Consider the following 69,850-nt stretch of genomic DNA (forward strand, 5'->3'; position numbering starts at 1 on the left):
AGATGGAGGGACACCATGACCTTAGACCTCCCCAGTCCCAAGCCTGGGCTTGGAGCAGGTGCTTGAACGGAGAACGGGGGCCTCAAAGTCCAGCCATCCTGATGTCCCCATGTGTGAGCGAGGCATGGCTAGGGCTACCCACCATTCAGGTTGGCCCACTTCCTGTTCACATACACCAGGACCGCGTCGATGGCTGGACACATCTGGAAGCAGAGAAGGTACTGGGCTGAGGGGGCCCCTTCATGGAAGGTCTCACTTCTCACAGCTGAATGGTACTCCATGGGGAGACCCAAGAGCCCTGGAGGGACAAGGGCTGAAGGGGAAACCGAGTCTACACGTCACATGGAAAATCAATGGCAGAACCTGGACTAGAATCCAGAGCTCCTGACCACAGCCTGAAAACCAGTAGACTCATTCCCCAATGAGAGGAATGAGTAATGGAGGCGGGGCGGGGGGGCAGGCTGTGGTATGTAGTCTGCCATTTTCTCCTTCTGTGCTCGTGGCAGACATCACTAGAGACACCAACAGCCTCAGAATCCTCCTCAGCTACCGTCAGTCAGTCAGGGTCACAGCCAAGGGAAAACGCACTCGCCATGGTCTGAGCACACCTATGGATGTGGGTTGACACTTGCCCTGGTACTCACCAGGCTAGGAAGCACTTTGTGTAGGGTGCTGTCCAGGAACTTGTTGACAACCTTAGGCAGCATGCTGGATGCAGAGGATGGGGACAGGGCACAGATGGCAGGAAATTAGGCACAGGACATTCAGGGACACAACTGGGGAAGTGCAGTGGCTCGGGAAGTGGGAAGCTGGGCAGGGGTGGTAGCGTGGACCCCAACTTCCTCCCCAGCCACAGAGCCCCTCACTTGCTAGGCAGGTTGGTCTTCACACTGACCAGGACGACCTCACAGCCCTCACTCTTGAACGTGGGGAGACCCGTTTTCTCATCCTGCAGAAGCCGGTCGGTGGCTGTGATGTTCAGAACCACGATGATTTCCATGTTCCCACCTATGAAGCTGGAGGAGAGGGCAAGCAGGCCTCATGGGCATCTTTGCCACTGTGGCCACTCTCCCTGTCTCTTCTTTGCCCTCAGTCTCAGCAGCTCTGGGAGGAGGAAAGGGTGAGGCACCACCCCCACAGGATAGAAAAGAAGATGGATTTGCCCAAGGTCACAAAATGGGTCTTTCCTGTTCCCTCTTGCTTTGGTAACCTCCTACACATCCTTCAAAACCCTACTCAGCTATCATTATCTCCCCCAAAGCCTTTTCTGATTCCCCTCACGCTGCCAGTGCTTCCTCTGTCCTAGGCTAGTCACTGAGTCTGTGATCGTCTGTGCTCAAGTCTGGTTCCCATCAAATGCAGGAACCCAACATGCACTATCTCAGACCACAGTGCCCAGGTGGCTCCCAGTAGGTATGCAATACATGTACATGTAAGAGTAAGACGAGGCATCTCCCTTCCCTCCCGCCCTCCTCTGCTGTACTCACCTCTTGCCAGTGATGGTCAGGCCGGTGGACACACACTGGAAGATGCCCACCCCAGGTAGGAAGCTCAGTGTGATGACAGGCAGCTCCACATCCTTCACCTTCAGACTGGGAGGCAACAGACATCCACAGCAATGAAACCAGGCAGGTGAGAGCCAGGCTCTTAACCCACTCCTCCACCCCCTGGCTGGGGAAGTCTTGCGTTAATCCCCCCATCCCATGTCATACGGAGAAGCCTGCCTGGCCATTGAGAAACACAAGGGCTGGACACGAACCAGTTTGTACACAGGAGTACTTGTGTACGACTTGGCTGGGTGATCTGGGGCTGCACCCTTCCCCTTGGTGGGCCTCAGTTTCCCCACTGGCAAAATGGGGAGGTTTGCCTGGATCAGGGCTTTTCAACAGTGGCACCATTGACATGTGGGCAGAATAATTCTTTGCTGTGGGGGGCTGACCTGTGCCTTGCAGGATGGTTAGCTGTATCCCTGGCTTCCACCCCTGGAGGCACCATATGCACCTCTGCCTACCCTCTCCAGCAAGTCGCGATGACCAAAAATGTTTCCAGACATTGCCGAATGTCCCTTGGAGGCAAAACGCCCCTGGCTGAAAACCACCAGTCGAGATCCAGGATAACAAAGACATGGCCCGTCTAATCCTCCCCTCCATTCCTGAGCTCTTGGCAGACATTGCTAATTGATCACAGTCTGTGCCACAGAGCCCACCCTCCCCAGCACCTCATTCCAGGCAGCCCCTACCAATCGATCCCACCGAGCGCTTGCAATGGAACCAATTTGCCTCATCATTAGATGGTGGTTGATACCTTTCTGGCTCTGTCATTTGAGAAATTTTCCTTCAATTTCACGTGCATTCAGTGAGTCCCGGCTGCACGCAGGGAGCTGGGATTTGACTTCTCAACCTTACTTCCTCCTCCCAATGCTCACAAGAGGCAGGAATTGTCTCCAGTGGATGACTGACGCCCAGGTAGGGGCAGTGACCTACCCAAGGTCACACAGCAAGCCACCGGCAAAGCAGGGCAGAGGCCCCAGGCCCTGCCCCAGCTCTCCCTCCTGCCTTCTCAGGTCCTGGGCACAGCATTCCCCACCACCCTCTCCCTGCCACCCCCAAAGCCCTTCCCCTGCTCACTTGGTGATGCCCTTGATGGGTTTCATTCCCGGCCGCTTCTTGCCCGCCTCAGCTGCCATCTGCTCCAGGATATGGCTCTCATCCATGGCACTCTGTACCTCTGGAAAAGGGGGGTATCCAGGGAGACACTTAGCTGGTCTCCCCGCTACTTTCCTGCCCTGGGCCAACCTCTCAGGCATCCCAGGCACAGGCCACTCACAAGTGACACCACTCTGTGCCCAGAGTCACTGTTCCCCACCCTGGGCTGGGTGATCCAGAGACCCAGAGAGGAATCATGCCTGACCCCTGTCCTCCTCCAGCCTCACAGGGGAGACAGTTGCCAGCAACGACAGTAACAAGTGACAAGGGCCATAATACACTGGGGCAGCTGGAGGAACCACAGGAGGAGTTTGGGCCAGCAGAGAAGAGCTGGGGAAGGCTTCCAGGAGGCGGTGCCATCTCAGTTGGTCCTGATAGGAGCAGGAAAGATAGGAATTTTCACCAGGAAGCAAAGAGATAAAGGAGGCCACTGCCGGCAGTGGGCATACAAAATGCAAAGGTGGAGAATAGGGAAGAAGGTGGCAGGGTGAGGCAAGGGTGAGAAACCCAACATGGCTGGAGGGTGGGGAGGGGCATGACAGAGACTGGAACAGTTTGCGGGGGGGGGGGGCGTATCAAGAGGGGGCCCTAAACCCCAAGCCAGAGTGGTGACCTTATCCTGTGGCCCAGCCACTCTCAAAGCCGGGGGACTAGGGAACTCGTCTGACAGCTTGTTAAAGATGCAGATTCTGCTGGTTCCCCAGGCCAGGAGGCCCCAACCCTGAATGCCACGATGCCAGAAACAAACACCTGCACAACGGTCATAGGCCGATTCCCAGAGAGGGGACGAACACGGAGCCGGGAGAGCTGTCACCACCTCTTTGCACCTCCGTGCGACTTCATTTCCCTCAAAGTCATGGAGCTGGGAGGTGGGAAGTAAGTTTCACTAAAGCCCCTCCAGGAGGTTTTAATCTCACATTTCATTTCATCTGCCCAAGTAAGGACCGGCCACCCTATTTTACATTTCTTTACATTTTATATTTACAGGTGAGCAAACAGTAACGCGGAGCAGTAACACTTTGCCTGAGGTCACACAGCAAATCGGTAGCTGAGCTGGGATTTGGCTCACGTCTGTCTTCCCCACAGCCCTCTTAGGCCACCAGCCCTGCAGTCGGGGCCAGGAGAGGCTCCGGGGAAGCAGGATTTCCTGTTCTGCCTCCAACTTGCGGAGGGACATGGGCCAAGTCACCCCATTTTCTCTGGGCCTCAGTTTCCTCCTCTGTAAGATGGCAGAGTAATATCATTGCCGCTCACTTTGTTCACGGCCATGCAAACGTGAGTGATCGCTACCTGCCCCTCAGCCCCGGCCCCGGGCCCGCCAGCTTACCGCGGTTCATGATGTCCAGGCCCAGCCGCAGCAGTGCCCCGGGGTCAGCTCGTGTGTGGGTCAGCAGGCCACAGAGTGCCAGAAACAGGATCCGCAGCATGGCTCCACCTGTGCCGTGGGGCCTGAATTGGTTCCTAGACCCTGGTCCCCTAGACCCTGGTTCCTCCGGGGACCTCCTGTGCTCCCGAAGACAACAGGCCCCCTGGATGGTCTTGGGGGTCCAGGGGCCTCTGAACTCCAGTTCAGCAAACCTTATTTCTGACTTCCAGAGGGGTCGAAGAGTGTCCTGATTGAACACGGGGCCTCTGCGTCACCCCAGGAAGGTCACTTCCCCCTCTAAGCCTCAGTTTCCCCATCGGTCGGCGTGATGCGTGTTCTGACCAGCCCACGTAAAGGGGGTGGTGGGAGGTTCAGCTGCAAGTTTGCATGAGTCCAAGTGCAGCTCAGTGCCAGGCAATGCTGGGGCCACAGAGGGGACTGGGAACTCCCAAGGCAGCATGGGAACGGGGGCCCTCTGCTCCCCCGACCCTGACACTACAGCCAATGGCACCCCCACTCCCTCCAGCTCAGTCTCACCTCCAGAAATCTCAACTTACAGCCCCTTAAGACCCCTTGAGATGAGACATTACCACACCAAAAGAGAAACTGAGGCACACACCCACAGTCCCACAGGCAGTGAGTAGACCTCCTACTCCAGGCCCTTCAAGGTGCCCAGAAAAGCCTCACCCCCAACCCTGGGCCCCCAGAAACCCCTCCCTCTCACCTACTGAGACCCGAAATGCTCCCAAGCAGAGGCCAAGTGTTTATTTCAGGTTTGAGCTGTGGCTGAAAAGAATCCAGAAGGGACCGCAGGGCCTGGCCCGTGTCACCCAGAGACGGGGAGCTCTAGTTGGACTCCTGCTAACAGCAGGCTCGGCCACTGAGGGCTGCGCGGATCCAGAGAGAGGGGCGCCTACCGGGGCCGCCTCCCCAGTCCGAGCCCATACCTGCGTTCATTCATTTGCCTCACATTTATTGAGTGCCTGCTATGTGCCAGGCAGGCCAGGCTACAAGGTACACGTGGCAGAGAGAGTCCTGCTCCTCCTGAATCTTAAAGAGAAGTGATAGAGTGGGATAAAATGCATGAGTTGTGTATGTGCGTGCGCACGGGGCATGGGGTGGGGTGCTCAGGGAAGGACTCTGAGGAGATATTTAGGCTGAGATCTGAAGGATGAGAAGCAGGCAGCTTTTAAAAAGCCAGGGAGGTGGGGCGCCTGGGTGGCGCAGTCGGTTGAGCGTCCGACTTCAGCCAGGTCATGATCTCGCGGTCCGTGAGTTCGAGCCCCGCGTCGGGCTCTGTGCTGACAGCTCAGGGCCTGGAGCCTGTTTCAGATTCTGTGTCTCCCTCTCTCTCTGACCCTCCCCCGTTCATGCTCTCTCTCTCTCTCTCTCTGTCTCAAAAATAAATAAACGTTAAAAAAAAAATTTTTTTTTTTTAAAAGCCAGGGAGGGGCACCTGGGCGGCTCCGTCGGTTGGGCATCCAACTCTTGACCTCCACTCAGGTCCTGATCTCAGAGTTCGTGAGTTCGAGCCCCACTGTACTGACAGTGTGGAGCCTGCTTGGGATTCTCTCTCTTCCTCTCTCCCTGCCCCTCCCCCACTCTCTGGTGCATGCTTTCTCTCTCTCTCTCTCAAAATAAATAAACAGTAAAACAACAACAACAACAACAACAACAATGACCGCCCCAGGGAGACCATTCAGGCCTATGATCACAATATTTGCTAAATGAAAGTGTGATCTACTTCTCTCTCGTCCCATTCAATTTGTAAAGCTCTATCTGGGCTTGAATATAATCACTCTCGGTGTTTCCTTGACCTCTATGGACACACACACTCGTGTGCCACGGGCATGTGCCGGGTACATGCATGCCCAGTGCCAAGTGTCTTTGAAAATCATCCCCAAGGGAACTATGAAGTTTGGTGTCAGGGTGTCAGAGCTGGTAGGGGCTTGGTGAAGGTCTCCTCCAGCCCCAGCCCCGGCTCCCAGCTGGGGAGACTGAGCCCCAAGAAAGCACCACCTCAGTCTCCACATTCCCAGGCCAGACCTATTGCCAGGCAGTAAGGCTACTCGGGCAGGATTTTTTTGCCCTTGGGGTAAAAACGTCGCTCAGGTATTTCTAGGACAAACGGCCAATGGCAGGGTTTTGTTTCTGACTTTGCTTGACTTTTGCCTGAGCTGTTTCATCCTCTTAGAATGCCCTCCCCCCACCCATCCACAGCCCGCCTGTCCATCAAGTCTTAGTTTCAGTCTTTGCCTCCTCCGCCGGGAAGCCTCCCCTCCATCCCCAACCACCCTCAGTTTCAAAGATCACAGCTTGAACTTGATTGTATTCTTAATCCATCCCCCCCAAGATGAGCGTTCCCTGCTGCCCCCACCCCATCCTTTGCTCACACATTTTCCTCCACCTGAAGTCCCTTCCTCCCTCTCTTTGCCTGACAAATGCCTAGCTGCCTGCTCCCTGCCGCTGTTGTCCCAGCTCAGCTGTGAGCTCCTGCAAAGAAGGACCTCCATGGTCTTCCCTCAGCTTCAGATGGAGCCCAGGGAGGCCCCTCAGGTCTTCTGTCTCCTTGATCTTGCCTAAGTCCTGCAGCATCTGAAGATTTCAATGTCCAGTGGCTTCCTGTTAGGTGGGGAGCACTGGGTAGCCGTCAGGACATAGATCCAAGCCCTTGCTGTGTGATCTCAGGCAAGCCCCTTCCCGTCTCTGGGCCCCGGTGTTCTCAACTGTAAAAGACATTCTCTGGGGAGAGCTCCACAGGTGGGGCCTGTCCTTACCTTGCTGAGCCCAAGGATATCCTGCAGATGACCGACCTCTGCCTCCTGACCCAGGAGCGAGAAAGTCCTTATATTCAGGAGCCTGATTAGCTGTTTGGATAATTAAGGGCTTAATAAGGCCCAGATAATTATCTAGAGGTCCAAAGAACAGAGCTCTGATGTTCACGTGATGCTTCAGTCCGTTCCAATGTAAATAGCACAGAGGAGGAGAGTGGCTGGGGAGCCTGGGTGGCTGCATGAGGGTGGGCACTGGGGAGGGGATGCGGTTGCCTTAGCAGGCCACAGGGCTCATGCTGCCCCCTCCCCTGGACTCAGCACCTCCCACCAGGCTGGACACATAGTGGGCACTCATCTGTTTCTTCCACATTGATTGAGAACCTACTGTGTGCCAGGCCTACTAGGGGTGCTGCAGTGAACAGGGTGTTGGGGCTCCTCCTGGAGCCTACAGTGGGAGACAGCCATGTGACAAATCAATAATCACAGAGCCAGGTCATTCCTGGGGAGATAAGGGTGGTGGAAGCCGCTGAACCAGGGGGATGGGATAGGAAGGGAAGAAAGGGCTTGACATTAGAGCCAAAGATTCCCGGGGCAGAGGGTGTTGGAGCTGATGCCTGAAGGGTGAGCAAAGCCAGCTCTTCAAGGCAGTGGACAGGTGTCTCAGGCAGGTGCCGGCGATGCAAAGGCCTGGTCAGCATTGCCTCGAGCATCTGAGACTCATACAGGGCACTGGGAGCTAATGGCCCAGTGGGGTATCATCAGAGGGACCCTCCTGGAGGAAATGCCAGGAGCTGGCAAATACCAGGTGAGCTTCTCTCGAGCTCCAAACCTAGAGGACAACGAAGGCAGAGTGATCCCAGGGCCACACGCAGGCTGGCCACAGAGCTGGGGCCGGAACCCAGGCCTTGGGTGTCCAGCCTCTGGTGTGCTTACCATGAGGCCCTCAGGGGGCCTGGCTGGGGGCCCCTCGAGGGTGAGGGAGAGTCGCAGGGGGCTGCTGGAGGCCTGAGGTTTTCCTCATCTACCCACAGGGAGCCCATAGGTCTGGACGTTGGAGGACGCTGCTGTGCCCAATGTGCACATGGGGCCACTGAGGCCAGAGGGGGCAAGGGCCTGCCTGAGGTCAGCAGGACTGAAGCCAGGTTGGGACAGGAGGGGAGAAGGGCCTGGGCCGGCCCAGCCAGGCTTCACCCTGATCCGAGCCCTGAGCTGGAGGAGTCAGTCTACAGATAGCATCGTTTTATCCCTGATGATCCACCCCCAACAGACAGAGGGACAGACAAGCCTCACCTGCCCTCCCCCTGCAGTGCAAATCCGCCCTGGTGTACCTCAGGTCACCTGGCTTTCCTTGCCTCCCCCTAGGGCCATCCCAGGTGCTGTGGGGAGAGTGGGAAGGCTGGAGAAGCCCCCTGCCTAGTGTCAGCGATCTGGGCCCCAGCCCCAGCCACTGTCCCCGCAGTGTGGCCTTGGCTGCTGTTTTATCCTCTCTATAATTGTGAGAAGAATAACAATACGCTTTCCGAGAGGGAAAAGGACCTTCATGTCATCCCCTGTCCCCCCAAGTTCAAAGTAAACTGGTCCTAACTGACTTCCAATGGCCAGGTAGGAGGCAAGCTCCCTAAAAATGAAATTATTGTAAGGAAGCAGAGAGTTTTTCCTGGGGCTCTGGGTCGCCATGTGGCTTCAGGGTTCCCGCGGGGAATACTGGTCCAGCAAGCTTGTGGCTGGACCTCTCAAAGCCGCTCTGACCCAGCTTTCATTCAGCCAATAATAAAAGCAATAAGAGGGCCGTTTACTGCGCCCGTGACCTGCGCCAGGCATCCTGCTAAGTGTTTGATCTGCACTAGAGCATTTAAACCTTAGGACCACCCTATGAGACGAGCACTTTGGCAATTTTCTCCATTTTACAGATGGAGAAACTGAGGCTCAAGGTCCTACAGCAAGTGATGGCACAACCAGGAGTTAAATCTGGATCCAAGGGACTCCAGATCCCAGGCCAAGACCTTCCAAGGCACACCCAAGAAGGCTCCCGCCGGCCCGTCTGACCTCCCTTCCACACACCCCAGGATCGCCCTGCCTGGTCCCCTATAACACCCGCCCACCACTGCTCCAAATTCAGCCTGCTTCCTCCAGGGAATCCTCCCAGCCCCCCTGCTCCCCCTACGTCTCTGACACAGAAGACTGGGCTGGTTCTGAAGTTCGGTGCCATCTTTCCCCTTCCTGGAGATGCTTTGGGGACACAACAAAGGTGGCTCCCCCATTTACCTATGGGGCTTGGTCTCCACGCGGCTTCTTGGGGCTGGGGGCTGGGGCAAGCCCGGACCAAGCATACGCAACGGTCAGCAGCTCACTAACCACACATTTATATGCACCTGCCGTGCTAGGCTCTGTGAGGGAAGCCACAGGCCCCAACGACAGTGGTCTGAAATTGAAGGATGTCAGAGTCACCAGGGTGGAGGGGTTTGGGTGTGGCCAGGGGAGACTGCATTTGAGCTGGTGGACAGGGGTAAACTGGTTCAGATTCAGGTGTCCCAGGGGGAGAAAGAGCAACGGCTCAGAGAGAAAGTGTGTGCAAGGTGTGTGTGGGGGGCGGGGGGACGCGACCCGTGAAGGAGCCAGACCAGACCTGAGAGGGCGCAGGCTCGCCTTCTCTGCCCCACGTGTCAGCAGTGACTGTCCCACTGCTCTGCATGCACCCTCCCACACTCAGATTTGTTTCAGCGTTTCCCCTTTAGAGTGAGTGTGCCCTCAGCTGCGGGCAGGGGAGGGGCGTGCAAGAGGAAGGGGCTTCCTGCACTTAGTCGTGTGGCTGCGAGACCGTCCAACTGGCCCAGAATGTGACCCCCTCTGCCACCCTGCAGCCTCAGCCTGGGACAGGCTCTCTGCAGCCCTTTCCAAACAAACCAGACCGCTTACCTCACCCCCCACCCCACCCCTCTGGTGCATCCGATCTGAAAGCCTCTTGCCCGTGCCAGGGCCCGGACTCCCTCTGTAAGCACCCACATGTGTCTGCATGCAGCCGCCACCTCCCCAGTGCTCATCCCTCCTCTCGAAGGAGCATCTATTGTAGAACCAGGCACATCATGGGTACAAACAAAGGCCTATCTGGGTGAGGAAGCTGATTGGATAAATGGGTAGATATGTGGATGGACAGATGGATGGAAGGAAGGAAGGAAGGAAGGAAGGAAGGAAGGAAGGAAGGAAGGAAGGAAGGAAGGTTGGATCACTGGACTGGCCACTTAATAGATGGACCCTATATACCGAGCTTACAATCCTTTTCTAAGCTATTAACTTTCTCTCCTGGTTGGGTCTGTATTCTTAAAATTGTTGCCTTTGTCATATTCCAAATCACCTAGCCCTGGACTGAGCCCATTTTAAGTCCAAATAAAAGTAGGATTAATGAATGAATTCACTAAGCAAGCAAATGAAATAACAGCCGTGCTGTCCTGAGCACAATCGCGAGGTTGGATGTTAGGGTCGGGCCTTCCCTTTTCTCAGCGCTGCCCGTGCCCCTCCCTACCACCCAGGCCCTGGGGTCGCTCCAGGCCCCTCCGCCTGTCACACCGAGTCGGGATGAACCTGTAACCCTTAGAGGGTGACCTGTTAGTGTCACACTGTACCAAAGGTCTTGGTGGGAATTCAGGCCTTTTCCCGCAGAGAAATAAACAGAATGTGAATCCCGTATATCTAGGCAGGAAGGAACACTCTGTCTGGCTAAGAGCTTAGCTTATCAAGGGAAGAAAATCACATGGCTTTGGCTTGCCAGGGTTCGCGTCCCTTGGTCTTCCCTAGGCCATCTTGTCGTGCGTGAGCCGCTGAGTCTGAAGAGCTTTCAAAGGGAAAGGACTTAGAGGCCACAGGCCCAGGAGGAGGCAAGTCCCCTCCTTCCAACGGACCCTTACCTGTGTCCCGGTAAGCCAAAGACAGAGACGCCGCCCAAGAAGACAGTGCACTCCCTGTCACCTGAGGCTTGTGACCCAAGGACACCCCAGATGGGGTGCTGGTGATGGAAGAGGGCACTGGACATCTTATTCCTGGAGTCCTGGAAGGGCCCTCTGCTAGAAGTCTGCCACCATCCCACTCTGCGACTTGCCATGTTCCTCTCCTTGCTGGGCCTCAGTCCCTGCATCTGGCAAATGAAACCCCACGGCCTGCCTGCCTGACTCATGAGGCTCTTCTGAGGTGCTAGGAACAAGATGGGACTTGACACTGTAGAGGGGAAATGCCACCAGCTGAGGACACAGTGCTTAAAGTGCCACTATGACATTGGTAACTGCCAGCCATCTGTGCTGCTCTCCAGGGTCCCCTTTCAAAATATGAGCTTCCCGGGGCAAGGAGGTGAGGGAGTCAATAGATACAGTCAGCAGAGATGTGGTCACATCCTCTTCTGTGGCTCTGGTGGCTCCGGGGACAAACAGGACCCAAGAATTGGACGTAGGCAACTAGCCTCAGGTTTGCACAGAGTTCACTGGGTCTGGCTGGAGGTTGCAGCGAGAAAATGTTTAATGCGAGAGGGGACAGGTCTGTACAGCCTGGAGAAATGGTCTGTGCTCACAGGGATGGAGGAGGGAGGGGGAAGAGGGGAGGGAAGGAGGGTGGGGGAGGGGGAAAGAGGGAGAGGGGAGGGGGGAGGGGAGCTCAGGCACTCAGTGGAGATTAAACAGCCTGGCTGGATCATCTGGCTTGCCGGTGATGGCTAAATGTGGCTTTGCCTCAGTTTCCCAAGTGGCTTGAGGCAAGAGAGACCTTGAAGCAGGCAGCCGGCCCACTCTCAGCTCCCCTGGTGGTCCCACCTCAGCGCTGGTATAGGAGTCCGCTGGATATCACGACGTAGCCCTGGAGGGCAAGGAAAACCATGGGCCAGGTCACAGGCCACACGAGGGCCAGTAGGACCTCCAGCCGCCCCATCAGCCCGGCTTTGAGCTCATGTTCTGCCACTCTTGCTGCAGGTATCCTGAGGGCCGTCTTTCGCCTCTCTGGGACTCAGCTTCCTGCTGTCACTTGGGAGTGGCCACTCTATAGGCCTAAAACGAGGATGCAGCCAGGGCACATAGGTAGAGCCCCCAGCATGGGGCTGGGGCTCAGTGCGTGCTTGTGGATGCCGTTGGGACCAGCTTCTCCACGTCCGGGTCTCCCCGGGAGAGCCAGACGCCTTCCCTATATCCTCCCTCCCTGCACTGCAGAACCGTGCCCAGGGCCTGCCGGTCATCCAGTCATTCCTTCCACAAATCTTCATTGAGCCTCTGCCGCAAGCCGAGCCCTGTTCCACGTGCTGGAGACAAGCCAGACCCAGGCCCTGCCCACCTGTAGCTCATACATGGTCCGGTGCAGTAGCCATTATTAAACTAAAGCCAATTAAAATTACATGAAATTTACAATTCAGCTTCTTAGTTGTACTGGCCACATTTCAAGTGTCCAACAGCCACTTGTGCCCAGCGGCTGAGAGCGGCTACCATGTTGGACAGTGCAGATTTCCATCCTCACAGAACGTGTTTTTGGACAGTGCTGGTCTAGAGACCTTTGACTTTGGACCCAGTTGGCTAGATTGGTGAGCACCCCGGTGGGTGGGTCAGCCACTGACCTTGCCTATCTGGGAGAGTCTCCGGGAAATTTTCACTAATAGCCCAAGTTCCAACATGTGATAGTTGTTCCTTTTTGGGGGGGTGGGGGAGTGGGTCACCCAAGTGCCTTCGGACCATAGTTCTAAAGCAACATGGGCATCATCCCTGGGAAAACATCAGTGGTCCCACTCGGAAGATGTGAATAACCCACACAGATGTTGGGCTTGAGGGACCTTGGCTAAGCTTTCTGTCCTTTGTACGTCTTGATGAGTGAATAGAAAGAATATTATCATTTATATCTCAGGTGACATGGCAAGAAGTTGTAAGGTCTCACCCTGGGCAGTGAAGATGGAATTTCACCCTGGGCCCACAGTTTCCCATCAGGGAAGGTGATTTTAGAAGGGTCTGGAAGCCCCTGTCCCCCATCCAGCCTATGGAGGTTTGTGTATAAAACCAGAAGAAGCCTGCGTGTGTCATCTTCCACAGACACCAAAGAGGCTGTGCCCCCAGCCCAGGGCATAGATTGTGGGATAACTGAGTCCCCTAATGTGTCCTGGCATATTTGTTGAGGACCCTTGTACCAATGTCTCTAAACATCCGAAATTTTCCGTCTCGTTACAGCCAAGGATTCATGGCATGGTCTTGACAGGAACAGAGGACATCCCAGGCCTGGCTGACCCAGAGACCCCACTGTTCATACTAGCAGGAAAGAAGGGTGGGAGGCACCCCTGCCTCGCTGAGCCCAGCCTTCCCCTGAGGGTGGAGGAAGCCCATGTGGTCACATCCAAAGGCTCTCACCTCGTAAACAAAGACCTCAGGGTCGACGTAGTGGAGGTTGACCATGTTGGGGAGGGCAATCCCCATGCCCAGGAGAGCTGCAGGAGGGGAAGGAGAAACAGGTCAGCCAGGGGGCCGCAAGGGAGCACCACCAGGAGACGGCCCCGTGCTGAAGTCCTCACATGCCTCGTGACTGAGTCCCACAGACAGCCAGGGAGTGGGAGCCATTATTATTAGACCCATTTTACAGAAGGGACACCTGAGGCTTAGGGAGGGGGAAAAAAACTTAAAAACGCCCACCCTCATAACCTCTGAGCCCTGGCGGTGGGTAGGGGGCTAGAAGGGAACCTGGAGCAGAGGAGGGTCAGCAGGGGACCGTAGGCTGGCATGGAGGGCGGGGCTCACCGTTGAGGTGATCCAGCAGGGGCTTCTTGAACACGGCATCCATGAGTGGGTGCACTTGATCTGTCTACAGCCACGTAGTCGGGGAGGCCGTTGGCCCGCTCCAGTGAGGGGCCGAGAGAGATGGACAGATGGGCCACACATGAACACGACGACAGACACAGACAGGCACACAAATGGCAGAGGCACGGGTGTGGGGAGGAGGGCAGATCATCCCAGTCCCGCCTCCAAGCAGAGCCCAGCTACTCCTGGGGTCAGGACAGCTTTCTGAGCATCTGGCCCCCAGGAACCGCTCTCGGGAGAGGAGACAGACCAGCACCTGGCTGACCCTGTGTGCCCAACAGGTGGCTGGCAGACTGCCCGATGCCAGGGGACCGGCTGCCTTATTGGTGCTGACCAATGGACAGATGGACTGATGGTGGATAGACTGATGGACCGTATTGACTGACAGGCCGGCCAGCAAAGGACGGCGTGGTGGCTAACGACCCGGCCACGGCACATGACTGAAGGAACAGCCAACCCTGTCCAACGCTGGCTTGTCTGATTACTGACAGACTCAGTGATTCTTGGCCTGACCGGTCATCGACCACCAGGCAGTGACAGGCAGGCTAACTGACGGGCCCCACTGAAGAACCGAGGCTGACGGACCGACTGACCAGCCGACAGACAGCCTGGGCAAGACAGACTGGCCGCTGTCCCCAGGCACCCCAGGAGGAAGCTCGATCACGGTGGTTCGTACAGGTGCACTCATGTGCAAGCACACGGCTCAAGGCCTGCCCAACCCAGTAAGGGGGTCTCTGGAGACCCCAGCCCCACACTCACATCAATAAAGCCCACATTGGAAGAGGCCACGGCGAGCTGGATATCCCTGGAAGAGAAGCAGGAGGGTTAGTGCTGGGGCCTAGTCCCCCCGCCCCGCCCCCACCATGTACCACGTGCTGCATTCCAGGCTCCCCTGCCCGACACTGATGGGTGACGCTGTGACAAGGGGCTGCAGGCCCATTGCACAGAGGAACACACTGAGGCTGCTGGATCCAAGAGGCCTTCCTTACCCCAGCACAGATGTGGTCCCCCGAAGCTTCAACTTGGACACAGAGAGCTGGAGGCTCAGGTTCACAACCTGGCACGAGGGGAGAGCAAGGTCAAAGAGCACAGAGCCACGTGGGAGTCCTCAGTTGGCCACCAGCTCCCACCCCTTCCCTGACTGATTCAGGTGTTTGTGGAGCCCCCGGAGGTGCCGGGCCCTGCACACAGCCCTGGGACAAACACAGTGTGAACGAGACAGACCAGGTCTCTGCCCTTGGGAACTCTCACAGGCCAGAGGAGGTGAACAATAACCAAAGTAACCAGACAAGGGCCTTGCAGAGAGTGGCAGGTGCTGTGAAGGCAGAGTGGGAGCATGGAGAGGGCTGGTGGGGCCTAGCTTTCTCAGGGTGGTTCAAAAAGCCTGCTCTGAAAAGGGCTGAAACTTTAAAAGAAAAAATTTTTTAATGTTTTTATTTATTTTTGAGACAGAGAGAGACAGAGCATGAGCAGGGGAGGGGCAGAGAGAGAGGGAGACACAGAATCTGAAACAGGCTCCAGGCTCTGAGCTATCAGCACAGAGTCCGATGCGGGGCTTGAACTCACAGACCTTGAGATTACAACCTGAGCTGAAGTCGGACGCTTAACTGACTGAGCCACCCAAACGCCCCCAAAAAAGGGCTGCAACTTTTAAGCTGAGACCTGAAAGAGGAGAAGCCAGCCATGCCAAGAGCTAGGGGAAGAGTGTCCTGGGCACAGGGGACAGCACATGCAAAGGTCCTGTGGCAGGAATGTTATGGCATAGTGAAAGAACAGCAAGGAGCCCAGTGTGAACAGAGCAGAGCAAGTGAGGAAAGTGGTGCTGAAGTGGGGTCTTGGGTGTCACCACCCTCCCAGCCAGCCCCACCAGCCCACCTCACTCACCATATCAAAGGAGAAGAGGGACCGGAAAGCTGAGTTGGAAGCCACTGCCCGGACCTCCACGAAGGGCTGCAGCTGAAGCGTGGCATTGTGGGTATGGAGTGTGACCACGGGCGTGGCGCCCAGCTGCACCTTGAGCGCCACAGGCATGGGCTTGGGGAACCAGCGGGCCACCTGGGGACAAGGGGAGGGAGAGAGGGAGGAGGGCACCTAGGGGCAAAGGCTGGGTGGACTCTCCACTCCTCACCCCTCCGTCTCTGCTCAGATGTGACTGGGTCTCAGGCCGGCATCCTCAGGGACGCCCCGCCTGAAGGGGTGGTAGCCTTGTGATCTGTGCCAGGAGGGACAGGAATTCAGGGGCCGAGGGAGCTTGAGAAGGCTCCTGGACCAGGCTAAGGGTCGGGGCCTCCCCTAGGAGGTAACCCCGAGCTTGGTCTTGAAGATGAATGAGAGAAAAGGAAGCAGAAAAGGCCTTCTGGGCAGAGGGCAGTGCCCGGATGAGGGCATAGGAGGGAAAGAGCATAGGAGCTGGGGGCACTCCTCAGATAGAGCAGGTGCAGCTACAAGGACAGGCACTGAAGCCCGCATGGGACACATATGAGCCAGCAGAGACCCCACAGCCAGAGACTCCCCCACTCCAGTCCCAGCTGGGCCTCAGCCCCCGAAATGACCGAAAATGTCACCAACCTCGGGGATGAGCTGGCCCAGCACAGATGTGTTGAGTAGGTTGTCACCCGACTCCTGAAATCAGTCCCCACATCACGACAGGTTTGAGGGCAGCCACTCCCCAAGCGAGACCAGCTTTTGCCTCCCCGTAACCCCCATTTAACCTTTCCAACAGCCAACCCGTGGCCCCAGATCTCGAGCTGCCCCACCCACGATTTGACCTTTGCGGGGCCTCCCCAGGCTGGGCCACCGGGCGTGCCTGTCCCACGTGCCCTGGGCAGCAGGTCCGACCCTCACCAGCTGCCCTGTGATGTCCAGGTTGAGGGCACCAGCCTTCTGCAGCAGCAGGAGGACAGAGTCAAACAGGTCCCGGGAGAGACCCACGGTTGCCATGGTTCCATCAGCACCCACGTGCAGTGGCAGCACAAAGGGGGTGGCGTCCAAGGGCAGGACAATGGGCTTGCCCAGTAGGAAGAGAACGGCCTATGGGGTTGGGGGGTGGTGAAAGGGAGAAAAGCAATGGGGCCTCAGCGGGTGGTGGCTCCATCACAGAACCTGGGGCTCTGAGATGCCACCCACCCATATGCCACATGCTGTCCAGCCTCACACCTTTGCCCGCATGCCTTGCTCCCGCCTGGAAGGCCATTCCAGCTCCTCCTCCCTCCTGTAGTCCAAAGATGCCAGAAGCAACAAGCCCAAGGACTCCGGGCTGACAAGGTGGCACTTACGTTGATATCCAAGGAAATGTAGTCCTTAGTGATGTTGGGCACACTGATCATGGAGTAGCGAATCTGGGACTCTGGACCCACAGGGTTGAGGCCTAAATGAAAGTGGGATGAAGAAGAAAAAATGGCATCCTTAGCCTTACCTACCAATGCCTCTTCTATCCAGAAAACTCAATTATCTGAATACCCAGGCCAAGAAGCCGAGGAGGTAAGAAAAAAAAAGGTCTCTGAGTAAGTGAACTTATGTCACAAAATGCACACACCCAAGATTCAGCCGCTTACAGCCTGTGGACTCTTACTTTACACACAATTCTAACAGTTTTGGTTTCTCGCTTTCCGAATCAATGGAAGACTAGAGACCCCAAGTTAGAAGGAAAGGGAAGGGTCACTCTAGGCACAAATACCCCGTGAAGAAAGCAAGAAGGGACGGCAGAAAAAGAACGGAGCTCACATGTGTCAAGGTCTGGACATTTGACTTACACTGTCCCATTTAATCTTTACCACGAGCCTGTAAGGTTAGGAGCCCATTTTACACACACACACACACATATATACACACACACACAGAGTTTGTTGAGCTCAGTTGTGCCCAGGACTGTATACCTGTCTGTCTCTCTCCACCTGATCACACAGCCTCCTACAGAAAGTCCAAAGGCACATGCCCCTGGGACCATGCACTGCGGGAGCAGAGCAGTGCTGCTCCCCAAGAGACCCTCAGGGAAACTTTTGTTCCAATTACAGTCCAATTGCTATAAGGCAAATTCCCCCAAAGCTCAGAATATTGTGACTGGGAAGGTTGCAAAGGGTGAGTCACTCGTGGGAGCCACATCTCTGGACACAGCTAGGCTAGCCGGCGTGGCAGGTGAAGCCTCAACCCTGCGGTCAAGAAAACCCAGCTTTTAGCAATAGGTCCTCCAAGGCTCTGAATGACCAAAGTGTGTGTGTGTGTGTGTGTGTCCATCAGATTTTGGTCTGATTTTCTAATGTCTCCTCTGGATTTAATTTTGTTTCCTCAGTATTCTGGAAATTTCTTGTGCTTGTAAAAGCAATATAGTATGACTCCATTTCTACAGCTCCGTGGCCGTCAGAAGATTGGGGTGGGTGGAGGGGGGGCAGCCCAGAGGAATCTGTGGGGCTGGCGAGGTGTTCTGTAGCTCAAGTTTGGAGGTGGTTACACAATTGTATGCATTTGTCAGAACTCAGAGGACTGGACACTTAAAAGAGAAAATTACTGTATGTTTTCAAAATGAATAAAAACATTAAAAATGTTTAAATCCTGCACTGTGGACATACAGAAGGGTTTTTTTTTTTTTTGAAAGATGGAAAAAATATAGCCCAGAATCTCAAATTTATTTTTGTCGGTATTTTCTCCTGCAGAGACTAACTCCCTGCCATCTGTCCTCCCCTCAGCAAAGCTGCACTGAAGCCGTGTGTGGCTTTGGGTCCTTCTGTGGTTTCTTTACGGGGTGGCGTTATAGCTTAGTCAAGAGCACGGCTCTCAAGGCAGGCTGCCTCAGTTTCTCCATCTGTAAAACGGAGCTAATAATACTACAGTAAATATTAGCTTTTATTATACTGTATTTTGCCAGGCATGCTGCTGGGTGATTAAATGCCCTTTTAAGTTATGCCTTTTAATGGCTCCTGTCACTCCACGCCGTAGGTGTACGTGACTCGTATAAAGAGTCCCCTAGGGCTGGACGTTTAGATTTCCTTTACCAGATTTTTTTTTAATTCCTCAAAGAAAAGGGCAAGAGCTGGTCTTTGCTATGAGCCCAGCCACAAGCAACTTGATGGCGCTAACTCCACGAGGGAGAAGGGAGGGACGAATGTTTGTTGAACCTACTGCCCGCCAGGCACTTACCCTGTGCTGTCCCATAGCAGCACATGGGAGAAATAGGGATTTTGAGCCCCGTTTGTTTGGATTGAACTCGTCAGGCTCAGAGAGGTGGAGTGACTTCCTGAGACCACACAGCATTTGAGCAACAAAGCCAGGATTTAACTTCATGTCCTTTGGTTCCAGGTCCAGTTTCCTTGATGTCTCGGTGCCTCCTGTTAAGGTTAGTACGGGGGGGGGGAGCTGCAGCAATGAGGGGAGGAGGCCAAATCAAGGACTGTTCCCTGCGGGGACGGTGAGTCGGGCCATGACGTGTGGGCAGAGCAGTGGGTGGACACGTGCAGAGGAGAAAGCCAGCGTGAGCCAGCTCATGGGTGGTTCTAGCACCGTGCTGAGGATTTTAGACTCGGAGCCTCCAATTTCCCGTCTAGAAACTGGGGGGACGGAGGCCGCCTCACGGGACTGTTGTTGAACGTTTGCCCAAGAAAGCCAAAGCTACCCTGATACGAAAGTCTTCACTGAAGAACCCACCACAGATAAACACGGACCCTGTCGGCCGTCCCTCCTGACCTGACACCAGCATGCCGCCCTGCCTCCTGTCCCCTCACACCTGTCCCACGCCGCGCGTGACAGCTAAGAGGTAAAGCCCTGACTCCCATTGCAAGGCGTATCTGCCGACAGTCAACGCCTCTGGATTTTACAGAGGCAGCGATGGTGACATGGGGAAGCACTAGAATCCCGGGCAAAGTGCTCAGATAGAGGAAGGTGTGCTTCCAACAGGAGCATCTTTAAGACAGGTTTGCGGGAAAACGGAGGGAGCCCTGGATTATGCCCAGGCTCGGGAGAACATATAACCCCCAGATCAACAAAGGATGCACTCTTTGACCCGACCAGGGCAGGGCAGGTGATGGCCAGAGTGGGTTTTTGTTTTTAATGTTTATTTACTTTTAAGAGAGAAATAGAGAGAGAGGGGGAGGGGCAGAGAGAGAGGGAGACACAGAATCCGAAGCAGACTCCACGCTCCGAGCTGTCAGCACAGAGCCTGATGCAGGGATCGAACCCAGAGCCGTGAGATCATGACCTGAGCCAAAGTCGGACGCTTAACCGACTGAGCCGCACAGGCGCCCCACCAGGGCCAGCGTGTCATTAATGCGGATCAACAACCGCTGGAACAAAACGAGGCCTGCCTGCTTTCGCAGCTTTTAGCTTTGTGTCGTAAGAGCAAGTCCTGACCCAGCCTTGTTCAGGTCACTACTGCAGCCACGCTTCCACGTGGACCATGCACTTGTGGCTCCGAGCCCTGGGAGCCCGGCCGTGGTAGCGGAGGCAGGCGTGGGGGGCAGTGGGGATGTGACCAGTGTTGGCAGATGAACACCCCAGCTCTTGTCCCTCGGGCAGGATGCAGGCACGTTGGCCTCGGCCGCCAAGAGCCCCCCCCCCGTGGCATGAGCCCCAGTTGCCCACCATAGCGCCTCTGCTCAAGAATACACCTTCCTTCCCCTCCCACAGGCACCCCTCCCCAACCAGTACCCCTAGAACCCACCCCATTCAGGCCACATAGGCTAGCAGCTTGTCTCAGGGTCTGCTTGGCGGGGGGGTTACCCCCACAGGCCTCGCTCCTAGTATACTCCCAGTACCCCTGCATATGAAGACCCCTGGAAAAATCAGAGGCCGACAAGCCAGACGGAAGATGGAGAGGAGAGGGAGGCTCGCCTCTGGATGGGTGGATGGCGGCTGAGAAGGCAAGTGGGGGCAGGGGCACTTGGGAGCAGGCGAGCTTGAGTTCACGTGCTGAGTCAGAGAAGCCTGCCGGAGAAGGTGTCCAGCGGGAAATAGAATACACTAAGCCCCAAACTGCCAGTGGGAAGAGTCTGGCAAAGAACGTGGGAGATGTGGGAACAAAACCAGGGGACAATGGGGCCTCTGGTCTCCAGGCAGGGGAGGAGGCAACTGCAGACTGAATGTACTCCCCCGCCCCCCCCCCACACACGCATGTGCACACCTGCACGCACACGGCAAACATTCGAAGACATGACTCTAGAATTTGGAGATTCGCCAAGTCCATCAATAATTGTTCAGTCATCCTACGGTTGATCTCCCTGACTGGGGGGCCCTTTGAAGGGTCTTAGGGACCCCAGAAGGGGCTCAGAGGCCCCAGTACCCTCCCCCTGGGCCCCAGTTCTTACCAATTAAAGTGCCCAGGTGGACGTTGAGGCCCTGCACCAGGTTGGAGACACTCAGGCACAGCTGTGGCAAGACAGAGGCGGAGGCTGGTTAGGATGGCACTGGGGCTGGAGGGGTGAGGCGGGGAGGGTCTAGGGTCCCAGTCTGGAAGCCTCCTCTGGCCCACCAAGGTCTGGAATCCCTTCCTTCCTCGGCCACCCAGTGGGCATCTTCCAGCACCTCTCCTGGGCACTGAGTATTCAAAGAAGTTGGGGCCCATGAGCGTCGAGGAAAGAACGGGGGCAGTGGGACACAGCAGGAGGAGACCACAGCTGGGCCCGGACAATTGGGTCAAGGAGTCTGCTGCACTGGGGCCCAGAGGCCAGCTGGGGGATGGGTGCTGCACACGGTGAGGGCAGGCAGTGGTCAGCGAGCAAGTCCAGAGTTCTGGGCACAGTGGGCAGCCAGAGAAGTGTATTAAGCCGAGGTCAGTGTGATAGAAGGTGGGGCAAGGAGAGACCACAAGGCCAAGGGTGGTCACAGCCTGGTCCAGACAGAGCTGCTGGGGCTGGGCCAGGGGAGACCAGGTGGCATAGGAGAGGGCCAGGTCAGGCTGTACTGCCTTCAGCCCTTGGGTCTCAGTCTTCCCATCTGCAAGACGGGAACACTGGGGCCCGCCTCTGTTGGGTGTGGGATGGCACCGAGTGGGTTGATTTGGGGTTGTAGGAACCAAATCAGGAGATGGGGTGGCATGGGAAGAGGCAGAGGTGGAGAAGCGGCCCGCCCTTGGCAGTGCGACCCTAGCTCCAGAGGCACTGTCTCTGACGAATGACAAGGGTGGAAATAGCGACAGGAATCACAGCGCTCACTCTGCCAAAACTGTTCTAAGCTCTTCACAGATGTTAATGTGCTCAACTCCACCCTACCTGGCCGGAGAGGGAGGTTTACTCTCTGTGCTGCGCATGTGGAAATGGGGTCCGAGGGAGGTTCGGTGACTTGTCCGAGTGTCACAGCCGGGAAGGAGGGGACCAGGATTCAAGCCCAGGCCACACCTGGCTCCAGTGCCCATGCTCTTGTCCACCTTCCTTTGGTCTTTTTCATAAGCCCCACGGCCCCTGATAGCACTGCCTCCCCGCCACCCTCCGGCATGGAACTGGGGCTGGCCCAGGAGCAGGGGCCTCCCTTCCCCGCAGCCCCCAAATCCACCCTTATTTCGTCCTCTCTGTCACTGCCCCAGACCTTCCCCTCAGCCTCTTTCCTGCCCTCGTGGGAAAATTGGAGAAGTCCCATGGCCTTCTATTTTAGAAAAAGCACTGACAGTCCCAATGCCCCCATGCCTACAGTCCCCCATTCATGCACCACGCCTTCACGGGGAAGCAATGGCCTGGCCCCGGGGAGATCTGGCAGGAGGTCTATTTACCTTGTTCCGCAGGACAGCTCTGACGTGCTTCTGCACCAGGGCCAGCGGCCCTGGGGCCACGCTGAGGGAGAGTCACAGAAAACGCTCCTGAGCTCCGGGGCGCCCATTCCGGCCCGTTTCTCCCGGCCCACAGTCTCAGAGACAAGGGTGTCCCCTGAGCCAGGGGAGCCAGTGAATCCCATTCCTCACTCCCATGTGCCAGACGCAGTGCTGGCACCATTGTCCCCGCAGATGAGGAAACTGAGCCTCAAAAAAGAGGTCACTGGCTTGGAGGTTCGGAAGTGGCCAAAACGTGATTATGAGGTCAGGCTCGGGGGAGACAGAGAAGACGCCGTGAAAGCCGGACTCAGCCCCGTCCTTGGCCCGCTGGCTTCATGGCCACTCTGAGCCCAGGGAGCTGGGGGTGCTTCCTGCTCGGGCTCCAGTTCTCGGTGACACAGCCAGGAGAGTCCCTTCCTCATTCTGCGCCTCAGTTTCCCCTCTGAACAATGGGAGATGGGTCTAAGTTGTTTCTCAGCGGGGATCCATAGGACTATAGTTCTTTGGGGTTTTTTACTTTAAGTTTTTATTTAAATTCCAGTATAGTTAACATACAGTGTCATATTAGTTTCAGGTGTATAAGTTAGTGACTCAACACTTCCGTACATCACCCCGCACTCCTCAAGGCAGGTGCACTCCTTCCTCCCCATCACCCATTTCCCCCCCACGCCCCCTCCCCTCTGGTAACCATCAGTGTGTTCTAGTTAAGAGTCTGTTTCTTATTTTGACTCTCTCTCTCTCTTTTTCCCTTTGCTGGTTTGTTTTGTTTGTTAAATTTCACATATGAGTAAAATCATATGGTATTTGCCTTTCTCTGACTGACTCATTTTGTTTTGCATCCATGTCATTGCAAATGGTAAGATTTCTTTCTTTTTTATGGCTGAGTAAGATTCCAGTGTGTGTGTGTGTGTGTGTGTGTGTGTGTGTGTGTGTGTGCTATATCTTCTTTATCCATTCATAAATGTTGATCCAAGCCTCAGCCCAAGCTCACTGAACTGCACCTCAAGGGAGGTCAGAGAAGGACAGCTGTGTTTCTAATGTCTTTAACTTCTGGGCTTTCCTCTCCATGAGCAGCCCCTGCCCGTGAGGACGGCGAGGGGTCATGTGTTACACGTGGAGATCATGGGACCCAAGATGGGCGGACTTATGCCCAGCCCCCTCTGGGGGGAGAAAGGCCAGTCCCAAATGCCCACCCAGCTCACATGTGAGAAGGTAGACATCATGCAGGAGGTGAGTCAGGCTACGGGGGTTTGGACGCACTCCGCCGTTTGCCAGCTGTGTTACTCGGACAAGTTACTTAACTGTTCTGGGTCTCCATTTGTTCTCTCATAAAACAAGGGAATACTTACATCTTCCTGGTAGGACTACTGTGATGTCGTGAAGGGCTTAGAACCTGCACAGCACACAGCAGGTGCTCTGGAGGTGGGAGCCCCTGTCAGCTTTAGATGCAGCCCTGACTCACAGTGAGGTTGACGGGTCCCAGCCCCCTGGGCCTCAGAATCCCCATCTCTGCAGGGAGAGACCTCTGAGGTCCCTAAGAGCCACATCAGGCCAGCGTCCTCCCTGAGCAGTATGGTAATGGCTGTGCATCGTCATGTGCTGTGGGTCGGGGGGGAGCGCAGTAGAGGGGACATGACCTCGCCGTGTGGCCTTGGGCAAGTCCCTTCCCCTCCCTGAGCCTCAGTGTCCTCAACCATAAAACAGGTGTGATACTGGGGGTCTCTTAAGCCCCTTGGGGCAATTGGGTGAAAGCTTGAGCAGGAAACTCGAGAAATGGTACCACAGGCTGGGCAGCTGGGACTCTGCAGCCCCGCCCTCACCAGGCACTCACCTGGAACTGCCATCAGACACATTGGCGTTGCTGAAGAGCGGGAAGCAGGCAGAGATGCTGACCACGGGGGTCCCGATGGAGCCCTGGGCCACATGGGCATCGGCCAGCACTACCACGGGCAGCATCAGCTCCAGGGGCTCTGGGACTCTGTGGGACACCATTCCTGAGCCCCAGCGGCACCACCCAGCAAAGCCTACCCTACAAACCCCCCCCACCCACGGCCCGAGCCTGCCCTCCACTTGACGCAGGCAGGTGTGAGATGGCCCCGCCTGGGGCAGGCTCAGAGCCCTCCACACTCCACTCAAGGTCACAGCCATTGCAGCAGATGGCTGCAGATGGCTGCAGATGGCTTGAACTCTGGTTCCTCATACCCTCTCACTGCGAGACCCTGGGCCAGTCACTCCCCATACTGAGCCCGTTTCCTCTTCTGTGAAATGGACATAAGCGTGACGGTGCCTATCTCTCAGGGCTGTGCTGAGCTTTCTAAGAGGTGGCCATGTGAAAACACCCTGCGTGGAGCCTGGCCCACAGCAAGCACTCATACGGTGTTCGTGTCAGCGCAGAGGGGTTGAAATAAGAGATCCCTCTGGATGCCCACACTGATGGTTTGGAAATCAAACACACATAAAGTGCCTGGGACACGGGGGTAATTCTGATAGCTACATCTACCGAGCACCTGTAGGAGGTGTGATTTGAATTACGGCAACAGATCCGTTCACTGTGTCCCTCACAACCGTGCTGCAGAGTTTCATCCCACTTCACAGAGGAGGAAACTGAGGGCTGCAGGAGTGAAATGGCTTCCCCGGGGACACAGCTGTTGAGCAGGGTCCAGGTTCTCAGAAATTCTCTCATCATCTCGCTCCCCAATTGGAGGGTGGGGAAGGAGCACTGGACAGGAAGTGGAAAGCTTGGGTGCAGGTTCTGGGACTTGCTAACTCCCCTCCCCTCACTCTGCCCCTCGGAGCTTCCCTGAAAATCCTGCTGCCCACCCCTGCCCCCAGGGAGATTCGCTCACCGAAAGACCTTGAAAGTAAAATTGGCTGCTACCAACAATCGCACCCCGAAGTCGGCAACGAATTTCAGGTGGAAGTGAGGCACACGGATGTTCAAGGTCTGGATCCTGTAGGGTGGGAGTGGAGGTGATGGGGTGGCCTCATTAAACCTTGGAATCACCTCTGGGGTGGGTGTTCTGAGCCACGCTGCTGATGTTATAAAGAAGGACTTTCTGACTGTGGGAACCATGGCATGAGGAAGAGTTAGTGAGTTCTCCACCCTAGGGGGCATGCAAGTCACTATTGGACAACCAGCTGGTGGGGAAAGGATGCAGAGAGGATTCCCAGCCTTGGGCAAGAAGTGAGTGGGATGATTGTTCGGGTCTTGGAGAGATTTTGGTTTCTGACAGAAGTGGGGAAATCTTGGAAGGTGGGCTCCAGAAGGCAGAAACTCCCCTCCATGGCATTCTAGTCAACAGCTTTGGCTTGTAGCCCTCCAGGGATGGGAAACTCATTCCCTTCAAAGCTGCCTATTCTGATCACTAAGCACTTTTTTTTTTTTTTTTGAGAGAGAGAGAGCAGGGGTCAGGGGCCAGAGAGAGGGAGAGAGAGAATCCCAAGCAGCCTCCACACCCAGTGCAGAGCCTGGGACTTGATCCAGGGACTTGATCTCACAACCGTGAGGTCATGATCTGAGCCGAAATCAAGAGTCAGACGCTTAACCGACTGAGCCACCCACGTGCCCCCTCTAAGCACTTTCTAGCTATCTTTTCCTTTTTTTCCTAAATGAGTCATGTTTTCCCTCGCACAGTTGGAGGTGGGAATTCAGACAATGCAAAATGACATAAATTTTAAAAGTCACATCAAAACTCCACCCTCGAACAGTCTCACCGTTAGCACTTAGCTGACGTCTTTCTGTGACTCTCTTTGGGACACAGGCTGACCTAGAACCTGCTTCTTTTCACTTGACCCCCGCCTTGGCTGGCTTCCCACTTCTACAAACAAGGACACGTGTGGCCAACTATAAAACATTAAGGGATCCCTGACTCTTGGGTATTTATGTCGTTCTCAGTTCTCCACTGTAAGCCAAGAGCAGTGCCCCAGGCCTACCCTAAGAGTCTCAAACTGGGGGCCTCCACACCAGCTGTTTTAAGTGTTTTTTGGTAAGTTGCCATCATTCAAAATCGATAGATTTTTTTATCAAAATTTTTTTAATGTTTATTCTTGAGAGAGAGAAAGAGACAGAGCATGAGCAGGGGAGGGGCAGAGAGAAAGAGGGAGCCACAGAATCTGAAGCTGGCTCCAGGCTCTGAGCTGTCAGCACAGAGCCCGATGCAGGGCTCAAACTCACAGACCGCGAGATCATGACCTGAGCTGAAGTCAGATGCTTAACCCACTGAGCCACCCAGTCACCTCCAAAATTGATAGATTATATATATATATATATATATATATATATATATATATATGACTTCTCTTGGGCATCCAGAGATCTGGCAATAGTCAATCTGTTCCCACATGGATGGGGACAGATGGCCCAGCCCCTGGGGGTGTCTGAGCTTGAAATGGCCCCCATCCACCGCTGCCTTTGAGTCTCTATTCATTACAGGGCGTGTGGGGGTACCTAGGCTCAGACTTGTGTCTCAACTCAGTGTCTCGCTTTTGGAGGAAGTAGCCAAGGGTCTTGCCAGCCCTGGGGACCCAGGAGCTACAGTCTTGGCTCCTGGGGGCAGAAATCTGCTAATTTAGAGGCCCCAGGACCACCCCCACCCCCATGTCTCCACCTTGGTCCCAGCTCCTCAATCATCTTGTGACCACTCGCCTGAAGGGTGGGCGTACCTGATGGGGGAAGCCCCCCTCGAGCTGGTAGGGAGCACTCCCCAATATGTGGGGCACTCATCTAGTGGACTGAAGCATTTTTCCCAGGAGGTGGGAGCACTCACCTTGTGGGCTGATGCACCTCTCCATTCCAGTCCAGGAAATACGGGACTGTGACGTTCAGGGCCTGCTGGAGCGGGGCTTTCCCAATTTCAGACACTGCAGGGCCAGAGCAGGTGAGGTCAGACTGTCCTCGGGAGCTGCTGAGCAAGACCGCACCACCCACCACCGCCTGCCCCACATCTTGGGCAGAGGGGACTTGGAGACTGGAAGGGTGTTACACTTGCTCACGGGCAGGGAGGGGGTGGGGGATGCAGTTGGGTCCCCATGAGTGTTACTCACACCAGGCCCTGCAAGGCATGCCTTTCCCCTTCTTCCTTCTGCTTTTCGAAATCTTTTTTTTTTTTTTTAATGTTTATTTAGTTTTGAGAGACAGAGACAGAGAGCGGGAGAGGGGCAGAGAGAGAGAGGGAGACACAGAATCCGAAGCAGGCTCCAGGCTCTGAGCTGTCAGCACAGAGCCCGACGCGGGGCTCGAACTCACGGACCGCGAGATCCTGACCTGAGCTGAAGTCGGACGCCCAACTGACTGAGCCACCCGGGTGCCCCCTGCCTTTCTAAATCTTGTCTGCCCCACTCCTCATAAACAAGAACATCCTTTGCCCTTCTGCAAGACTCTGATCGAATCCCATCTCTTCTGGAGCCTTCCCCCGAGTCCCCAAGCAGAAGGAGCATTTCCCAGTAGAGTGGGACAGAGAGTGGGGGTGCTGTCCTTGGGGGGCCAGAGGCTGAGGATTCTGGAGTCCCTCAGATTCTGGGTACAAATCCCAGCTCTGCTACTCACCACCACTGTGGCTGCTCTGTGCCTCAGTTTCCCTGTCTGTAAATTTGCAATGATTATAAAGGTACCTGTCACACCGCGTCCTTGTAAAGCCTCAATGCACAGTAAATGTTAGCTTTCACTGCTATTTATTTGTATAATAATAATGACTGTCACTTCTCTAGCACCTCTTTTGTGCCCAGCACTGTTCTGAGGGCTTTGCCTCTCCTCACAGTTCTATGACGTAGGTACTACATTGTGCCCGGTTTACTGAGAGTGAGGACATCTGGCAAGGGGATGCTGGATCAGCTGAGGCGTCTGGCCTCCAAGCCCTTGAGCTTCCTCATGCACCTGTGCGGCCAGGCGAGGGAGGTGCTCACTAAACCATCCAACATGAGTGGGATGAAAACGAGAGGTAATGGTGCTGGAAGGGAGCACCAGATGAAGAGTCCGGAGGCCTGGACTTCACTCAGACTCACTGTGGGAACCAGGAAACCGCTGCGCCCCTCTGGGCCTTGGTTTCCTTAGACCTGGGGCAGAAGGCCAGCGGCCTCTATGTTCTCGATACTCCTCTCCAGCCTGACCTTCTGTGGCTGAGCCAAGACTCACACCCAGGCCCCTAGACTCCACCTACAGTGCTCGCCTGACACAGGTTTGCAAGACGGGATTGGAGAGACACTGTTAAGAAGCCACCCAGCGCCACCTTAGGAAGAGGTGTGTGCGGTCTGAGCCTCCTGCTGGATTTCCACCAAGAGCACACGCAGGTGCACCTGGGATGGCTCTCGGGGACAAAGGAGGCTCACACAGGACAGGCAGAGCGATGACGGCCAGCGGAAGGCAACAGGCCTCATGTCCCTGCCTGTAGTTTCCACGCACGTCTCCATGCCCCAGTGACAGACTAACACGGGTCACTGACCCCTTTCACTGCCTGCCTATCTGCCCGGATACAAGGTCCCAGAAGGCTGTGTGTGTGCCAGGGGCGCTGCTGCCTCCGTGCTTCGTGGCCTGGGCCACTGAAAGTCCCTTCTATTGTCTGACCTGAGTGCCTCATGCTGTAATCTGAGTTTGGTCTGGACTTGGGAGAAACGGCTTCTGATTTCTCACCCCTGACCCAGCTCTGGTGGGATCCCGGGGGCAACTGGGAGGTAGCTTTTGTCCCTCCCTGGGCCTACGTCTTTTCATTGTGCCCTCCTCGGGGGATGAAGCAGGTCTTAGAAGGACGGGCAGAGTCGTAGGATAGAGACCTTGCCCGAGAGGGGCCCAGAGCAGCTCTGGTCTTCTTCCTGTGAACCCCACAGAGCTCCAGCTCCAGTTCTGTGCCAGACGTGCCTTCCCACAGCACACGTGTGTGCACCTACAGCCCACCCTGCACGCACGCATGTACATGTGCAGGCCTGGCAGCCACACCTGTGTGCTCACACCCAGGCACGTGCGTGGCGTTTGCACACGTACAAGTCAGTACACGTGCTGACACTCAAGCGCACACATGGGCATATGCATCTCCATGAACTCTCAGGCTTGCACGCAGACACGCACGAGCAAAAGCAGACACCCACACCAACCCTTGCCCACCTCGCGGGGCCACACGAGTACAGCCGTGTGTGCGCACACGCGTGGCAGACAGGACATGTACCCCCGCTCGGGCATTTACTTAATAAGCGTTTGCCGAGCCGCACTTCGTCAGCCATTATCTGGGGGCCAGGGACACAGCGGCCCAGGAGATAAAACCCAGGTCCCCGTGCGGCTTTTGAGTTCACAGATCCGCAGGCACGCTTGGGACCGTGCCCATGCTCGTGCCCTGTCACACGGGGTAGCCCGGCAGCACGCCTCTTACCGTAGCTCAGCACGGCCCTGTTGAGTCTGACCACGGTGCCCGGCATGGAGGCGCTGACCACAGGCAGCAGCAGGGACAGCAGCAGGCCCACCCTGCGTGCCGGAGCCATGGCTGTCCTGGCCACTGCCTCCCCGAGATCTGTGGGCTGGGGCGGGGACGAGCATCAGAAAGCTTGCCCAGAATGCATCCCCACCCCTCTGGCCGTTTGAACCCCACCCCAGCCCGGAGGTCGCAAGCCCTGGGTGGTGATCGCAGCCCTACCCGAGACCCTCACACGTCCGTTTCGCATCTCTGCATTGGGAAGTATCACCTTCCCAGCCTGCTTCCTCAGGAGCCACAGGGAGATCTGGTCTGGAAGCGGGCCCCAAGGCCCAGAGAAGACATGGCTTTGCCTAAGGCCACACAGCAAACTAGGGCCGGCGGTAGGACCCACGCCATGCCAGAGGAGGTGGAGGAGATTCCGGGTGAGGGAGACTGAGAGCAGCCTCCCGCCCCAAGGAGAGAGCCCGGGCCCACCACCCCCAAGCCCAGGGCTGTTCTTCCTGATGCCAGGAATCCAGCCCAGCGTGACAGCCCATCCTAGTGTCCAGCTGTTCGAACCCAGCCAGGGTGGCTCCTGTCCTCACCTTATCCTGTACCAGCTGAGGACTGTCCTAAATGCAGGCCTCTAGCATGGCCCCCAAACCCCTCCAGACCCAGCCCAGCCAAGCGGATGGATCTGTGTCTGACTTAGGAATGAGGGGCCGCTGCTGAGATGGGCTAATGGAGGCCCAGCGAGGTGGCACTTGCCCAAAGTCCCACCACAAGACCGGGGATGGACCCTTCTGTGGAAGGCGCTTGGAAGTTGTATTCCCGTTAAACAGATGGGGAAGTCAAGGCTCCTCCCCGGAGGGGTGCCAGCCCCATTCCCATTCCTACCTCAGGTGGTTTTCTGGGACGGGTGGATTCTCAGCCCCTAGCAGGTGTGGAAGCTGTTTTATGAGGCTCCCAGGTGTGTGGGGCCCACTGCAAAGGGACCCAGGGAGGGGCAGTTTGCTTGTGGTTGCGAGTGTTTTCCCTGCAAACACGGCCTGTGCCAAAGTGTTTCATCCTATACGTGGTGGGGCGGCCACGTAACCGGGCTGCTGCCGAGCGCCGCAGGACCCTGGGGATGGGCCACCCTGGGGCCTCCTAGGCCAGGAGATCTCTGGAAAGAGGACCACTCTTCGCAGGGCCCCCTCAGCACTCCAGCCGGGCCTGGCCAGGCCCAAAGTCAGGGACACGACTCACCGACCTCTCAGGCCTGGTGGCTCTAAGCTCTCTCAGAAACGTGGCCCTTTTGGGAGGAGCAGGAGGCTACCTGATCCCTGACCCCAGTCGCTGACTGAGCCCTGCTCCTGGCCACACCCTGAACCCTAACTCAAAGGGCAACGGATGAGAGGGAGTCCCTGCTACCTAACACCTCGGGCTCTCTCCGAACGCATATTTCACGCGCCATGGGTGTGGCCTGTCATCTCTTTCCACATTACAAACTCCAGGCCCCACCTGGGCCATCTGGGGCCTGAGGAGCTGTGTGTATACGTGAAGAAGTTTGTATATATGTGTGTATGAGGGCTGTGTGTGTAGTATGTGGTTGTGTGCGTGTAGTCACACAGACACATGTGCATTAGGTAATAATCACTAGCATCAGAGGAAAGTGTGTGTGTTGCAAGCGTGTGTGTGTGTGTGTGTGTGTGTGTGTGTATGGGTGAGTAGTTGACTGTTTCCTGGCATTGGGAGGGTGTATACGTGTTTGTGCGTGTACACACATATACGCACGGGAAGTGACAGCACAACCGCAGGGCGCCCCTATGTTCCTCTGCGTGGCTTAGCTGGAGTGTAGGCACAAGGGGACTTGGAGCCTTCCCCCACTCCAGAGCCCTTCATGGCTCCCGCTGACTCCACACCAGCCCAAACACCAGGCCCAAGCCCACCCTGTGCTGGATCCCCACGAGTGCCCCCAGAACTGACAGGGACCACGGACATCAGCAAGCCCTCCCCTGAAAGGACGGGAGCTCCCCTGCCCTATCCTTATGCCAGCCACAAGCTCCCTAACATCTGACTCCTGGCCGCCCAGCCCTCGCGGTAGCCGGGGCAAACAGCTGACGGTGGAGAGGGGCACAAATATTGACCAAAGCCACTCTCAGTGTTTGCTCTCAGCACAAACACTTCCTCTTCCTCGACACATCCAGCACGGGGGACACTGACTGATGACCAGTGGATACAAAGGAGGGAGATTCTCACCAGCCCCTCCTCCCTACAGCAATGGCAAGCGTGGGCAGGCGCCTGCTACGTGCACAGTGTAGCATCCTGGGTGATCTAGCCCCTTGACCCTCCTCCCCAGGGATGGGAGCTGGTTCTGCTCACCTCTGCAGCCGGTGCCTGGAACATACCGGGTGCTCAGTAAATATTCGTGGAACGAATGCATGTATGTGCACTTGGAAGACCCTTGGAACAATTATAGTGGCAGCATTTCAGGGCTTCCCCTTCACCGAAAATTCTTAAAAGTAGTGTATTAGTTTCCTATTGCTGCTGTAACAAATGACGACAAACGTCGTGACTTTAAACACAAATTTCTTGTCTTATATCGCTGGAAGTCAGAAGTCCAAAATGGATCTCGCTGGGCTGAAGTCAAGGTATTGGCAGAGCTTTGTTCCTTTCCAGAAACTCTAGGGGAGGATTTGTTTCTCTGCCTTTTCCAGCTTCCAGAGGCTGTTTTCACTGCATGCCTTAAGCCCTCTTCCTCCACCTTCAAACCAGCAAGTAGGGCTGAGGGCTGCTGGTGCTGCTACCCTCTCCCATCCGCCTCCCTCTGCCATGTACAGGACGCTGATTACACTGGGCCCGCCTGGGTGATCTAGGATATTCTCCTACCTCATGGTCAGCTGACTAGCAACCTCAATCCCATCTGCAAGCGTCACATCTTTGTTCTGTAACCTAACACACAAACACATTCTGGTTTTGTATGCCAGACTCCCTGAGGGACCCTTCTTCTGCAGGCTGCTGGAACTTAGCCTACAATTTGCTCAACTACCATCAAGGGGCAAAAGTGAGTTCCTTTAAGCTTCACAATCCAAACTGGCTCTCCATTGGCAGGGCTGACGGAAAAAAATATCTATAGCCAGACATTTCCACTCTGCTATGCGTTTATTTTTCTGCAGGAGAAGTAGAACTTGATTAAAGCAACCACATATACATTATTTTGTGTTATGCAAAACCTCCACTAGCGAGAAGACAAGCATTATAAACCTTCACAGACAGCCTAAGCAGGTGGCAAGTCCGGGAAGCTGGAGGCAGGAAGGGGTCTGGGGGCAAGAACAAAGCATGGCCTGGATATGGGAGCCTCGGTTCTCGCCCCTGCCCAGGCCCTGAGATCCTAGCATGGCCCTTCCCATCCTGGGACCTCAATTTCCTCATCTTATAAGTAGAAAGGGAGTCAGAATGGGCTCATCCAAGGGGAAGTTCTAGGGCCAAGCTGGAGACTGGGCAGAGCCCTTCCCGCCCGCTCTGTGAGGTCACAGTGCCCACGACTCCACTTGACCCGGCTAGATCCCACATGACACCTTCCAGGGAATGCTAGGAGGTGGCAGCAGTGGTAATCTCTTCCCCCTTGCCGACTCCCAGAGAGCCCCAGCACCATTTCCCTAGATTTCCTAGAGAAGGAAATTGATGCCACGGTCCTTGAGGAACCCCAGGGACCCGTGTGACCCGCCTGAGAATGCCAGACCCAGGAGGTGAGGACGGCAGCCCCCCTCTCTGCCCAGTTCTTTGTGGTTTACAAAATGCCTTTGCCCTCTCCTTGGAGGTGAGCGGGCGGTCACCGGCCGCACTTGACAGAGGCAGCTACTGAGGTCAGAGAGGTCTGACTGTGGCTTTCCTAAAGTCTCCCAGCCAAGGGAGTGATGGGGCAGTCACCCTTTCCACATGTGTTCATTGAGCACCTACTAAACACTGAGCAGGGGCCTGGGGACACGGGGCTGCGCCAGGCGGAAGTGCTTCCTGCCCCCACGGAGGTCACAGTCCAGTGAGGGAGACGGTAAACGGGCAAACAAGCACCTCTGCCATCTGTGTGCCCACTTCTGTGCCCCCAAAAGGGGTGTATATCCCAAGAGGGTATACACACCAGGGGCGCCTGCGTGGTTCAGTTGGTTAAGCCTTCGACTTCAGCCCAGGTCATGATCTCACAGATTGTGAGTTCGAGCCCCGCATCGGGCTCTGTGCTGACAGCTCGGAGCCTGGAGCCTGCTTCCGATTCTGTGTCTCCCTCGCTCTCTGCCCCTCCCCCGCTCACACTCTGTCTCACTCAAAAATAAAATAAAAACATTTTTAAAAATATTTTAAAAAGAGGATATACAGGGGCGCCTGGGTGGCGCAGTCGGTTAAGCGTCCGACTTCAGCCAGGTCACGATCTCGCGGTCCGTGAGTTCGAGCCCCACGTCGGGCTCTGGGCTGATGGCTCGGAGCCTGGAGCCTGTTTCCGATTCTGTGTCTCCCTCTCTCTCTGCCCCTCCCCCGTTCATGCTCTGTCTCTCTCTGTCCCAAAAATAAATAAAAAACGTTGAAAAAAAAATTTAAAAAAAAAAGAGGATATACAAAACAATCTGCTGGGGTGAGGGGACAAATCATCCGAACTTCAGTGTATATTTTTAGCCCACCCTCTTTCAATCTGTAGTCCTCAAGAACGTATAAATATTTGAAAAAGTAAATAATATGTTAGCACACTTGGAGCTATGCACATATATATGTATATATGGTATTATATATATAAAATTGCTTCATAAATATAAATACATCGGGGGAGTATGATAATAAATGTTTGGAGACCTTTGCCTTAAGAAATAAAGACAATTTGTTATCTCACATGCCAAGAGGTCCCAAGATATGTGTGGTTCCAGAGCACATTAGTTCTGCGGTTCTGCAATGTCCCCTAAGCTACAGGTCCCTGCCACCTTTTTGCTCTTCCTGTTGGCCTCCTCGCCGTCACAGGCCACCAGGGTTCCAGAAGCACGGAGAAACATGGCTGTATAGGGTGCAAGGAGAGTGGACGTTGCTTCCTGTGGGTCTCATTTTAGCAATGAGAAAGCCTTTCCCCCAAGGCCTCTATACCCAGCCCAGCCCCACACCTCACCCCGTGGGAACTCCCCCCACCCACCGCCAGAGCCAGTCACAGCAAAGGCACTGGGAGTGTGACAGCAGGGCTTGGAGCGATCGGGATTGTCTAAAATCACATGGGGTAGGAGTGGACAAGGGACCAAAATCAGCCTCCTGCCAGTGACGGGAGCGATTGGCTTTGCGGGGATAACCACCTGTGACTGCCACAGCAAACCGAGTCCTCTCCTCAAAACAGACTTGCGTTTGGGGTCGGTCAGACCTGGTATGTCCCTGATTCGCAGGCTGGTGGTCTTGGGCGAACTTGTCCGCCACTCAGTCTCTCAATCCGGAACGCGGGGACACCACGTTTCTTGAAAAAATTATAAAATGCGATTGTGAATCTTGTTATCCCAGGGTCACCCAAAGAGGCCGGAACACCTGCAGGATGGCCCAGGACGCCTTGCCAAACGCGAGTGAGCAGGGAGGGACGAGAGGGGCCCTGGGGTCTTCGTGAACAGCGAGGGCCCGACGCTCAGAGATGTCAGATGGGCAGCCCGGAGTCACCCAGCAAGGGGCGGGCTAGGGAGCAGGCGTGGCCGCACCACGCTCTGGGTGCTCCCCGTGTCTGTGGGCGCTGACGTGACAGGCCCCGTGCTCTCTGCAGGTGATGCCATAGTGTTGCCCATCCGCATCAGTGCCCCGGCCCTGAGCCTGGCCCAGTGCGTGCTGGCCTGTATCTGTACGTATACACCGAAGAGATGCCCTGGCCGTCAACGTGGGCCTGGGTGGGGGTAAGGCCTGCACTGGGCTGCAGGGGAGGGAGGGAACCCTGGAGGACTTCCCAGCGAAGGTGGTAGGGGCGTCATTCCAGCCAGAGTCTCTTTGGTGGTCGGGGAGAGGGGATAGGAGGCAGACTTGCTGTTTGGAGGGGCTGACTGTCGGCCCTCCGCTACTCTCCCGCCAGCCTGGCCCCTGGGGCCACTGATGAAGCCACGGAATGGTGTGACACGGTGTGCCCTCCCTTCGGGCACGGGGTCTGACCACCCCCTAAAGATCAGCCTTCTATGCCAGTGTTCACCCACCCACCCCTCCATTTCCTCATCACTCAGTCATTTCTCCAGCCATCTGTCCTCATATCCATCTGCTGTAATATCCACGCACCCCACGGGTTCACTGCGTCAGCCATCGGCCACACGTACCTTTATTTGTTACTACTCACACCCATCCAGTCACCCACCCATCCGTCCTTCCAACCATCCTTCCGTCCGCCCCTCCTCTCAACCGTCTTCCTATTCATCCACCTTCCAAACCATTCTCTTACCATTCTCCTGTCCGTTCGCGTGTCTCCCACCTACTCATCCATCCTGAACCCCAACTTTTTACCTAGCTCCATGGTGGGCAACACTGGGTACCTGGGGATAAACCAGACAAGGACTCTGCCCTTGAGAAGCCCCCAGTGTCTGGGAATGGGCATCGGCACGTCCCAGGCTTCGTGTGCCCCAGAGCAGGGCTACCCTGGGCTCGATTACAAAATTGAGAGGGTCTCCCAGCAGTAGGACCTCGCCTCCTGCAAGGGTTGGTGGGATAAAAACAAGGGTGTGGCTACTCCCTGCTCTCCTGCCTCCTTTGCAGCCTGGATCACCTGCCTGGCCTGCTTCCTGAGGACTCAGGCTCACCAGATTCTGTTCAACAACTGCAGGTGAGCGGGGGCAGGTGAGGGGAGGGTGATGGGGGCTGGGAACACGCAGCCCGTTCCTATGGCAGTCCCCTCACTGGTCTGAATGATCCCTTGATCACCGGACCAGACCAGCCATCCCAAAGCTGGCTTTTAGCATATTCTCTCACCTCAGAACCCACTGTGGCTCCCCAGGGCTCCAGCACCTCAGCCCGCAACCTTCTGGAATCCTGTCCCACCCTTTCTTTCCATGCTGCTCTCACTCTGCATCCTGTTGTGGACCCATTGGGCCAGCAAGACTAGGGCTCTCACCCCCTGGGCCCGCCGTTCCTGCTCCCACCTCAGCACCAGGCGCAGGCTGTTTTTCTTCCTGGCATGCCTGTCCCTTCCTTTCCCTTCACTCTCCTGTCCCACGCAAACTCCTCCCAAGTGCTGCAAAGCTTTCCCCCTCATTCATCCATTTAGAGCCTGCATCCTAAACATCTTAATGCCTACTCTGGGCCCAGCCTTGACCCTCACCACTCCTGAGCTCCCAGTAGGGGAAGACACCAAACCCGGTGTTAAGAGTGAGGGTGGGCAGTGTTGACTCTGAAGGTCGTAGGAGGAGGGGACGTTTGTTTGAGCTGAACCCTGAAGGGTGCGCTCACCAGGACAGAAGGGAGGGAACAGACGGTACGTAGCTGGAGACGGGTGTGAAAAGGACGTGGTGGACCACAGTCAATGTATCTCTGATGGCCCCAAATGCTGGGGTGAGAGCTTTCTTTCCTCCGTGAGGCTGTGCAGTCACAGAACGTGGTCAGCATCTTGGAGGGGGTATCACCGCCCAGGGAGGGCCCTGCGCTTCAGGGTTGGAAGAGGGCAAGGGCCAGGCCAGGACTTGCTAGCCTATGCAAAACCCCACTTCACCTTGACCTCTGCTTCTCTCTCTTCCAGATGCAGGCTGCTCTTCCAGAAGCTCATGGAAAAGACAGGTGTTCTCATCCTCTGTGCTTTTGGTAAGTCTCCAGGGCCCTGCCCCATCCCAGGTGGAGGTATCCCTGCGCTCTTGCCCAACCTGGGGAGGAAAAGAGTGAAGGCTGTTAATGAGTATTGCTGTGAGGATTAAATTAACTGATGACCAAGAACATGTTTTGAACACTAAGAAAAGTGCTGAAAACTCAAGTTCTCCCCCCAACCGTGGTATGATCGTTATTACTTGTTTCTGAGCTTCAGCGGATTCCTTCCAACCACTGCTGCCACCTCCCAGGTCGCAGCTTTGCTTTCTCGAGCAAAGGAGTCTCCTCCCTCCTCTCGAGTACACTGGCCCAAGGAGGCAGGGCAGTGGGGTGGGGGTGGGGTCGAGAGAATGTCTTAGGAAATTCGAAATTCCTAGGAAACTTAACAAATAAGTTTTTTTTTTAAATAACAGCTTTATTGAGATATAGTTCACACACCAGAAAGATCACCATTCTAAAGTGTACAATTCAGTGATTTTTAGTATATTCACAAAGTTTTGCAGCCAGCGCCGTTATCAAATTCCAGTATTTTCACTGCCCCCAAAAGAACCTCCCCCCCAGTCCCAGACAGTTGGTTCCCATTCCCCCTCACCCCAGTCTTAGGCAACCAATCACTAATCTATTTTCTGTGACTATGGATTTGCCTATTCTGGACATTTAATATAAATAGAATCATACACTATGTGGTCTTTGTGGCTTCTTTCACTTGTCATAATGTTTTCAAAGTTCATCCATGGCGTAGCATACATCAGCATTTCCTCCTTTTTTATGGCTGAAAATAGTCCATTGTTTGGATATGCCACATTTTGCTTATCTGTCCATCGGTTGATGGATATTACGGTTGTTTCTGCTTTTTGACTACCATTAGTAACGTTCCTGTGAATGATCCTGTAAAATGTTTGTGTGGACATGTGTTTTAAATTATCTTGGGTATCTATTTAGAAGTGGAATTTCTGGGTTTTGTGGCAACTGTATGCTTAACTATCTAAACAATTGGCCAAACTTTTTCCCAAAGTAGCTGTACCACCTTAACATCCCCACCGGCATGTATGAGGGTTCCAATTTCTCTGCCTCCTCACCAACACTGGTTATTACCTGTCTTTAATTTTATGGGGTGCCTGGGTGGCTCAGTCGGTTGAGCGGCTGACTTCGGCTCAGGTCATGATCTCACGGTCCGTGAGTTCAAGCCCCGCGTCGGGCTCTGTGCTGACAGCTCGGAGCCTGGAGCCTGTTTCAGATTCTGTGTCTCCCTCTCTCTGACCCTCCCCCGTTCATGCTCTGTCTCTGTCTCAAAAATAAATAGACGTTAAAAAAAATTTAAAAAAAAATTTTAGCCATGAAGTGTGGTACCTCATTATAGTTTTTATTTCATTTGTCTAATGGCTAATGATGTTAAGCACCTTTTCATATACTTATTGGCCAATTATAGGTCTTCTTTGGAGAAATGTCTATTCAGTCTTGGCCCATTTTTCAATTGGGTTGTCTGTTTGTTATTGAGTTTTAAGGGTTCCTTGTATGGTCTGGATAGAAGTCCCTTATCGGATATACAATTTGCAAATATTTTCTCCCATTCTGTGGGTTGTCTTTTCACTTTCTCTTGATGGTGTCCTTTGCAGCACAAATTTTTTAAATTTTGATGAAGTCCGCTTTATCCATGTTTTCTTTTTTCATAGGTACTTTAATGTCAGGTGCAAGAAACTAGTGCTTAACCCAAAGCTATAAAAATTTACTCCCACTTTTTCTTCCAAGATTTGTATAGTTTTAGCCTTTACATTTAGGTCCATGATCCATTTTTGAGTTAATTTTTGCATATGTTGTGAGGTAAGAGTCCAACTTCGTTATTTTGAATGTAGATATCCAGTTGTTCCATTTATTGAGAAAACTATTATTTCTCTTACTGAATTGTCTGCTACAATATTGAAAATCAATTGACCATAAATGTGAGAGTTTAGTTCTGGACTCTTAATTTTACTCCCTTGATCTATGTGTCTATCTATTTGCCATCTATCTATTTGTCTATCTATTTGCCATCTCTCTATTTGTCTATCTATCTACCCTGGATTAATTGCTATAACTCTGTAATAAGTTTTGAAATCCAGCATTATGAGTTCTCCAACTTTGTTCTTTTTAAATTGTTTTGGCTATTATAGTCCCTTACATTTTCATATGAATTTTAGCATCAATTTTTCCATTTCTTAAAAAAAAAAGGACATAGGTATTTTGAGGGAGTTTGCATTGATTCATAGATGAATTTGGGGAGTGGTGTCACCTGAACAATATTAAGTTTTCCAATCCATGAACATGGGCTGTCTTTCTATTATTGATATATCTCTATGTTGTCTTTAGTTTCTTCTAATGATGTTTTGTATCTTTTAGAGTGCAAAGTTTATACTTCTGTTGAGTTTATTCCAAGTATTTTATTCGTTGAGATGCTATTGTAAATTGAGTTGTTTTCTTAGTATCATTTTCAGATTATTTATTGCTTGTGTTGAAAAATATAATTGATTTTCATATACTGATCTTGTATCCCGCAACCTTGCTGAACTCATTTATTGCTTTGACACTGAGCATGACATCCAGTCTTAGATACTTTAAGATTCTGTATGCAAGGTTGTGTCATCTGCCTTTTATTTCTTTTTCTTGACTAATTGACCTGGCTAGAACCTACATGACAATGTTAAATAGAAATGGCAAGAGTAGACATAATTGTTTTGTTCCTGATTTTAGGAAGAATGCATCCAATATTTTACCATTAAGTGTTGTTTAGCTGGGGGATTTTCATAAATGGGCTTTATCAGATTGTGGGAGTTCCATTCTATTCCTGATTTGTTGATTGTTTTATCATTAACAATGAATAGGTTTTAAAGAGCTTTAATAATGGCTTGAATGGTAGGATTTAAGGCAACACAGAGATTATAAAATACAGGGAACATTATCCCATTTTCTTCTCTTCATCAATTATCCCCAGTAGAATTGGAGCAGGGGAGAGAGAGGGGACATGGATTATTTGGTTTATGTGAGACACTCTACATATACGATATCATTTGATCATGAAGTGGATATTACTGTTGGTCCCATTTTAGGAGGAAGAAATTCCCAGAGGAGGAAATTGAGGTATAGAGAGATTAAGTAAATTCTTCCAAAGTTGTACAATGTTAGTAAGTGCCAAAGCTGGGATTTGAGTCTAGATGCCTTAACTCCAGAGCCTAAGCTTTTAACCTTTCATCTTAAATGTCTCACTCTCATTCTCCTGGCCCCACAGGATTCTGGATATTTTCTATGCACGTACCGTCTAAAATGGAAGTCTGGCAGGTAAGTGTGTGCTCTCTTCAGGCCTCAGCACTGACTGGCCGCACCCCAACTAGTCAATGCTGCCTACATCAGCTTCTCTCACTCTCATCACATCTGGAACCTGATCAGTTCCTGACTCGTTCCAGCCCCAAATCTCTGTCTTTGCGATGCCACCCACCTGGAACCCATCTCTCTCACCAAAATGTGACTTTAAAGACCAGATTCAATAGTCCATCCTACAGAATGGCTCTCCTGCCTCTCCCTCCCAGAGGTGACCTATCTTTCCTTTATCAAATCTCCCTCCTAGAGAACGATAGTGAGAATGGAACACAATCCTCTCTACTCAAGGCGGTTTGTTCTGTTCAAATGAAATAAGATCATTTGCTTTGTGGTTCCTGGGGAGAAAGGAGGAGGAAATCATGGCTAGCGCTCCCTGTCAGAGGACAACACAGAGTCTCAGAATGCTTAAGGAGAAAAGAGATCTGATGAGCTTGTCCTTCCCTCTACTCTTTTCTCCTTATAAACTCCTTCATATACTTCAAGATCCAGCTAAAATGTCACTTCCCCCAGAAATACCAGGTGGAGGTGATGACATTCCCCTTTCCTCCCACAATTTTCTCTAATCATGAATGCAACCATGACATTTTCCCAACTTTTTTGGGTGCTCTTGAAGGCAGAGCCACGTCTAATTCACTCCAGTGATGTCCACCTCAGGACTGGGCAGAAAGTTGCCACTATCAGTATTGGTTAATTGGATGATCAGATGGAAATGTGGAATGGAGGGAGAATGGATGAGACGATAGAAGTGATGGATGTAGGGATGTGGGAAAATGGCTGGGGGGATAGATGGATGGATGAATGGAAGACTGAATGGATGAGAAAATGGACAGATGGACAGATAGGAGGGCAGATTAGCTATATGGATGGATAAATGGATGGATGGATGGGTGGATGGATGGATGGATGGATGGACAGATGGTTAATGGGAGTTTGGATAGATGGGAGGGTAGATAGATTGGAGGATGAAGTGATTGATGAAAGGGTATTGACAATATATAAGGTAAGTTATATGAATGGGAGGGTGGATAGGAGGGATGAGGCAGGTTGGATAAATGGAGGAGTATATGTGTGAGAAAGGGTGGTTGGATGGGCTGGTGGATAGGTGGAAGGGTGGATGAATGTGGATTTGGATGGATCGACTTAAAATGGAGGATACACTGGATTTTGGATAGATGGTAGGTGAGTGGATAGATGGAAGAGTAAATGGGAAGGCAGATGAATGGATGGATTTATGGTTGTGGGAGATTGAATGGAGGAAGTTCTATTGGGCCCAGATGAGGCCATCTGAAAAAGATCCCTTGTTTCTGCAACACCCTACCAGGATGACAGCATAGATAGTCCACTGAAGAGCTTGAGGTAAGAAGAATCTGCTAAATAATCTTACTATCACCTAAAAACCAGAACTATATCCAGGACCTGTAAGGTATTGGCTAAGAATGTGGGCTCCACAGTCAGATAAACCTAGGTTTAAATCCCAGCTCCCATACTTCCTACTTGGCTAAACTTTTGCCAGTCACTTCACCTCTCTGGGCCTTCAACTCCTCCTTTATGAGATGAGACATAACACTCACCTTGCTCTGGGTAATTATGAACGTTAAAGATGTCAACTGTCCTGAATAAATCACACTCAGCAAGTGGAAGCGGAGAAGAAATTTTAACCAACAGTATACCACCTGGTGGCATCATCCTTAATTGCAAACAAAATAGGAATATTTGGAAGGAATGAGTTAAATTTAAAGATATTCCAAGTAGGAGGAAGAGACAAGAACCTGCTGGGTAGGGCCAGGGATGGGCCCAGAAGGGTGAGGAAATGTGAAGCTAGTTCTTTGTAGGTTGACTGACACAGATAGAAGCTGAGGGTGACAATAGCAGCATTGCAAATCTGTCACTCCATGTTCTCACTCCTTTCTTGTAAGAATGTACCAGGAGAAGGTGCGGCATCACTCTGGGGAAATCCAGGACCTCCGAGGTAACATGACCCAACTCATTGCCAAGCTCCAGTTGATGGAAGCCATGTCAGATGAGGTGAGATACTAGCCATTCTGCTCCCAAACATCTGACTTCTTTGTTTGATGCCCTTTTTCCTATTTCCCAACTTTTGGTGGAGCACATCCCCCAATAATTTCCTGGGAAAGAGTTAAATAAGAGGCATATTAATTTGCTTAGAACTTGCACATTTGATTGATAGTTTGGCTGGGTATAGAATTCTAGATAGGAACTATTCCCCTGAACATTTTGAAAGAATTCCACTGTTGTGTTCTAGTTATACTGCTGCTGTTGAGAAGTCTGTTAGTGCTCTTATTATTGGTCCATTGAGTGTGATCTGTTTTTTTATCTCTTGGAGTTTGTATGATGTTCTTTTTATCCACAGTGTTGCATATTTAACCTGCTTGGGATTGGATTGCTGAGCTTATTGGATCTGCAGATTTATTTCTTCAATAGTTGCTAAAAATGCTTAGCTATTGTTTCTTAAAATATTGTTTCTTCCCCATTATCTATCTCCTCTCCTAGAACTCCAGTTACATCTATGCTAGACTGTTAGAGTGTGTTCCACATAATTCTTATGCTACTACCTGATGTGTTTGATTTTCATTCTTTTTCTCTATGTGCTTGAGTTTTGATATTTTCTATTCACATTTCTTTAAGTTTGCTACTAATCCTGTATTCTGTTCTGTCCAATCTACTGTTAAATTTTTCCATTAAGTTCTTAATTTCATATATTGCATTGTTTTAGAATACATATTTGATTCTTTTCATAAATTTTAATTCTATGGTGAAATTCTCCAACATCTTACCTATGTCGTCCATTTTTTCTTTCTTTTATTTAATATATTGTTGTAGTAATTTTTATATCCTTATCTGCTAAGTCCAATATCTGGATCATCTATGATCTTTTTCTATTGTTGTTTTTCTTTGGAGTATCAATCATATGGTATTGTCTTTTCATGTCCAGTAATTTTTTAGTGTTTTTCTGGACATTGTATGCAAAAGAACTCTGTGCTCCAGATAGGTATAACTTCAACTAGAGAGAGTTCCCATTTTCTTTGTAAGGAAGATGAGTACACTTATCACTTCTATGTAGATGTTCATTGAGCTGTTTCAAACCTGGGTGGCAATTTGTGTAAGATTTAGTCAGATGTTTTCAGCCTAACCCTTTAGTGCCCTTCCCATGCAGCTTCAAACTTTTGGTAGATATCTTGATGGGAAAGACTGACCATATGTCTGAGGCTTCTCAAGTCTCCAATTAAAAAAAAATTAAAAAAGTTTTTGTTTGTTTTAAATTTATTTATTTAATATGAGAGAGAAAGGGAGTGAGCACGAACAGAGGAGGGGCAGAGAGAGTAGGAAAGAGAGAATCCCAAGCAGGCTCCACACTGTCAGCAACAGAGCCTGATGCTGGGCTTGAACTCATGCACTCTGAGATCACAACCTGAGCCGAAATCAAGAGTTGGACACTTAATGGACTGAGTCACCCAGGCACCCCTCTCAAGTCTCCAATTTTGTCTCCCAGCCCTGCATGAATGCAAAATCTGCAGCCCTAGTGGTAACCTTCCCTGCCAGGGGCAAGCTTGGATTCTCAGCCTCTAATTGTGCCCATAATTGGTTTAGTGCCTCCAGGTGTGGCTACAGCCTCTCAGTATTGATTCACTACTCCTTCTAGGGCAGCGGTTCTCAAAGTGTGGCTCCCATATCAGGAACATCAGCATTACCTGGGAAAATGTTAGAAATTCAAATTAATGGGCCCCCTCAGACCTACTGAGGATGGGAGCCAATCATGTATGTTTCAACAAGCCCTCCGATGTTTCTGATATACTAAGAAGATGTTTGTAAGGCTTTAATCTCTTGCTTATTTTGTTTTGGGGTCCCTTCACGGAAAGGGGCTTGGTTTCTAAGCATTATGAGACTGGGAAGTTTTGATATGTCTTTCAGAAGCTTTCAAGTTAGCTCTTTGGCCTCTTCAATAGTTCTGGGTTTCAGTTAACATCTTATGGGGAAAACTGTTCAGGTTTGAGGTTCATCAAGTCTCCAATTTTGTCCTTTTAGTCCTGTGTGTCTATTAAAATCTTTGCTGCTTTCTCTTTCACCAATAGCAGCCATTGTCCAGCCTATGCCCATGTCTTCAGCCCATGCCCAGATCATGAAATGCCCCCAGGCATTAAAAAATTGTTCGTGAATTTCGGAATGGTTCTCTCCTCTCTAGAATTTTAATACATCTGGTCCTCATTGCTCCCATAGCTCAGTGGTGGCTTTACGATATGATTTCGTAAACTATCTGGTTTTACTAGTTGTTTTTAGTGGGAACATTGATCCTCTGTAACTTACTATATCTTCCCTGGAAGCCCTACATCTCACCTTGCATCTTAAATGTCATGATAATTTGCCTATGGGCTAGCTACCCTTGGGGCCCTTTCAATCTGGAAACTCATGCCCTTTAGTCCTAAAAAGTGTTCTTTAATTGTGTGATTAAATGGATGTATCCCCTCCCAGCCATATTTGGTTTATTCTCATTTTTGAACCTCCTATTATTTGGATGTTAAATTTTTTTTTTAATTTTTTTTTCCCTACGTTCTTATTTATTTTGGGGACAGAGAGAGACAGAGCATGAACGGGGGAGGGGCAGAGAGAGAGGGAGACACAGAATCGGAAACAGGCTCCAGGCTCCGAGCCATCAGCCCAGAGCCCGACGCGGGGCTCGAACCCACGGACCGCGAGATCGTGACCTAGCTGAAGTCGGACGCTTAACCGACTGCGCCACCCAGGCGCCCCTGGATGTTAAATTCTTGAACTAATCCTCTTTCTCCCATTTCTTCCTGTTTTCTTCTACTTGTTATGATATGAGAAAATAGTCTCAGCTTTATCTTCCAAAACTTCTATTGAGTTTTTCATTTCTGCTAACATAGTGTGAATTCCTAAGAACTTCATTTTTGCTCTCTGGGTGTTCTTTTTCATAGATCCATATTCTTGTTTTATGGATACAACATTTTTTCTTACCGTTTGGAGCTTAGGTAGGTCATCAACCTTTCTGAGCTTCCATATCAACAAATCCCTGCCCTGTAGCACCGTGGGTGGTCTAGTTACTACTGCCACATAGCAAACCACTCCAAAACTTAGTGGTGCAAAGCAATTGTTTTATTATGCGCAGAGATTCCGTGGGTCAGGGATCCAAACGGAGTGCAGTGGGGATGGTTTGTCACTGTTCCACAATGTCTGAGGCCTCACCTGGGAAGACTTGAAGGCTGGGGGTGACTTGGCATCTGGGTCTGGACCCATCTGGAAGCATCTTCACTCACATGTCTAGAAGTTGACATTGGCTATCAGCTGGGAACTCAGGGCTGTTGACTAATGCAACCATAGGTGGGCGCTCAGTGTTCTGTGGGCTTCCTCACAGCTTGGCAGCTCCAAGAATGAGCGTCCCCATGAAATAGAGCTGTATCCCCTTTTAGGCTTAGCCCAGAAGTCACATGGCATCACCTCTGCCATAGCCTCAGGCCCCCCCAGACTTATGGGAGGGAACCTCAGCCCCACCTCTCAATGGGAAGAGTGTCAAAGTCATATTGAAAGAAGGGTGTGGAGTGGGAGACCTGGTTGTGGCCACAGTTTTGAAGAGTTTAATAAAAATAATAGCATTGGGGCGCTTTGGTGGCTCAGTTGGTTAAGCGCCGACTTCGGCTCAGGTCATGATCCCACGGTTCATGGGTTCGAGCCCCACCTCAGGCTGTGCTGACAGCTCAGAGCATGGAGCCTGCTTCGGATTCCGTGTTTCCCTCTCTGCATCTGCCCCTCTGCCACTCGTGCTCTGTTTCTCTCTGTCTCTCAAAAATAAATAAACATTAAAAAAAATAGTGGCCAGCATTTACTGAGTACCAAGCATGCTAAGTGCTTTGCAGCCTTTATCTGGCAGGAGAGTGTAGTAGCTCAGAGCCCAAACACTGGAACCAAACTGCCTGGCTCTGCCTCTTACCAGCTGTGTGACCTTGGACACCTTACCCTTTTGTGCCCCAGTATTCTCATCTTTAAAATGGAAGTGATAATAGCACATACCTCCTGGGGCTGCTGTGAGGGGATAAGAGTGAACTTCCGTGACACTGAGGACAGTCCTGGCACACGGTAGCAGCCTTACAAGCGTTAGCTCTACTCCTCACAGCAGTAGGAGGAGGATGTAATTATCATACCCATGTTACAGACAAGAAGGTCAAGACTCAGAGGGGCGGTAACCAGCCCAAAGCCCCACAGCGGTAAAAGTCTGTCTGACTCCAGACGCCCTGCCCTTAACTTCCCTGAGACTCTGGTCCCACGTGTGACCCCGTCGTAGACCCGGTGGGTGGGGTAGCGATGGCACTGTGTCACCCGGGCCTCCTCACAGTGTAGTGACCGGTGTAGTGACAGGACCAGCCACGGCCTCCACAGGCAGGGGTAAGCAGTTAGGGACACGAGGATACCTGCAGCCACCTGTCACCGGGTGCGAACCCGCACGTGGACAGGATCTATAAGAACACACCGGCACACGGTTTGTGTTTTCTGCCTTCTCAGCAAAAAATGGCCCAGAAAATAATGAAGATGATACAAGGAGATTATATTGAAAAGCCAGACTTTGCCCTAAAGTCTATAGGTAAGTGACTCCCCCTCACCGCCCCCGCCCAACAGCCTGCCTCAAGGGTCCTCAGAAACTCTTCAGTGGGTGGATTTCAGTTCTGGTCTGGTATCCTCTGCTCCTGGCAAGTTCATGCTCAGAGCTAGCCTCTGCCCCCCAGACGGCTTTTTTTTTTTTGCTACAATTTTCTATTTTCTCTAAAGGGGGCTGAGGTGGGGAGGGGAGGCCCTCCACTCCCCCCCCACCCCGCCCCGCATCTACTCCCCCCCACCCCGCCCCTCCACTCCCCCCTCTCCAAACCCAGAGGCCAGCAGAGCCGGGGAGACTGACCGTCTAAAAAAACCAACACAGGCCCAGTTGTAGTTGGGAATCAGTGTTGCGGGAAACCGAAGCAGGTGACTGGCATGGAGGGGACCTGGGCAGAGACCTGTGCGGAAGGATGTTTGAGTTGAGACCTGGCGAGGAGGGAAAAGTCTTCCAGACCCAGGGGAACCCATGTGAATGGTCCTCCTGTGACAGCGCAGCAGGAGTGTGGGGGGTGGGGGGGACATGCGGAAGGAGGAGAGGTGGGGCCGGCCAGGCAGCACCAGCTGACCCAGGCCCAGGGGCACGTGGGGTCAGAGGGCACTGGCTTACGCTCCCGGGGCCTCACTCGACCTCTCAGAGCCAGAGTGCCCTCCTCTGTGAAGCAGGTACAGCAAGAGCCACGGAAATAATAATGAGGCTGGCTGGAAGGACTTTGTTGTATTGATTCACTTCAACCTGCCAACAGCCCCGTGAGGTAGGGGGGTGTTACCACGATTATGGCTTCTATTATTACTCCCATCACCCAGGGAACGTCTGAAGTTTACAGAGGGCCAGTGACTCACCTAAAGTGTTCGCCCGGCACGTGGTCAGTGCCCAATCTGATACCGTCACTCCCACACAGGGGCCTCCATCGACTTTGAACAAACGTCTGCCACATACAACTACGACAAGGCTCGCTCCTGCTGGAACTGGATCCGGCTATGGAACTACGCGCAGCCCCCGGACGTGATCCTCGAGGCAGGGGGAATGGGGGGCCTGGGCGGGAGTGTCAGGGTCCTGGGGGCAGGACCTGGAAGCAGACACTGGGGGTGCGCACAAAGTGGGTGGGGGCCCGGGGTAGGGCTAGGGATAGGAACAGGAGACAGAGACGCGACAGGAGCAAGAGGCAAGAATAGACAGCAGGAACCACGGGGGGACTGGGCAGGAGCAGGGGCGGGCGCCGGGCAGGAACAGTCTGCTTTGGCACTGGAAGGGGGCCCTTCAAGACTTGAGGGTCAAGGAACTCTCGCAGCCCCAAGCAGGCCCCTGCCTGCCCTGCACTGGGCTGACGGGAAGGCTCATTCTTACTGTCAGCAATCAGGGGAGCTTCCTGGAGTTGGTGGCGCTGGAGCCAAGTTCTGTAGATGGAAGGATCTGGCTCACCCAGGAGGCAAAGGAGGTCTAGGGGAGCCAGAGTGGGATGAGGAATTCACCTTAACCCACCCACCCAGCATAGCCCCCATCGCACCTGCCCCTTCCAGCCCAACGTGACACCCGGCAACTGCTGGGCCTTCTCCGGTGACCGAGGCCAGGTGACCATCCGAATGGCCCAGAAGGTCTACCTGTCCAACCTGACGCTGCAGCACATCCCCAAGACCATCTCACTGTCGGGCAACCTGGACACTGCTCCCAAGGACTTTGTCATTTACGTGAGCACGCCCCCACAGGGAGCAATGCTTAACTAAGGAGACAGCCTCGTCTGGCGGGATTGCAGGCACTCTGTCTGCACAACCCAAGCAGGCTAGAGGGGCTGGATGAGGCTTAGTTAAGGCTGAGAATGGCCAGGTTCGGCATTGATCACAGCCTTTAAGGATAGGAGATAAACAGCCACTTTATTTCAACCCAAGCTTTTCAGAGCCAATTTAGTCTTCGGAGACACTGATAAGGAAACTGAGGTCCAGAAAAGGGTCAGGGAAACACCCAAAACCTACAACTCAGTGGCATAATTAGAAGAGGACCCTCAGCCTTTTGATTCCCAATCCAGTGCTCTTTCCTATCTATTCCTCTGTACTGCGATGCAGTGGTGCCCAAAGAGGTAGGGAGTTCCCCATCCTGGGAGGTATGCAAGTCTCAGCTGGAGAGGGGCAACACCCTCTGAAGGCCCTGCCTGTACCTGACCCTTTTGCCTTGGTTCTGGTTCCACAGGGCATGGAAGGCTCTCCCAAGGAGGAGGTGTTCCTGGGGGCGTTTCAGTTTCAGCCGGAAAACATCATCCAGATGTTCCCGCTCCAGGTACCTGAGAAAGGCTGCCTACGTTGAGCACACAGCAAATGTGCACCATGTGCAGGGCTTTCCCCGGGAGCCCCATTTCATCCACCGACAGCCTCGCAGTGCACACTTGTCACTAACTCACGTGACAAATGAGGAAACCGAGGCTCAGAGTATGGAGCCACTGCCCAGGGCCAAAAGTGGGACCCGGAGGAGACCTGTCCAGCTTCTAGCAGTGCATTGTCTCCCTGACTTGCCCAGGAGCACTCCCGTGGCAGTTCCTCCCGTGGCAGTTCCTCCCGTGGACAGGAGCTCTTGAACAGGGGGACCACTTTAGCATCTCCGTACTGGGAGGCCCCATCATCAGCACCTGATCTAACCACAGCAGGGCAAACTGAGGCCTGAAGGGGAGGGAGTCAGGGACAGGAGCAGGACACAGCGGGGTGGCTGCTAGGATGGCCCTGAGACTCAGTGGAATGTCAACACTTGGGAATCAGTGATACTGCTCCAAATCCTGGTACCACAAATCTGCATGATCTTGGGCCATTCCCTTCGTCTCTGCGCCTCAGTCTCCCCTGGTGTAATTCCCTGGAAGGTTAAGAGCATCCAGAGAGATCTCAGAGGCCAAGTCCCAGCTTCTGCACCGGGCTCTGTCCCCTCTCAAGGAGGAGGCGTGCTCACCGAGCATCTCCTACAGGCCAGCTAGCTCCAGGGCCTGGTCTCATGGGAAGATATTACTGCCCCCCCCCCAGCCCATCTTACAGAGCGGGGAAACTGAAGCCCCAAGAGGGGCAGTGACTTGCCCCGGAGTCCCACAGCCATCTGTCCAGGGCCCCGAGGCTGGGACACTTTCCCCATCACGGTATATCTGTCTTTCTCACCTCAGTACCTTCCATCCCAACCCCTGAGTACCAACTTCCTGTGCGGCTTCGGGACAGTTCATTCCGCTCTCTGAGCCTCAGTTTCTCCACCTGTGAAATAGGAGGGTTCCCTTCCACTCCCAAACACCTCTCTGGACAGGCAGAGTGGAGGCCAATGGCCCCATGTCTGTGACTCTTCCAGAACCAGCCTGTCCGAGCTTTTGGTGCCGTCAAGGTGAAGATCTCAAGCAACTGGGGGAACCCACGCTTCACCTGCCTGTACCGAGTGCGCGTGCACGGCTCCGTGACCCCACCTCGACAGCTCTAGAGAGCAGCCTGCTCAGAGCTCCTACCCAGAGAGAGATTAAAGTTTATTCTTCGCAGCCCAGCCCAAGTCAGAATGTCTTTTTGGCTCCAAAGAGTGAGGGTGGGCTAGCATGTGACATCTGAGGCCACACTTAGCAATTCTCAGTCTCATCCTGGGTGTCCAGGCACCCTCACAACAGCTTCATGAGGCCCCATTTCACAGATGGGGACAGTGAAGGCACTGAGCAAAAACTTGCCAGAGGTCACAGCTCACAAAGGGCAGCACCAGGATTCAAACCCAGCCAGTCTCATCCTTGTACATACGTCATCTCCCTGGCTTCGAGTCACGCTCTGCCCCTGACCAGGGGCGACTTTGGGCAAGACCCAGCCCTCTCGGGGCCTCACTCTCCAGGTGTACAACAGGAACAAGATTATGGCTGTTGTATTAGATGAGGTGGGAGATGAGAGGTCCCACCCTTGCCCAGCACAGAGTGTTTCAACATCACACAGATCATTTACTGGGTGGCATCAGACAGGACACACACCCTCTCTGGACCTCAGTTTTTCCAGGTATACACATATCTATTCCATGTTGTGCCTCCAAAGATAGTATGTAAACAAAGTAAAAAGACAACCCACGGAATGGTAGAAAATATTTCAAATTATATAAGGGATTCACATCCGGAACATATAGACTCCTAAAACTCAACCACCACCACAACAAAAAAATCAATTCAAAAATGGGCAAAGGGGGCGCCTGGGTGGCTCAGTTGGTTAAGCGTCCGACCCTTTATCTTGGCTCAGGTCATGATCTCTCATTTCATGAGTTCGAGCCCCACATCAGGCTCTGCGCTGACAGCAAGGAGCCTGCTGGGGATTCTCTCCCTCCCTCTCTCTCTCTCTGCCCCTCCCCCACTCATGTTCTCTCTCCCCCCACCCTCTCTCAAAATATATAAATGAACTTATAAAAAATGGGCAAAGGACTTGAATAGACATTTCTCCCAAGAAATATGCAATGGCCAATAAGCACATGCAACGTCACTAATCATTAGTGAAATGCACATCAAAACTCCAGTGAGATCCCACCTCACACCCATTAGGATGGCTACTACAAAACAAAACAAAATCAATGCTTATTGTTGATGAGGATGTGGAGAAATCAGAACCCTTGTGCACTGTTGATGAGAATGTAGAAGGATACAGTCGCTGTGGAAAACAGAATTATTGGGGGCGCCTGGGTGGCTCAGTCGGTTAAGCGTCCAACCCTTTATCTTGGCTCAGGTCATGATCTCTTGGTTTGTGAGTTCAAGCCCCACCCTGAGTCGGGCTCTGTGCTGACAGTGCGGAGAGATTCTCTCTCTCTCCCCATCTCTCTCTCTCCCTCTCTCTCTCTCTGCTCCTCCCTTGCACGCTCTTTCTCTTTCTCAAAATAAATAAATAAAATAAACTTAAAAAAATAGAGTTACCATACGATCCAGCAATCTTGCTTCTAGGTTTATACCCAAAGGAATTGAAAGCAGAGTCTCAAAGAGGTATTTGAACACCCGTGTTCATCACAGCATTGTTCGCAACAGCTAAAACATGGAAGCAACCCCAGCGTCCAACAGCAGGTGAACAGATAAAATTTGACATATACATACAACGGAATATTATTCAGCTTTCAAGAGGAAGGACATTCTGGAACATGCTACAACATGGATGAACCTTGAGGACATTATGCCAGATGAAATAAGGCAGTCACAAAAAGACAGACATGGTGTGATTCCACTTACATGAGATCCTTAGCCAAATTCACAGAGACAGGAAGTAGAACGGCTGCCAGGGGCTGGGGGTAGGGGAGAATGCAGAGTTAATTGTCTAGTGGTAGAGAGTTCTCGTTGTACAAAATGGAAAGAGCTGTGGAGATGGCTGGCAGAGACGGATGCACTTTAGCATGAATACAGTTAATACCACTGAACTGTAAATTTTAAAAGTTAAGATGGTGAATTTTATATTGCGTGTATTTTACCACAATAAAAATTTGAAAAAAAAATCTATGAAATACCTTAAATCCTTTAACGGAAAAAATTTGAGATACTTCAGAAACATAAGAAAATCCTATAAATTCTGATAGCACATTCTGTCATTACTGTATACTATTAGAAACGCAGATGTAAATTTTTTTAAGTTGCTGTTCCCTGAAGCCGTCACTCATATTTTGCATGCAATATCTTTGCCTTAGCTGAGTCCCACCTGTTTAGTATTTACTCAAGAGCTTACAGAAATGTTAAACACAGGGGCGCCTGGGTGACTCAGTTAAACATCCGACTTCAGCTCGTGGTTCGTGAGTTCGAGCCCTGAGTCGGGCTCTGTACTGATGGCTCAGAGCCTGGAACCTGCTTCGGATTTGTGACTCCCTCTCTTGGCCCCTCCCTGCTCACACTCTGTCTCTCTCTCAAAAATAAAGCATTAAGAAAAAATTTTTTAAAAATGCTAAAAACAGTACCTACCGTGACTCTGTCCACAGAGCTCTCACACGGAGCATGGCACACAGTAGGTGCTGGGTAAATGATCACCAAGGTAATTGTCAACCTCCATCCCCATGCAGGTGATAGGAGGCCCAGTCCTCTGGGGGGAGAGGGGGTGACACTGCCCCTAAGCAGGGCCCCAGAAGGGGACAGGCTAGCCAAACTGGAAAGGGCACAGGGACTGGAGTCTGCAAGGGAGGGAATTCATACGAGAAGGGGCAGGCAGGTGTAAAGGCTGGCAAGGGTCCAGCTGGGCATTAGAAGGATGGATGAATCGGAAATGTGCTTGTCTCCTGGGAGGGCATGCTGGACTGGCACATGCCCTGTGCCACAATCTGTCCCTCTGGACATCCGCCAGGCTCCTCACTAGCACCTGGCCCCAGGACCTGCCATCCAATGATCTCCATGGTGGGATGGGCTTCAGGGGTCACCTCATAATCCTGCCACTCTCTGGCTGCTACCAGCAATCAGCGGACCAGGGAGAGACAAGTATCCAACCTGGCATTATTTCTGTAGATTTTATGAGAAGCATTCTTGTTATTAAAAAGCTATACCGTACCAAGATTTGATGAAAAGCAGAGCCATAGACACCCCGCTTCCTCCTCCAAATGCCCCTCCCAGCCTCACTCTGATGTTCTACATATTTTCTTCCAGTATTTGTCTTTTAACTTTGTTTAGAGTGTATTTTGTTCAGCAGGGATTTTTGAAAATTTTATGTAGTTAAATCATCTTTTCCTTTATAGATTCTTAGTTGTATGCATTGTCAGGAAGGACCTGCCCAGTTCCAAGATTCTAACAATATACTCCTCCTCTTTCTTCTACTAATCTTATTATAGATATTACATATGTAAGAATAGATATGTGATAGATGATGGATATGCTCTGTGGTGCACACACACAAGGTTCAGATGTATAAAAGCTCTTCAGTGCATCTGGAATTTATTTTCGTGCGTGGTGTGAGGTAGGGGTCTAGTTTAATTTTTGCTAAATTACTACCCAAAGGCCACAGTATGGTATCATTATTGAATAGACTATCTTTCTTCCGTAGCTTGGAAACAGAGTCAATGCACAACTTCCGGTCTCTTCTTCACCGAACCCCCTGCCTCACCCGCACCAACACCATACCTTTTGAGTTACTCTAGCTTTGGAACACGCGTTGGTGTGTGTGCTTTCATGAGCACCTCGCTCTTTCTGTTTCTCAGACTCTTTCTCTGCCAGACAAACTTTCCAATCAGCTTGTCAGCCAAGTGGCATTCTTTTTGGGAGAGTAAAGCTCTTGCCCATGTCAGGTCCTCGCTTCCTGGAACATGGAATCTTCTCTCTGTGTCTTCAGATTTTCCTTCAGCGGCTTTAGCAACGTGTCATTGCTTTCTTCGTATGAATTCTGCGCTTTTTTGGTCAGATTTAATCCTGGATGTTTTACCAGCGGTAGGGAGATTGCCAATGGGATCTTTACCCTCGGGGACGTTTTCTATGGTTAGGGCAGCTGTGGAGGAAACCCCTGCTGTTTGACATTCACGTGGCACTCCTCTCCTCCATGGTCCCCACCCTCTGGAGGATTCCGGTAGATTCTCCCCAGTGTTCTGGAGGGACGTTCATGTCACCCCCACAAACAGTCCATGATGCCCAAGTGTGCTCATACCCACCACCTCATCTCGTCCCCACAGCACCCCTGCAGATGAGGAACCGGGCCTAGGAGAGGCAGAGCCACTGCCTCAGGTCACACAATGAGTTATGGCGGGGCTGTGACACCAGCCCAGCCCTCAGGCCCCAGAGCCCTTACTCTCCCTTCAACTCTTCCCACAGTCATTTCAAATTCCAGCACCTTCGGGTGTACCGACCGTGGAACCATGAGTAGAGGGCAGGATTCCTGCGTTTTGTCCCAGCTGGGCCCCGAGAGCTGTCTGGTCGCCTCATCCCACCCAGGTCTCCCGTGCAATGACACAGATGGCACGGAAAGGCAGTGCCTAAGGCGCTTGATCCATGGGGAGCCTTGCTCTTCGTGAGGGCACCCATGGCTTCAGCCCGGCCCCCCTGCTGGATGATCAGGCTTCCCTTTATTCACCTGTGTCTCCCCTTCCCCTGCTGCACAGCCCATCCTCCAAGGTCAATGGGCTCTGGGTTGGTACAGTCCACAGTGCACTTAAATGCACAGATAAGGGGACAGGCCCTGAGAGGGACCCAGTCTCATCCAAGACCCACAACAGAAACCCATTAAGCCCAGCAGGGGGCAGGGGCTGCCCCTTCCCTGGAGGGGCTCCTTGCTGTGGCAGCATCCTGCAGGAGAACAAAGGCCACCCCTAGGCTTCATTCCCCCCCACCCTCAGTCCAGGTCCACAATGCACAAGGCTGGCTGCCTGCCCGCCACTTGGCCCACCCACGGGACTGGAGCAGAGGAGTGGGCCACCGGCCAGGGTGAGAGTCAGCTCTCTGCAGTGACCAAGGCAGAACCGGAGGTATAGGGTGCCAAACCACGCCGCTAAGGCCCCCAGAATGGCGCCTCCACCTCCGATAAGCCTAGCTCAAGCCGCAGGATTTGAGCTAATCCCACTAATACCTGGACGCCAGGCTAGGTAGGGCAGATGGGAGGGGCCTCGGCTTCTCCAAGACTCAGAAACCCCTGGACCAGTGATGACACAAAGCCCTGCCCTCACCCCTGCCCTGTGCTCTCTCACTGTGTGACCCGGATGAAGTCACCTTGTTGGCCTCGGTTTCCCCATATGGACCCAGGAGAGGCTAGTCCTCACCTCATCCCAGCCAGAGATGGCCTGAGGCCCCCAAAATGCTGGTCCTCCTTGACCGCGGTGGTGGGTATAAACCCCTCACATACAAAGTGAAGGAAGTAGCACATTACCCTCAAGTCAAATCCGGCTCCAAGCCCCCATACAGTTTTCAGGTCACTGTCACCCTGTCAGGACTCTGGGGATGACTTAGCCCAAAAAGGAGGAGTCAATACTGCTAGTCACCATGCATCATGGTCACAGGCAAGGGTCCGAGAAGGAAACGCTCCATCTACCCCTCTTCTCAGTCACGGGGCCCAAGGGTTTATGGGAAGCTCTGGGAAGCCTGGAAGTCCGGCCTAGACTCTGGGGCCCCCAGCACCCCTACATCCTCCTGGTCTATGGACACACAGAATTTGCCCCTTTACCACAATGGTGGCAAACCACCTCCTGGCCTGTTCCGTTCTCGGGGGCAGTTCCAGGGGCTGGGCTCCAGGAGGGTTCAGGCCAGCCTCCTGCCCAGGGTCAGCGAGCTTCTGCCCCCCAACATGCAGCCCTGAGTCCGCTGAGCCCCTCGGCTTTTGCAGTGGGTCTGAGGTGGGAGAGGAGAGGAGGGGGAGGCCTGGTCCGTCCCCAGGGCTCAGAATAGCAAAGCTCCCCAGTGACCTCTCCTTTCTTTCCTTGCCAGCCTGTTCACCATCAATGCCACCAGCCAGCCATGTGTCTGAGGGAGGGTCTGGACGTCCAGAAGGCCCCTCTCGGGTGGGACAGAAGTTCCCAGATGGTCCTTTCCAAACAGCACAGATAAGCCAGGTGGCATCCCAGGAGGCTCTGAGACCCTGGGCTTTGCAAGGGTGGGTGGAGATACAAAGGACAAATGACAAGCACCCTTCATGGAGGGCTGGCCCTCCTGGGCCTGGAGCTGGGCACCTGCTGTGTATCTTCACGTCCACGTGAGGGAGGTGCCGTTGGAGGAATGGACCGGAAAGTGGCCTGCGTGTGGTCACACAGCTTGTGAGCCACGGAGCCGGAATTCAAGGCTGGCTGTCTAGCTCTGGAGTCGCTGCTGGAGGCGCTGGGAGGGATCAGGGTCCGTGGCTGTGGGTCCACAGGGAGGGGGAGGCAGGAGGCGCCGGGGCCCCTGCAAGCTGGCACGGCTGGTTCTCTCCCGCTGCCCCTGTGAGGAACTGAGGGAACACCCCCACCCCACATGGCCCTCCTGGGCAGAGCTGGGCCGGAGCAGGAGGTAGAAGTGGATGCCACCCAAGGAAGGACTTTCTAACAATCCAATCGTGCAGGGACTGAGCCCCCTGTCCCAGGAGGTGTGCACGCCTGTGTGGGGTGGGGTTACTCCGGAGCCCAGAAGTCTGTGGATTCTCAGACCTGGTTTTAGAGGTGGCTCCTTCCTCCTCCTCCCTGAGGGGTCCTCAGCCCCGGATGGTGTGTCGAGGGCCACCCATTTGGACGTTGGCATTTCTTATTGGAATCACCAGAAGGGGCTGCTTCACTTTCCAGATGAAGCTGGAAGAGATTTAGCCATAGGATTTAGGCCCATGGTCACCTAGCCAGCTAGGGGCAGAGCCAGGTGTAGGGGTCAGCCCGGCCTGGGTGCAAATCCCACTCTGGCTTCTGTGCTGGGTGGCCTTGGCAAGTCACTTCCCCTCTCTGAGCCTCTACTCTCTTCTATAAAGTGGGGGAGAGACCACCCACCTCTCCAGGAGCTCGGGGGACCTTACAGTGCACAGGGCGTCAGGACAAACACCAGGGATTTGAGTGAGACGCCTCCCTTCCCCACACTTCACTCCTGCAAACGGGTACAACCGGCCTTCTCCTCCTGAATACCTCCCCACTCCCCTCCCCTCCCCACAGGGCTCCACCTCCCTGGCTCCGCTCCAATCTGACCAAACCCCTCTTACTTGGAGTGACCTCCAGACTCCTCTTTATCCACAAGGCCCTGCCTGCCTGGCTGACCTCCTCTCCCCACCTGCTTCCCCCCACCCCCCACCCCTCACCCCTGCTCGCTCTGCATCAGCCGCCTTGCTGCTACTTGAAACTGGCCTCACTCCCGCAGCACTGTGAGGTCTCAGCTGTGCCCCGCCCGAAACTCTCTTCCCCTGAACGTCACCCAGCGGGCTCCTGGGTCCTGAAGGTTGCTGCTCAGCTGCTCAGAGAGGCCTTCCCTGATCATGTGTCCAAGTTCACGTTCTGTCACCTCCCACCTCCTCATTGTCTTGCCCACCCCCGGCTTTATTGGCTTCTACATCATTTGATCATTTTTACTCTTCTCCCTCGTTTGCTGCGTGTGAGGTCCGAGTTGGTCTTATCCCTGCTGTGTCCCCGGAGCTAGCACAAAGCCTTTATACGTGGGTGCTCCAGAAACAAAGCCTGCTGGGTGAACCTCACACAGGAGGGGTGCTGACACCACTGAGCTGCGGTGGGGACAGCATAGGCTCAGACTCTGGGAATCCGGGAACAAACAAGGGCATTCACTTGCAACAGAGCACTGGGGTAGCACGAGGCCCATTAAGATGGGCAGGTTTGGCACAGCCTGGCCTCCCCCAAGTCTCAAGGGGACACTCCCTGAGGGTCCTCACCAAGTCTAGGGCCAGGATCTTGCCAGTAGCCTTGCTTGGAGAACATGGGGCTCACTGCAAACAGGCAGGAGGGAGACAGGTCTGGAAGGTGGAAGGCCTGGGGTCTAGCCACATCTCCCTCTGGACCTCAGTCACTGCACCTGCAAAGGACATGCTGATTTCTGCCCTCCGGCCTCCTCCGGGTGATGAGAGGTAGGAAAGGTCTCTAGAGAGGCAGAGTGCTGTCACTTGTCACCCAGGAGGACTGAGGCACCGCAGGCCAGGGCCCTAAGACAGCCCCGAGCTCTTGCATGCAAGTGGGCCAGGAGTCAGGGGGTGCCCGTGCCCAGGGGGCTCACTTGGATAATCTTCATGGTGATGCCACCATCTCAGTACCCAGGACATGAGCCAGAAGGGTCCCCGGCACCAGGCAGAAGTGCTGGCGGGACCGGCTGCCCTGCGGTGCCTTGCACTGCCTGCCCGGCACTGCCTTGGCAGTCATAAGAGATGCCGCCCCTGCGACAAGCCACGCCTGTCACCTGCTTTATCTCCCCGCCACAGGAAGTCGGTGCTTCTGCTTTCCTCCACTTGACAGATGAGGCCACCGAAGGGCAGTAACCTGCCCGTGTCACACAGCAACTCAGGATTTGGACCCAGATCAGTCAGGCACCAAAGCCTGTGTTCTCAAGCCACCGAAGGACACAAAGCTCGCCTCCCCCCAAACCCTGTGAGTGGCATCAGGACGGGACCCTGCATTCCTAAGGTGTCTATACCCTGCAGTGGGTAGGGAGGGATCCCCTGTCTCAGCGGGTTTGGAAGAACATGTGGCTTCTCCCAAGTCCCAGCTTCCTGGGGCTCAGGCAATGAAAGGGCAGGCAGGAGGTAGGTCTGGAAGCTGATGTGTCCACGGTGACCGTGAGTTTGCACCCAGAAGCCTTACACTTGACTTTGAGGGTCCTGCAAAGGAGGGTGGGGCAAGGCAAAGAGAGGCTGCCGAGTGATGCCCCGCCCCCCAGGGCCCTCCCAGCCTCAGTTTCCTGTGGGATGTCCCGTGATCTGCCTAGAAGTACAGCTCCCTGAACCTGCTCTGTGCCACTGTCAGTCACTCACACCTCAGTGGGGAAGGGTCCAGCAAAGCCTTTCCTAAGGGCCACTGAGGCAGGGATGGTGAGGGAAGGAGCAGGAAGACAGGGTGCCCCTGTGCAGCCCTCACCACCTGGAGTCTAAGCAGCAGGACCGGGGAGCCATTGGCCACTCACTGGCTTCCCAAGGGCCATATCTTCATAATCACCCATCTCTCCTCCCACACTCTCTGCTCTAGCACCAGGGGCCCCAGGGGAGGGCACGGGTGGCACTGAGGGCCATCCACTGCCGACCTCAGGCTCTATGGGAACCCAGAATCTCTGTTGCCAGGCCACGTCCCCTTCTCCTTCCCTCCAGGGAGTTCAGCCACCAAACATTTATCCTCAGTGTATAAATATGGAAACTGAGCTTCTGGGAGGTTTAGTCACTGGCCTCAGGTCATTCCAGGAAGGAGTAGAGAAGCTAAGATTTGAGCACGAGTTGGTCCGGCTCTGCAGCCCGCATTCTGCAGAGCATCAGCTCAATCCCGAGACACCACCGGCTCCAGGGTCCTTAGGGCACATCCCACTCCCTCACTCCCAGCACCTCTAATGCCTTAGGGAGCCGGACAAAACTACATAACTCCTCAGAGCCTCAGTTTCCTCATCTAAAAATTAGCATAAAAATACCCACGAAGGCGGAGTCCATGTAATATGCTCAGTCAAGGATAACAGGTGGGTTTTCCTCCCCTAATGATGTCCCTTCCTGGACCCTCCCCCCACAAACACACACACACACTTGAGACTACCTCTCCCACCACTGCCTTCCCCTCTAGACAAACCTTTCATCCCCCACAAACCTTTCACCTCTTCCCAGCCTCTCAGGCAGAGCCCCAGGAGCCACTTACCAAGGCAGGGAACATCAGAAGATAACTTTCTTAAGTGAGTCACAGTCAGGGTGCTGTTGGGGACAAGCCAGTGTCACTGTCTTCAGGGCCCAGGACCTCCTGGTGCAAACCTACGTCCTGCCCTTTCCCAGACAGGAAGATAGGGTGCCCAAGTGCAAGGACTCCTAGCCCTGGCTAGTGAGATCAGCTAACTCAGTGGCCCCCACTGCAGCCATTCCTTTGGGCAAGTCTGTGAGCTATCTCTCTTCTTGCTAATTCAATAGTTTTTTTTTACATTAACTATTTCCCTTTTTACTTAAATACATTTGTTTTTATTAAAAAAATTTTTTTTTCAACATTTATTTATTTTTGGGACAGAGAGAGACAGAGCATGAACGGGGGAGGGGCAGAGAGAGAGGGAGACACAGAACCGGAAACAGGCTCCAGGCTCCGAGCCATCAGCCCAGAGCCTGACGCGGGGCTCGAACTCCCGGACCGCGAGATCGTGACCTGGCTGAAGTCGGACGCTTAACCGACTGCGCCACCCAGGTGCCCCTACATTTGTTTTTAAAGGGAACTGTAGCAGCCTAGTATGAATGGAAAATCAGAATTATTCTCCAGAGATACAAAGCAAACTGAAGAGTGAATAAACTTTCCCCAAAACGTAATTAAACTGTAGCTGGATGCTAAAGGCCCTGATCTGCTTGCTCTCCCTCTCCCCTTCTCCCCCTCTCCTTCCCTTCCTGCCTCCCTCCACCTCTTTAAAAAGACAAGTAGTGAACATCAGAGCTATTTTTGAAGTATTATCAGCACCACACATAGACTTCCTTTTCAGCTTCATGAGAAGGATTAAAGAAAAATTGAAAACTGATGCCTCTAGCTCTTCTAATCAAGGGGGGAAAAGAGAAGATACAAATTACCAATATAAAAATTTAAATGGGACATCACTACCTATCCTACAAACATTAAAAGGAAAATGAGGGAATATCATGAACAATTTTATGCCAATAAATTCAACAACTTAGATGAAATGGACAAATTTCTTTAACAACATAAATAACCAAAATGAACTCAAGAAGAAATAGAAAATATGAATGGTCATTTATCAAAGACATTAAATTTCAAGTCCAAATGTTTCCACTGGTGAAATCTATCAGACATTTAAGGAAGAAATATCAGTTCTGACAACATCCACTCATGATGAAAACCCCTCAACAAAGTAAGTTTAAGGGAACATACCTCAACACTCAGTGGTAGAAAATTAAGATCAGAAACGAGACAAGGATGTCCACTCTCACCACTTTTATTCAACATAGTACTGGAAGTTCTAGCCACAGCAATTGGACAAGAAAAAGAAATAAAAGGCATCCAAATTGGTAAGGAAGAAAAAGAAGTCAAACTCACACTACTTGCAGATGACATGACACTATATATAGAAAATCCTAAAGACTCCACCAAAAAACTATTAGAACTTATAAATGAATTCAGTAAAGTTGCAGTATACAAAATCAATGTACAGAAATCTGTTGTATTCCTACACACTAATAACGAAACAGCAGAAAGTGAAATTAAGAAAACGATCCCATTTATGATTGCTCAAAAAACAATAAAATATCTAGGAATAAACTTAACCAAACAGGTGAAAACTATAAAACACCAATGAAAGAAATTCAAGACAACACAGAGAAATGGAAAGATACTTCATGCTCATGGGTTGGAAAAACAAATACTGGTAAAATGTCTACGCTACTCAAAGCAAGCTACAGATTTAAAGCAATCCCTATCAAAATACCAACAGCATCTTTCACAGAACTAGAACAAATAATCCTAAAAATTTTAGGGAACCACAAAAGACCCTGAAAAGTCAAAACAATATTGAAAAACAACAAAAACAACAACAACAACAACAACAACAACAACAAAACTAGAGGTGTGACAATTCCCAGACTTCAAGTTATATTACAAAGCTATAGTAATAAAAACAATATGGTATTGGCATAAAAATAGACACATAGATCAATGCAACAGAATAGAAAACCCAGAAATAAAGCTGCAATTACATGGTCAATTAATCTTTGAGGCAAGAATATGCAATGGGAAAAAGAGTCTCTTTAACAAATGGTGTTGGCAAAACTGGACAGCTACATGCAAACGAATGAAACTGGACCACTTTCTTACACCATACACAAAAATAAACTCAAAATGTTTGAAGACCTAAATGTAAGACCTGAAACCATAAAAATTCTAGAAGAGAGCACAGGCAGTAATTTCTCTGACATCGGCCATAGCAACATCTTTCTAGATATGCCTCCTGAGGCAAGGGAAACAAAAGCAAAAATAACCTATTGGGACTACATCAAAATAAAAAACTTCTGCACGGCAAAGGAAACAGTCAGCAAAACTAAAAGACAAATGGGAGAATATATTTATTTGCCAACGACATATCCGATAAAGGGCTAGTATTCAAAATATATCAAGAACTTATACAACCCAACACCCAAAACAACCAAATAAGCCAATTTAAAAATTGGCAGAACACTTGAACATACATTTCTCCAAAGAAGATGTACAGATGACCAACAGACACATGAAAAGATGCTCAACATCACTCATCATCAGGGGAAGACGTCAAAACTGCAATGAGGTATCACCTCACACTTGTCAAAATGGCTAAAATAAATAACACAAGAAACAAGCGTTGGCGAGGAGAAAAAGCAACCCTTGTGCACTGTTGGCGGGAATGCAACCTTGTGCAGCCACTGTGGAAAACAGTATGGAGGTTCCTCAAAAAGTTAAAAATAGAACTATTCTATGACCAGTAATTGTACTACTGGGTATTTACCTCAAAATAAAATTTAAAAACACACTAATTCAGAGGGATACATGCACCCCTGTGTTTGTTGCAGCATTACAATAGCCAAATTATGGAAGCAACCAAAGTGTCCATCGATAGATAAATGGATAAAGAAGATATGATATGGGGCACCTGGGCGGCTCAGTCAGTTAAGCATCGGGCTCTTGGTTTCAGGTCAGGTCATGATCTCGCAGTTTGTGGGTTTGAGCCCCACATCGGGATCCACACTGACTGTGCAGAGCCTGATTGGGATTCTCTCTCTCCCTCTCTCTTCCTCTCCCCCACTCTCTCTTTTTCTCTCAAAATAAATAAATTTTAGGGGCGCCTGGGTGGCTCAGTCAGTTGGGCATCCAACTTCATCCCAGGTCATGATCTCACAGTTTCTGAGTTTGAGCCCTGCGTCAGGCTCTGTTTGGACAGCTCAGAGCCTGAAGCCTGCTTCAGATTCTATATTTCCCTCTCTCTGCCCTACCCACCTTGTGCTCTAACTCTCTCTCAAAAATAAACAAATACTTTTTAAAAATTGAAAAAATAATTTTGTTAAAAACTTAAAAAAAAAAAAGTATCAAGGCCGCTGGCCAGCTCAGTCAGAAGAACATGTGACTTCTTTTTTAGGTTTATTTATTTACTTCGAGAGAGACAGAGGGAAGGACAGAGAGTGAGGGGGAGAGAGAGAATCCCAATCAGGCTCCACACTGGCAGAGCAGAGTCTTACGCAGGGCTCGAACTCACAAAACCATGAGATCATGACCTGAGCCAAAACCAAGAGTCAGTCTGCTCAACCGATTGAGCCACCCAGGTACCCCAAGCACGTGACTCTTGATCTCAGGGTCATGAGTTGAAGCCCCATTTTGGGTGTAGAGATTATTAAAAATAAATAAATAAACTTTAAAAAATATATTTTATTTATGTATTTATTTTTAATTTACATCCAAGTTAGTTAGCATATAGTGAAACAATAATTTCAAGAGTAAATTCCTTAATGCCCCTTACCCATTTAGCCCATCCCGTCTCCCACAACCCCTCCTGTAACCCTCAGTTTGTTCTCCATATTTATGAGTCTCTTCTGTTTTGTCCCCCTCCCTGTTTTTATATTCTTTTTGTTTCCCTTCCCTTATGTTCGTCTGTTTTGTCTCGTAAAGTCCTCATATGAGTGAAGTCATATGATTTTTGTCTTTCTCTGACTGACTCATTTCACTTAGCATAATACCCTCCAGTTCCATCCACATAGTTGCAAATGGCAAGATTTCATGCTTTTTGATTGCCGAGTAATACTCCATTGTATAGATATACCACATCTTCTTTATCCATTCATCCATCGATGGACATGTGGGCTCTTTCCATCCTTTGGCTGTTGTTGATAGTGCTGCTATAAACATGGGGGTGCATGTGTCCCTTCGAAACAGCACACCCGTATCCCGTGGATAAATGCGTAGTAGTGCAATTGCTGGGTCGTAGGGTAGTTCTATTTTGAGTTTTTTGAGGAACCTCCATACCGTTTTCCAGAGTGGCTGCCCCAGTTTGCATTCCCACCAGCAGTGTAAAAGGGTTCCTCTTTCTCTGCATCCTCGCCAACAAAAGATAAATTATTTTTAAAAAGAGAAGATATGGTATCTGTATACAATGGAATATTATTCAGCCAGAGAAAAGAGTGAAATCTTGGCATTTTCAACAACATGGATGGAGCTAGAGAGTACAATGCTAAGTGAAATAAGTTGGTCAGAGAAATACAAATACCATTTGATCTCACTCATATGTGAAATTTAAGAAACAAATGTGGGAATGCAAGCTGGTGCAGCTACTCTGGAAAACATGGAGTCTCATGTTTTCATACATACGTATATATACATATATATTCATATTCATATTCATATATGTATATTCATACATACATACATATATATAAATATATATACCACATGTATATATATACATGTATATATACATGTGATATATATACATGTGATATATATACATGTGGTATATATACACACACACACACACACACACACAATGGAGTATTACTCGGCCATCAAAAAGAATGAAATCTTACCATTTGCAACGACGTGGATGGAACTGGAGGGTATTATGCTAAGTGAAATGAGTCAGTCAGAGAAAGACAAAAATCAGATGACTTCACTCATATGAGGACTTTAAGAGACAAAACAGACGAACATAAGGGAAGGGAAGCAAAAAGAATATAAAAACAGGGAGGGGGACAAAGCACAAGAGACTCATAAATGTGGAGAATGAACAGAGGGTTGCTGGAGGGGGTGTGGGAGGGAGGATGGGCTAAGTGGGTAAGGGGCACTGGGGAATCGACTCCTAAAATCATTGGCACTAGATGCTAACTAATTTGGATGGAAATTTTAAAAAAATTAAAAAAAAAGAAACAAAACAAATGAACAATAGAAAAAAAGAGAGACAACCCAAGAAACAGACTCTCAACTACAGGGAACCAACTGGTGGTCACCAGAGGGGAGGTGGGTGGAGGATGGGGGAAACGGGGTGAAGGGGATTAAAACTATACTTAACCATGATGAGCACTGAGTAATGGATAGAATTGTTGAATTACCATATTGTACACCTGAAACTAATATAACACTGTATGGTAACTATACTGGAATCAAAATAAAAAACTTAATAAAAAAAGAAATACCACTCTATGCAAATCTTTTAAATGAGAAAACTAAAATCAAAATATTTGTTCTAAGTGTACATCGACTGTTATTTAACCCCACATCCACCTAAAATCATCTCACGTACCATATATGGTTCAAGGTCCTCACTTTGAGAAACACAAATCTAATTCAAGCCCCACATGGTAAACTGAGGCTAAGAGAGGCCCAGGGCTCGCCTGAGGACGCCCAGGATGTCTGGCAAAAATGGACATGAAGCCAGACCTCCTTGAGCCTTTTCTTCCTGTAATTCTATCGCTGGGATAAAGATTCAAGAAGCTGCAAACTGAACATGCCAGGGCCTAACAGTCAAACCCTGTCTGGGCTTCAATACCAGGAGCTACACCAAAGGCAAGGACCCAGGCCTCTGCGTACCCGTCTCCTGTAAAAGCAGAGTAGCTGTGCCCCACGTTGCATGTGTGAGCATTCCAGTCTGGGGGTAGAAATCAGTGCAGGAAGCCAGAGTGCCATTGGACAAGTCAAACTCCTCTCTGGGCCTCCGTTTCCTAATCCATAAAATGGAGCAATCATTTTGCCTGGCAAGGGCTGTTCTGAGGCTCAGACAAGACCGCAGCCATTAGGCCGTGTAAAGAGGTACAGTGTTCTCAACAAACATCGGAGGGGCGTTGGCAGGTACCATTTCAGGGTGGTGTCACCCATGTGAATTTCCATGTCAGTTTCCTGCCCTCAAGGGTCCAGCTCCGGCAGGTGCCACGTCTCTGTTTATTCTATCTTGATGGAATTCTTTCCAAAAGGGACGTGGCTCCTCCCGGCACATAGAGGAGCTGTTAACCCCTTCCCCACTGAACCATGGAACCATCTTCGGCCTACACACCTGATTCTTTCAACGTGTCGGTGCCCTGCAGTCGACTTGCCCCTCTCCCGAAGCCTCCAGCCTATACCTGTAATAACAGTGATAGTAATAATAATACAATAAAACAATTACGGGGCAGTAAGTACCTTCAGAGAGTCAAGATAATGTGCTGATCAAAAACACAGCCTATTTAAAAAGAACAGAAAAGGAAAACAAAACAAAACAAAACACAAAGCAGGCTCTGCAGCCAGGCTTGTTCCCAGGTTCGAATCCCAACCTCACCACTAACCAGGCACATTTCTCTGTGCCTCTCCATGCCTCAGTTTCCTTATGTAGCAGATTTGGATAATATCAGTATCCACTTGTTTAAATTGTGAAGATTAAAAGTAAAGACTTTAGGGCACCTGGGTGGCTCAATCAATTAAGTGTCTGACTTCAGCTCAGGTCATGATCTCGCAGTTCATGGGTTCGAGCCATGCGTCAGGCTCTGTGCTGACAGCTCAGAGCCTGGAGCCTGCTTCAGATTCTGTGTCTCCCTTTCTCTCTGCCCCTCCCCTGCTCACATTCTCTCTCTTTCTCTCTCTCTCTCAAAAATAAACATTAAAAAAATATTTTAGGGGCGCCTGGGTGGCTCAGTTGGTTGAGCATCCGACTTCGGCTCAGGTCATGATCTCGCGGTTTGTGAGTTCGAGCCCTGTATTGGGCTCTGTGCGGACAGCTCAGAGCCTGGAGCCTGCTTCGGATTCTATGTCCCCCCTCTCTCTCCACCCCACCCCTGCCTGTGCTCTCTGTCTTTCAAAAAGGAATAAACATAGAAAAAAAATTTTTTTAAAGCTATCATTTCTCTAAAAAAATTATTTTAAGTAAAGACTTTAGAACATGTAAAGTCTTTTGAACAGTAGCTGGCACATAGTATGTGCTTGATAAATGTGTCATTATTACCACAGATGCAGCATAGAGGGCTGGTTAGGAGTATGGCTACTTCCTAGCTATGTAACCTTAGTCAGTTACCCAACTTCTATGAGTCCTATTGTCATAATGGTTAAATGTGATCACGCTTGGTACAAAATAAGTACTCAATAAAAAGTTGTTACTCTTCCATGCCAGGCACTGCGATAATCTCATCAAATTCCCACTACAGAGGCACATTCTTTCCTACTTCAGCAAGGACTGAATTCTAATTGCCCATAGCGGTAATGTGCTTTATTTTCTGGCTGCCTGTCTCTCTAAACAGAGACACCCATGAACTGACTTCAGAGTAAAACTAACCTCTTGCAGGGGGATTGGGCAGCTGGGACAATTGAGTTGAATCTCAAGTGCCGGCTGGGATCGATTGGAAGGGGCTGCCTAGGAAAGGAGTTTGAAGTCATATGCGGGCTCTGCAAGAAAGTGCATGATCCAGTGGTGTTGTCTTCCAAGGGCAAGAGTGGGGCTGGGAGGAGGTTGTCTTCCAAGGGCAAGAGGGAGGAGGGAGGGGCTACAACACATGCCACCTATTCATGCCCACCCATCACCCTGAAACAAATAAAATCGAGAGGTCCCAGGGGGCTTTATTCTGTGTGTGAAGAAGTAACGACTGAGAGAAGGTTGGGAGAAGATGACGTTTCTGTCCAGTTTTGCTGGCTTCTGTGATGGAGTGGGCAAGGAGAACATTGAGGCTGGATGGGCCAGATGGGTTGGACACTCCCTTTCCTGACCTTTGACCTTGCCTGCCACAGGAGGTGGAGGTCTCCTGTCATAAGGAATCTTTCCACCACTTTTCCGTCTCCAGTGTCCAAGGGATGCCCCACCTAAAGGCAGCACCCCCAAATCCTGAGCATCTTAGCCCAGAAGTGGCAGAAACACCTAAAATCCCTGGTTGGAAACCTAGCTGTGACGTTTCCTGGTTAGGTGGCCCTGGGCAACTCATCCTGTGTGAGCCTCCATTTTCTCATCTGTATAATGGGGATAGATGATCTACGACATAGGAACCTTGCGAGAAACTGTGTGTAAAACATCTGTCAAATTGGAAAGTTACTTCGCCCCCCTCCTCCCCGCCCCGTCGCATCCCGTCAACAGCCTCCAAGGAGAACTACAGGTTCCCCACCTCCCTCACTCCCCGCCACTAGCCCTCTCCTGGGGAAAGAATGAATCCCCTCCTCCGCGCCTCTGAACCGGCCGGGGGCTGTAACTGCATCTCGCTCCACCAGGGGGCGCTCCCTCCCCAGCAGGCGTGCCCTCACCGCCTTGTTCCTATCGAAGTCATACCAGCTTTCCAAGAGGGGAAAAATCATTGAATTATGAGACACATCCCAACTTCTGAAACCTTAAAAACCTTGTTTTTAATACAATTTTAAAATTATGTCTGAGAATTGAGGAAATACGATAGTTTTTAAAAGCTCTTGAAGTCGAAAGGGGGGAAAAAGGGTTTTGAAGGAAAAGCAGCCCAGAGCAGCCCGGAGCCCCTCTCCTGCACAACTCCGAGGCTCCCACAGTCAGCTCCTGGCCAAGACAGTCTGCCACCCTCTCGTCCAGGCCACCCATGGTGCCTGCCTGCCCCCAGTCTCCCAGAACCACTCCTGCCCCCACAGTCCATCACCACTAGGCAGCCAGAGGGGGCTTTTCAAAACACCAGTGAGACTGTGTTGCACCTTTTATTAAAATGCCCTCAGGATTCCCAAGAGAAAAAAGCCCCGTGTCACTGGCCCCTTAGGGTCTCTCCCCACAGCCCCTCCCCTCTCTACCGCCCCCACCGGCACTGGTCTGGAAACAGGTCACAAAGCCCAGACGGCACCGCTCAACAGGAAAGGGCCCGGTGACCCCGGGCAAGGATGCACCCTCCCTGGGCCCCCGGCTGCCTCTCATGTGCTGGACACGTGATGGA

At 52.0% G+C, this 69,850-nt stretch overlaps 3 protein-coding genes across 3 annotated transcripts in view; 1 reads left to right on the forward strand and 2 right to left on the reverse strand.

The window, feature by feature from the left end:
- The window catches only part of BPIFB6 (BPI fold containing family B member 6), a 12,341-nt gene extending 8,209 nt beyond the window's left edge, over window positions 1–4,132 (reverse strand). Inside the window, exons 1-6 of the mRNA XM_030308979.1 lie at window positions 4,033–4,132; window positions 2,628–2,727; window positions 1,488–1,592; window positions 867–1,016; window positions 645–708; window positions 143–203 (exon numbers count right to left, since the gene is read on the reverse strand). Of these exons, the coding sequence (XP_030164839.1) occupies window positions 143–203; window positions 645–708; window positions 867–1,016; window positions 1,488–1,592; window positions 2,628–2,727; window positions 4,033–4,132 (580 nt within the window). The remainder of the gene's footprint in view (window positions 1–142; window positions 204–644; window positions 709–866; window positions 1,017–1,487; window positions 1,593–2,627; window positions 2,728–4,032) is intronic.
- Window positions 4,133–11,639: 7,507 nt separating this feature from the next.
- On the reverse strand, window positions 11,640–29,840 carry BPIFB2 (BPI fold containing family B member 2). Its single transcript, XM_030308980.1, has 15 exons — window positions 29,732–29,840; window positions 27,143–27,236; window positions 25,223–25,327; window positions 24,208–24,354; window positions 22,338–22,398; window positions 20,941–21,001; window positions 16,924–17,015; window positions 16,493–16,678; window positions 16,217–16,270; window positions 15,533–15,703; window positions 14,638–14,705; window positions 14,408–14,453; window positions 13,589–13,652; window positions 13,205–13,281; window positions 11,640–11,681 (listed from the first exon to the last, which is right to left on the reverse strand). Exons 1-15 carry the CDS (start codon window positions 29,838–29,840, stop codon window positions 11,640–11,642), a joined length of 1,377 nt encoding a protein of 458 aa, XP_030164840.1.
- Window positions 29,841–33,418: 3,578 nt separating this feature from the next.
- SUN5 (Sad1 and UNC84 domain containing 5) lies at window positions 33,419–50,915 on the forward strand. The gene is made up of 13 exons (XM_030308981.1): window positions 33,419–33,483; window positions 35,255–35,313; window positions 35,505–35,579; window positions 36,473–36,539; window positions 37,449–37,510; window positions 40,773–40,822; window positions 42,183–42,217; window positions 42,778–42,886; window positions 47,393–47,471; window positions 48,382–48,497; window positions 49,001–49,168; window positions 49,665–49,751; window positions 50,790–50,915. Exons 1-13 carry the CDS (start codon window positions 33,419–33,421, stop codon window positions 50,913–50,915), a joined length of 1,098 nt encoding a protein of 365 aa, XP_030164841.1.
- The last annotated feature ends 18,935 nt before the right edge of the window (window positions 50,916–69,850 follow it).

The sequence above is a fragment of the Lynx canadensis genome, chromosome A3, assembly GCF_007474595.2.
Source record: "Lynx canadensis isolate LIC74 chromosome A3, mLynCan4.pri.v2, whole genome shotgun sequence".
Classification (NCBI taxonomy): Eukaryota; Metazoa; Chordata; class Mammalia; order Carnivora; family Felidae; genus Lynx; species Lynx canadensis.

What these genes read in the sequence shown, in the direction of transcription:
- BPIFB2 (XM_030308980.1), bottom strand. Translation starts at nt 29,840, where the DNA reads ATGGCTCCGGCACGCAGGGTGGGCCTGCTGCTGTCCCTGCTGCTGCCT. An exon ending in CCACCTGGGCACTTTAATTG is followed by an intron (nt 17,016 to 20,940) that starts GTAAGAACTGGG and finishes ACTTTCATTTAG; the next exon opens with GCCTCAACCCTGTGGGTCCA. An exon ending in TGGGCCAGCTCATCCCCGAG is followed by an intron (nt 15,704 to 16,216) that starts GTTGGTGACATT and finishes CCTTGTCCCCAG; the next exon opens with GTGGCCCGCTGGTTCCCCAA.
- SUN5 (XM_030308981.1), top strand. Translation starts at nt 33,419, where the DNA reads ATGCCACGGTCCTTGAGGAACCCCAGGGACCCGTGTGACCCGCCTGAG. An exon ending in TCTCATCCTCTGTGCTTTTG is followed by an intron (nt 37,511 to 40,772) that starts GTAAGTCTCCAG and finishes CTGGCCCCACAG; the next exon opens with GATTCTGGATATTTTCTATG. An exon ending in AGTCCACTGAAGAGCTTGAG is followed by an intron (nt 42,218 to 42,777) that starts GTAAGAAGAATC and finishes CTTTCTTGTAAG; the next exon opens with AATGTACCAGGAGAAGGTGC.